The sequence below is a fragment of the Pseudophryne corroboree genome, chromosome 4 (genome assembly GCF_028390025.1).
Source record: "Pseudophryne corroboree isolate aPseCor3 chromosome 4, aPseCor3.hap2, whole genome shotgun sequence".
In the NCBI taxonomy this organism is placed as follows: Eukaryota; Metazoa; Chordata; class Amphibia; order Anura; family Myobatrachidae; genus Pseudophryne; species Pseudophryne corroboree.
The window spans coordinates 22,679,474-22,751,239 of record NC_086447.1 but is presented as its reverse complement, the minus strand read 5'-3'; the positions used below and the strand labels follow the sequence as shown (position 1 = coordinate 22,751,239).

At 49.9% G+C, this 71,766-nt stretch overlaps 1 protein-coding gene and 1 pseudogene across 2 annotated transcripts; both read left to right on the top strand.

Annotated features, from left to right (window-relative positions):
• The first annotated feature begins 29,314 nt into the window (after positions 1 to 29,314).
• On the top strand, positions 29,315 to 65,586 carry LOC134911074 (low-density lipoprotein receptor-related protein 2-like). 2 transcript variants are annotated; one of them, XM_063919458.1, is made up of 11 exons: positions 29,315 to 29,421; positions 38,831 to 38,980; positions 39,132 to 39,272; positions 39,425 to 39,565; positions 51,416 to 51,565; positions 51,682 to 51,822; positions 51,975 to 52,115; positions 60,848 to 60,997; positions 61,098 to 61,238; positions 61,391 to 61,531; positions 65,354 to 65,586. In XM_063919458.1, exons 1-11 carry the CDS (start codon positions 29,355 to 29,357, stop codon positions 65,359 to 65,361), a joined length of 1,371 nt encoding a protein of 456 aa, XP_063775528.1. In that variant the 5' UTR covers positions 29,315 to 29,354; the 3' UTR covers positions 65,362 to 65,586. The 2 variants fall into 2 exon arrangements, with proteins under 2 accessions (XP_063775528.1, XP_063775527.1); XM_063919457.1 differs by having other exon boundaries at positions 61,385 to 61,531.
• LOC134913750 (5S ribosomal RNA) lies at positions 35,344 to 35,463 on the top strand (annotated as a pseudogene).
• Positions 65,587 to 71,766: the final 6,180 nt, after the last annotated feature.

Below are 71,766 nucleotides of genomic sequence, written 5' to 3'. Positions count from 1 at the left end.
CCTATGGATTCAAAGAAGAGGATTTACCTGGTAAGTACCAAAATCCTATTTTTGAGGCTTCTGGTGGGGACGGCCCTGTAACGCCTGAAGGAAGCAAGTTAAACATGCTGTGGCCGGGGTGTAGCTGGTGTTTTACTATCTTCGTTGCCCGATTTTTAGCTCTGGACAGGTGCAGGTCCTGGACTGAGGGAAGGTCGGACCCGATGATCTTCTCTGCGGTTCTGACCACCTTTTAGAGCCTGCATCTGTCCCATGCAGTAATATTCATTGTTGCTGTAAAGAGGCTGGGCATGCTGGGCAATGGTAGTGATATTATTGACCATCGATATCACTGATGGTCGATATTTTTGCCAACGAGTTATAGCCTACACACTGGATGATATTGATGGCCAATTTTGGACGATATGAGAGTGCAGACATCGATATCGTCCAAATTGACTGGCATGTTTTAACGATGAACGATTGCGCATCGTTCATCGTTGTAGCATACACACTGAAAGATATGATTGATATCGTTCATATCTTTCAAAGTATCGCCTAGTGCAGAGGTTCTCAAACGCGGTCCTCAAGGCACCCCAACGGTCCTGGCTTTAAATGTATCCATGCTTGGCCACAGGTGACTTAATTAGCACCTTAGTCAATTTGATTTAACCATCTGTGCTGAGCCATGGATATACCTAAGACCTGGAATGTTGGGGTGCCCTGAGGAGCACGTTTGGGAATCTCTGGCCTAGTATGTAGGACCCTTTACATCTTCCTTGAGATTTGATGTGGCCAGTGTTGCTCAGTCAGCGCTGAGCTTATGCCGGCGCAGGCTCTACGCTATGGGGTGACGGCCCGAGTTACAGACCCCATCCGGTGTCCCAGAACATTCCTTGTCTCATTTGCTAACTGATAAGACTCAGTCGGAAGTTCCAGTGATTGTGTCGTATAGCTTAAAGATAAAACGGAACCAGGAGTTTCAGCTGCAGCTTCACTCTTTATATAACCCCTTGTAATTTAAATGGACACTATTAAAAAAAAAAATGCGTGGACTGTACTTTGCTGCCATTCCAATCCCTATGTCCATTTAAATGCACAAAAATACTGTGAAAATGTTCCGGCATGTGGGGCACGGTCTGGTAACGGTCGCTGCGAGTCTGACAGATGGCTTCGCCCAGAGAGATTGCCATGAGGGGAGTATCGCACTTTACAAGTAATACTGTATCAGTCATGTAACAGCAACACTATGTTTCGTTATTCCCCCAGTTCCCGTCTGATTTATTCTCGACATACACCAAAGAAAGAGCCGCTGTCTGGTTAGCCTTAACTGTGCATATTTGGTATCCAAATGAATAAACAACCTAATACATGAAGGGTGTACGTCAGGAAGGGTGCATGAACTACATAAAAATAATCATGGGACTGGGTGTGTCTGCCTTTTTTCCCCACCATGTAAAAATTATTAAAAATAAAAATTTCTTACCTCAAAAATGCTTTTTTAGTAAATAAGCGGAGTAAAACACACATGGCTACCCACCAGAGTATCGAGATAATCTGCAACTTCCGGACCCAGCTGAGGTTACATGGAACTCTATTACTGATCTGTCATCCGGAGGTAGGACCTGTCCCTGAGGGTACAGTGGAAGTGGTCATGTTAAAACAAAAGTTATGTTGTGCTTATGTTTAAGAAAAACTGAGCAAAGCTAGTTAGATGTATGCAAACCTATTCCATAAAAAATGAAAGTACTCAAAATCTATGGGATGTGAAATGAAGAAAAGACCCTAAAGCTAGATTTAGAGAGGACTTCTACCACCTATTCAAGGGTGTTTCAGGTGGCCCCACCATTGGGACCACCTTGACAGCATCCTTCCTCTCCTTATCCAGAACCATCATCCTTTCCACCTCGTGCAGAATTAAATCCACCACCACTTCACAGGGAAGGACTTTATTTCTTATGGACACCTGACACCGTGCCATCCAAGTGTGATATCTAACTGCTAAACTGACAAAAAATGATGGTCAAATTAAATCTACCATATCTTTTGGATGCTTCATAAACCCACTCAGGGTAACTAAGCCCCGGAAGGCACAGGATACGTAAAGCTCTTGAAACTCCCTTATAAATTTCTACGTTAAAGGGGCACCTGTCTCCACCTCCCCTAGACATTCCTCCCGTGGACAACCACGATCACTGGCATTTCTCCACATCATGTCCCCTTTACGTAAAGCTTCCCGTGGAAAGAAAGCCAAGCAATTACTCTGAACGTCAGCAGTATTCACTCCGAATTAATCAGAGCCAACCCTACTGAAGCGACATCGCTCGGGCAATCCCTTAGTGACAGCGGGACATGAAAGTGGGTTCGCAAAATCCTCTCCCCCAACACCTTCCTGGAAAGACTTTTGACTTCCCCCACTTCCAGTCCCCAACGCCTTATCACTTTCAAGCACTGGATAATGTAGATCGGAAGATACCCATGCCGAATTTGGGGACTCTTCACTTGGCCTCCTTCTAACCAAAACCTGAGAAAGGGAGACACCCAGATCTCAAAGCCACTTACCCATCAAAGGGGAGTCTCTAACAGTAGGCTCCCAAAATTAAGTTTTACAAAGGTTGTTACAAAAAAGATCACAGGGTTGACCATACTCAAACCACCGTCTTTCCCAGACTAATAAGTGATGCCCCTCTTGACTATATTTATTCTGTTCCCCCAAAGTAACATACAGAACAGAGAGTGCAATTTGGTCCATAAGGATTGAGGCAAGAAGCACACATAGCTGACATATAGAAAGATCGGGATCAGGTAGGTTTTGCACAAGTCAACCTTTTCCCTGTAAGAGTATTTCCATCTCTTCCAGCTCTCTACTTCCCGGGCAGCATTTTCCAGGGTTCTCTCCCAATTTAGAGTGGCATAGTCACCATGGTCGAAACAGATGCCTAAAATCTTTATCTGTGAACTGGCCGGGGGAGGCTATCCGGAAGGCAAAATTCCTCGCCTTCCACCCCCATCCAGAAAACGTCACACTTCTGATGGTTTATTCTGGAGCATGAAGCTTCAGAGTATTTCACAGATGAGATTTTCTACTTCACGTGCCTCTGCCACTGATGACAGAACCACTGTGACATCATCTGCGTAAGCCACTACCTTCAGAGGGAACTCCGGTCCCAGCTACACTCCTCCCACTGCACCGTTCTCTACCCTTCTGAAGAAGGGATCGATCGCGAATACATATAGAAGTGGGCTCGGGGCATCCCTGATGAACACCAGAGCTCACCCCAAAGGTAGGACCCACCCAACCATTAACAAGTGGGAAGCTCTCGGCCTGACTGTATATTGTTCTTAGCCAATTCACCACCCTGACTGGAAAACCATACCTTTCAAGCAAGGCCCACAGGTACTCATGATTTACTTGGTAAAAAGCCTTAGACTGATCTAATGCCAGCAAGTACTTTCCCCATTTCTCAGCTCGGCACTGCTCTATGGCCTCCCAGACACCAAGGACTGAACTAATAGTGCTGTGGCCCTTCACTGTACAGTGCTGAGAAGGTGAAAGCAGTTGTTCAGAAAATTCCAACAACCTATTGAAAAGAACTTTTGCCAAAATCATTCTATCTGTATTGAGAAGGGCGATGGGGTGCCAGTTCTCAATGCGAGAAGGATCCTTAGCTTTGGACAACAATATGAGAGCAGATAACCTCATAGAAGGAGGGAGAATTCCCTCGTCCAGGCACTCATTATATACTTCTACAAGGCGGGGAACCAAGAGGTCTGCAAAAGCTATATAAAACTCAGATGTTAACCCATCTGGGCCTGGAGACTTCTTTAGATTTAACCCATCAATTGCTTTCCTGATTTCCTCTGCTGTCACATTATTTCCCAAAGTTTCAATAGAGGCATCTGGGTTACAAAGACCAGGGCCAGTATTTACTAAAAATCCGAGTTTGGCCGATTTGTGTTTTTTTTTCTAAGTCCCAATCCGGGAATTCACTAAGCACTAATCTCGGCAGTGTTTGGACTATTCGTAATGGTTTGAATGACAACGTTCCGAAATACGAATGAATAGACCATCGGTCAAACGCGGCTGTTTTCTCTGACGTCCTAGTGGATGCTGGGACTCCGTAAGGACCATGGGGAATAGCGGCTCCGCAGGAGACAGGGCACAAAATAAAAGCTTAAGGATCAGGTGGTGTGCACTGGCTCCTCCCCCTATGACCCTCCTCCAAGCCTCAGTTAGATTTTTGTGCCCGGCCGAGAAGGGTGCAATCTAGGTGGCTCTCCTGAGCTGCTTAGAATAAAAGTTTAGTTTAGGATTTTTTATTTTCAGTGAGTCCTGCTGGCAACAGGCTCACTGCATCGTGGGACTAAGGGGAGAAGAAACGGACTCACCTGAGTGCAGAGTGGATCGGGTTTCTTAGGCTACTGGACATTAGCTCCAGAGGGACGATCACAGGTTCAGCCTGGATGGGTCACCGGAGCCGCGCCGCCGTCCCCCTTACAGAGCCAGAAGAGACGAAGAGGTCCGGTGAAATCGGCGGCAGAAGACGATCCTGTCTTCAGACTAAGGTAGCGCACAGCACCGCAGCTGTGCGCCATTGCTCTCAGCACACTTCACACTCCGGTCACTGAGGGTGCAGGGCGCTGGGGGGGGAGCGCCCTGAGACGCAATATTACAGTATATACCTTAGGTGGCTAAAAAGAATACATCACATATAGCTCCTGGGCTATATGGATGTATTTTACCCCTGCCATTTTACACAGAAAAAGCGGGAGATAAGGACGTCGTGAAGGGGCGGAGCCTATCTCCTCAGCACACAAGCGCCATTTTCCCTCACAGCTCCGCTGGAAGGACGGCTCCCTGACTCTCCCCTGCAGTCCTGCTTCAGAATCAGGGTAAAAAAGAGAAGGGGGGGCACGTTTGGCAGCAAATAAATATATTAACAGCAGCTATAAGGGAGTAACACTTATATAAGGTTATCCCTGTATATATATATATATATATAGCGCTGGGTGTGTGCTGGCAGACTCTCCCTCTGTCTCTCCAAAGGGCTAAGTGGGGTCCTGTCCTCTATCAGAGCATTCCCGGTGTGTGTGCTGTGTGTCGGTACGCGTGTGTCGACATGTATGAGGAGGAAAATGAGGTGGAAGCGGAGCAGTTGCCTGTGTTAGTGATGTCACCCCCTAGGGAGTCGACACCTGACTGGATGATTGTATTTAAACAATTAAGTGATAATGTCAGCAATTTGCAAAAAACTGTTGACGACATGAGACAGCCGGCAAATCAATTAGTGCCTGTCCAGGCGTCTCAGACACCGTCAGGGGCCCTAAAACGCCCGTTACCTCAGTGGGTCGACACAGACACAGATACTGAGTCTAGTGTCGACGGTGACGAGACAAACGTGATGTCCAGCAGGGCCACACGTTACATGATCACAGCAATGAAAGAGGCATTGAACCTTTCTGACACTACAAGTACCACAAAGAAGGGTATTATGTGGGGGGTGAAAAAACTACCAATAGTTTTTCCTGAGTCAGATGAAATAAATGAGGTGTGTGATAAAGCGTGGGGTTTCCCCGATAAAAAACAGCTAATTTCTAATAAATTATTAGCGCTATATCCTTTCCCGCCAGAGGTTAGGATGCGCTGGGAAACACCCCCTAGGGTAGATAAGGCGCTCACACGTTTATCTAAACAAGTAGCGTTACCGTCCCCTGATACGGCCACCCTCAAAGAACCGGCTGATAGAAGACTGGAAAATATCCTAAAGAGTATATACACACATACTGGTGTTATACTGCGACCAGCAATCGCCTCAGCCTGGATGTGTAGTGCTGGAGTCGCATGGTCGGATTCCCTGACTGAGAATATTGATACCCTGGATAGGGACAGTATTTTGTTAACTATAGAGCATTTAAAGGATGCATTGCTATATATGCGTGATGCACAGAGGGATATTTGCACCCTGGCATCAAGAGTCAGTGCTATGTCCATCTCTGCCAGAAGAGCGTTATGGACGCGACAGTGGTCAGGGGATGCAGATTCCAAACGGCACATGGAAGTATTGCCGTATAAAGGGTAGGAGTTATTTGGGGCTGGTCTATCGGACCTGGTGGCCACGGCAACGGCTGGAAAATCCACCTTTTTACCCCAGGTCACTTCACATCAACAGAAAAAGACACCGTCTTTTCAAACTCAGTCCTTTCGTTCCCATAAATACAAGCGAGCAAAAGGCCACTCTTTTCTGCCCCGGGGCAGAGGAAGGGGAAAAAGACTGCACCATGCAGCCGCTTCCCAGGAGCAGAAGCCCTCCTCTGCTTCTGCCAAGTCTTCAGCATGACGCTGGGGCTTTACAAGCAGACTCAGATATGGTGGGGGCCCGTCTCAAGAATTTCAACGCGCAGTGGGCTCACTCGCAAGTGGATCCCTGGATTCTACAGGTAGTATCACAGGGGTACAAACTGGAATTCGAGGCGTTTCCCCCTCATCGGTTCCTGAAGTCTGCTTTACCAAAGTCTCCCTCCGACAGGGAGGCAGTTTTGGAAGCCATTCACAAGCTGTATTCCCAGCAGGTGATAATCAAGGTACCCATCTTACAACAGGGAAAGGGGTATTATTCCACGCTGTTTGTGGTACCGAAGCCGGACGGCTCGGTGAGACCAATCTTAAATCTGAAATCTTTGAACACTTACATAAAAAGGTTCAAATTCAAGATGGAGTCACTCAGAGCAGTGATAGCGAACCTGGAAGAAGGGGACTATATGGTGTCTCTGGACATCAAAGATGCTTATCTCCACGTCCCAATATACCCTTCTCACCAAGGGTACCTCAGGTTTGTAGTACAAAACTGTCATTATCAGTTTCAGACGCTGCCGTTTGGATTGTCCACGGCACCTCGGGTCTTTACCAAGGTAATGGCCGAAATGATGATTCTTCTATGAAGAAAAGGCATCTTAATTATCCCTTACTTGGACGATCTCCTGATAAGGGCAAGAACCAGGGAACAGTTAGAAGTCGGAGTGGCACTATCTCAGGTAGTGTTACGTCAGCACGGGTGGATTCTAAATATTCCAAAATCGCAGCTGATTCCAACGACACGTCTCCTGTTCCTAGGAATGATTCTGGACACAGTCCAGAAGAAGGTGTTTCTCCCGGAGGAGAAGGCCAGGGAGTTATCCGAGCTAGTCAGGAACCTCCTAAAACCAGGACAGGTCTCAGTACATCAGTGCACGAGGGTCCTGGGAAAAATGGTGGCTTCTTACGAAGCGATTCCATTCGGAAGATTCCATGCAAGAACGTTTCAGTGGGATCTACTGGACAAATGGTCCGGATCGCATCTTCAGATGCATCAGCGGATAACCCTGTCGACAAGGACAAGGGTGTCTCTCCTGTGGTGGCTGCAGAGGGCTCATCTTCTAGAGGGCCGCAGATTTGGCATTCAGGATTGGATCCTGGTAACCACGGATGCCAGCCTGAGAGGCTGGGGAGCAGTCACACAGGGAAGGAATTTCCAGGGCTTGTGGTCAAGCATGGAAACATCTCTTCATATAAACATTCTGGAACTAAGGGCCATTTACAATGCCTTAAGTCAAGCAAAACCTCTGCTTCAGGGTCAGGCGGTGTTGATCCAATCGGACAACATCACGTCAGTCGCCCACGTAAACAGACAGGGCGGCACGAGAAGCAGGAGGGCAATGACAGATGCTGCAAGGATTCTTCGCTGGGCGGAAAATCATGTGATAGCACTGTCAGCAGTGTTCATTCCGGGAGTGGACAACTGGGAAGCAGACTTCCTCAGCAGACACGACCTTCACCCGGGAGAGTGGGGACTTCACCCGGAAGTCTTCCACCTGATTGTAAACCGTTGGGAAAAACCAAAGGTGGACATGATGGCGTCACGTCTAAACAAAAAACTGGACAGATATTGCGCCAGGTCAAGGGACCCTCAGGCAATAGCAGTGGACGCTCTGGTAACGCCGTGGGTGTACCAGTCAGTGTATGTGTTCCCTCCTCTGCCTCTCATACCAAAAGTATTGAGAATCATAAGAAGGAGAGGAGTAAGAACTATACTCGTGGTTCCGGATTGGCCAAGAAGGACTTGGTACCCGGAACTTCAAGAGATGCTCACGGACGAACCGTGGCCTCTACCTCTAAGAAAGGACCTGCTACTGCAGGGGCCTTGTCTGTTCCAAGACTTACCGCGGCTGCGTTTGACGGCATGGCGGTTGAACGCCGGATCCTAAAGGAAAAGGGCATTCCAGAAGAAGTCATCCCTACTCTGGTCAAAGCCAGGAAGGAAGTAACCGCAAAACATTATCACCGCATTTGGCGTAAATATGTTGCGTGGTGTGAGGCCAAGAAGGCCCCTACAGAGGAATTTCAACTGGGTCGTTTCCTGCATTTCCTGCAAACAGGACTGTCTATGGGCCTAAAATTAGGGTCCATTAAGGTTCAAATTTCGGCCTTGTCGATTTTCTTCCAGAAAGAACTGGCTTCAGTACCTGAAGTTCAGACATTTGTGAAAGGGGTGCTGCACATACAGCCTCCTTTTGTGCCTCCAGTGGCACCTTGGGATCTCAATGTTGTATTGAGTTTTCTAAAATCACATTGGTTTGAACCACTTTCCACTGTGGACTTAAAATATCTCACGTGGAAGGTGTCGATGCTGTTAGCCTTGGCTTCAGCCAGGCGTGTGTCAGAATTGGCGGCTTTATCATATAAAAGCCCTTACTTAATTTTTCATTCTGACAGGGCGGAATTGAGGACTCGTCCTCAATTTCTACCTAAGGTGGTTTCTGCATTTCACATGAACCAACCTATTGTGGTGCCTGCGGCTACTAGGGACTTGGAGGACTCCAAGTTGCTAGACGTTGTCAGGGCCCTGAAAATATATGTTTCCAGGACGGCTGGAGTCAGGAAAACTGACTCGCTGTTTATCCTGTATGCACCCAACAAGCTGGGTGCTCCTGCTTCAAAGCAGACGATTGCTCGTTGGATTTGTAGTACAATTCAACTTGCACATTCCGTGGCAGGATTGCCACAGCCAAAATCAGTAAAAGCCCATTCCACAAGGAAGGTGGGCTCATCTTGGGCGGCTGCCCGAGGGGTCTCGGCTTTACAACTTTGCCGAGCAGCTACTTGGTCAGGGGCAAACACGTTTGCTAAATTCTACAAATTTGATACCCTGGCTGAGGAGGACCTGGAGTTCTCTCATTCGGTGCTGCAGAGTCATCCGCACTCTCCCGCCCGTTTGGGAGCTTTGGTATAATCCCCATGGTCCTTACGGAGTCCCAGCATCCACTAGGACGTCAGAGAAAATAAGATTTTACTTACCGATAAATCTATTTCTCGTAGTCCGTAGTGGATGCTGGGCGCCCATCCCTAGTGCGGATTGTCTGCAATACTTGTATATAGTTATTGTTACAAAAATTCGGGTTATTATTGTTTGAGCCATCTTTTCAGAGGCTCCTTTGCATTTATCATACTGTTAACTGGGTTCAGATCACGAGTTGTACGGTGTGATTGGTGTGGCTGGTATGAGTCTTACCCGGGATTCAAGATCCTTCCTTATTATGTACGCTCGTCCGGGCACAGTATCCTAACTGAGGCTTGGAGGAGGGTCATAGGGGGAGGAGCCAGTGCACACCACCTGATCCTTAAGCTTTTATTTTGTGCCCTGTCTCCTGCGGAGCCGCTATTCCCCATGGTCCTTACGGAGTCCCAGCATCCACTACGGACTACGAGAAATAGATTTATCGGTAAGTAAAATCTTATTATTTCATACAATACGGGAATTCACTATTCATTCGTATTTGGGTATTAGTCTCGGAGTGCTCAAATGCGGTCGTATTTTTTTGCAATTTGTTAAAAAAAGCGGCAAAAAAATAGACCTGCTTTTTTCAGGCGTGTTTACATGTGTTGCAAATAAAAAATCTCTCACACCTGAATTAGAATGCCTATAAAAGGATGTTAGGCACATTTCAATACACCTACACTCAGAAATGGCAGCAGGGCTGTGGGCCAGTGATCTTTTGTGTGCTGTGGGATTCCTCAGACTCAGACATCAGCCTGTAAGTACCCAGGGCCAAGAAACTGAACATGGTCAGCAGGTTGTACAGGTTCCGCGGAGGCTGCGCAGGCCTCGTTTTTTTAGGGGGCGTTTAAACTTGAACGCATTGTCCGATGATAAGGTCATACAGATGTTCCGTCCTAATCGTAACAACATTTTCCGTCTGTACGACCTTGTCAGACTGGGCCTAGACCCCGAGACAGCACGCTCTCGCTCTGTCTCAGGCCTGCACAAACGCCTGGCTGTGTTGCACTTTCTGGCTACTGGCAGCTTTCAGGCTGTGTCTGGGGATGTCATAGGAATCTCACAGCCCTCATTTTCGAGAATCTTAACACAGGTGATGTATACCTAACTACCCACTCTGTTTTTGCTTGGTTTTAATTACTCGGTGGCCAGTTCTGTGCTAAAATCTCATGTATAATTTTCTATCAATTATACACAAAGGCCCACACACGCGGAATGTGATAGAAAGATGTTTTGGTGTGCTGAAATCTAGGTTTCGGTGTCTGGATAAGTCTGGTGGCCTTTTGTTGTATAGTCCCTCGAAGGTGACTCAAATTGTGTTCTGCTGCTGCTTTCTTCATAACATGTGTTTGCAACAACATCTGCCACATGTTGAGGAGGAGGAGGATGAAGAAAGCAGAGGAATTAGAGACATCTGGTGATACTTGGAGTACAGATGTAGGGAGGCAGGTTAGGCAAGAGCTCATCACTCGCTATTTCTAAGGTAAGTTTGGTTTGCTTATTTCATTTGTTGTGTAATCATAAATAGATGTTTGGCCATTTTTATTGCCAAAACCATTACTCAGAATGTGTCTGTCTCCTTGACACATACAAACATACCCTCGCTTTATGCAAAACAAATGTCGCATGTGTATTGTGTGTATTTTAAAACTCAAAACAACAGATTATGAGTGGCATGCATTAAGTCTGGATAAGTGATCGTAAACTTGCAGTGCTCATTTATTACAAGCACACATAATCCATTTAGTATTTTACTTTATCATTGTGTGTAACGTCCTAATGCACTGGTTCTCAAACTCGGCCCTCAGGACCCCACACAGTGCATGCTTTTCACGTAACCCAGTAGAAGCACAGGTGTATGAATTACTCACAGACATATGTTAAAAGGTTCACAGGTGGAGCTAATTATGTCACTTGTGATCTGTGAGTAGACCTGCAAAACATGCACTGTGTGGGGTCCTGAGGGCCGAGTTTGAGAGCCTGTGTTCCAAAAAAACACTCCTCAACATATAATATGTTAGCCTTGAGGAATACATGTGTCCCTATGTGTGATGCTCCATCATATTCAAGGGACACAAACTTACTGTCATCAAAAAAAATTTATTTCATAATGTTTGCTGCAGTAAACTTGCTGATTTGTAAGTAAATACAGTTTGCCACATATATACATTATTATACACATTCTTTGTTTTTTTTTATAAAAAGTTCTTATTTGTTGGTTTCTGCATCATGTGTAATAACATTCTTACTAATTTTTAACACACACAAACATGTCCCAACAATAATGACATTCATTTTGTCAATGTTTTTTTTTAAATTCAATGCTAACATATTGAAAGCTTTTTACACAACTCAATTGTGTTATTCTTGTAATGTTGTATAGAGAAGAAAGGTAAAATAGTTAACAATAACATTGTAATTTGGATTGTCTGCAGGATATGCGAATGATTGGAATCTAGAAAGAGTAATGATTAGAAAAAAATCAAGTGGTCTGGTTACTTCCTGCTAACATGTATGTGGCTGCCTGGCAATGATTGTGTGTGCAGGAGAGGAGAATGATTGGAATCTAGAAAGAGTAATGATTAGAAAAAACTCAAGTGGTCTGGTTACTTCCTGCTAACATGTATGTGCGGCTCCATCAACATTTCCCTCCTCCAATACAAAAAAAGATGGTAAAGAATAAATGTGCGTACAAATTTTATGTTGTTGTTTGTACCACTTATAATTAATGATGTTGTATAAATTGTCAAGGAGCTAAGTGTTATATATATTTTGCCAAACATATATTTGCTAACTATTTAGAGTTACTTATCAGAAATGTCTAATTTGTATTTTTTTCAAGTTTTTTTGGGTGGCTGCTTGTCCTGCCCTTTGCCTTTAGCACTGTTATGTTGTCGTGCTCTGGTGGAGCGTCTTGGTGGTGATGAGACTGGCGTGATATTTAGAGTAGTCGTACCAGAACGGCTGCTTGTTTGCTGTTGGTGCATGGATCTGAGTGTTTCATTCATGTTAGTGAGGGTGGCATTGAGTTCACGTGTAGCAGCATTTTGATTGTCTACAATTCGGAATAAACTTTCATTAATCTTTTGATTGTTTTGAAAAATGTTCATATAACTTTGCTGTTGTCTGTGCTGTTCTTCCATTAGTCTGTGCTGTTCTTCCATTATGCGCTGTAAGTTGCCCATGACCTGTGTAATGTCTATACGCATGAGTTCCATGGTATTGCCAATTCTGGTTGTTTGTTCATTTTGTCTACTCATATTTCTAGAGATTCTTCTGAGGTGAGATGGTAGGCTTGCAAACATTTGTGTCTGCCTACACAGGCAATCTTCATTAGTGGCCTGCTGTCTAGCCCAAATGGTCCAAAACACCTGATCAGGCCCTTGTGTTACAGGTGTTGTTGGGCTGTGTTGTTGTGGTGGTGGTGTGCTTTGCTGTGGTGGTGTACTCACAGGTGCTGGGGGGCTCATTCCTTGGCTTAATGTTTGCATTTCTAAGATGATTGTCTCCTCCATGTCACTGTGTTGCTGTTGTTGCGGAGGGATGCTGTTACCAGGACTAGAAGCTGAAATGTTAAACAAATCTCCGTTAGCTATCCATATGTTTAAGAAATGTAAACAAATCACTACACATGGAACACATGTCATTCACTGTTGCTTTGAAATATTCTGCCTAGCAACATCATCACTCAACTTAAATACATACATATGCCTGTTTGTGGCAAATGTGTCTGGTTACTTAATTGTGAAAGCAAACACTTTAGTTTTATTGTAGCTCAGACATACTCCTCCATAAAAACACATTGGAATCCATAATGTGTTACCTTATAGCTTTAATTTTTTTGTTGCAGCATCTTACACACAATGTGATACTGTATGGCTCAAGTTGACATGCATATCTTTACTGGATGTGGACAAGGCCATTTTGCTTGGATTCCATTTCAGGTTTTACTTACTGCGGTAAGTATCTAAGTTTTTGATGTGTTTTGACTTAATGCGGTTAAGAAATATTTTGATTACGTTCTGAAATTGTTTACATTTATTTCAGTTTGATACTCACAATCAAGATGAGGGGAGTGTGGATGACGTCTTGGAGGTGTGTCCAAAATTTGGAGTGGGGGGACAGAACATACTGTCGATAATCTTCGTGGCGGGGTAGCCTGCTGTGGTTGGCCCTGGACATCAGACCTTGCTTTCTTTTCGGACACATGTTTTTTGTGGTGATGTCTTACAGAAGTCCCACTTCTGCTGCTCCATACTTCTTTTGATGGACCTATTAATGAAAGTGCAATTTTGTTATGGCCATTCCTTTACAAACATACCCTATACTACAATGGACACTTTACATGCTTCCGCAGCGTCATCATCATCAGATGTGATAGGAGTTACTGGATGACGAGTAGTACTGCTTTTTTCAAACACTGTATAAAAAAAAAATGTATTCATGCTATTGTTGATACATCCACCCATTATGCTTATAAACATTTATTCTTTAAGATATGCTTGCTTTATTTTTAATAAAAACATAAGGACCGGAAACAAAAAATACAATACATAAAACAATAAACATTGTCCAATAGACACATGCACTATGGAAAAATCAACACAGGAAAACATGTACAGGACACTGACATAGGACACAAGTAAAAATACATACATTAACAACCAAAAACACACACGTCTTCATTTTGTATTGAAAGGAAAAATATTACAGATGCAATATATAAATTGCTCTGTGATGTGGCACTCCAAACACACATTACCACTATATGAGCCAAACCAAAATGTAAAAATATTTTAAAAATTACACTGCAGTGTGGTGTCACGGTACAAATATAAGATAAAAATTATCAATGAAATAGTGGTATTTTGTTTAAATATTTTACATTATCTAATAATGACATTACACATGTAAGTGGTTTCCAAACCACTTTCCACTACTCCAGCCTCTAACATGACAACCACTGTTTTTGAAACATTGCACATGGAGCACATAAATATAAAACATAGTCACAATTATAAAAAAAAGGTCCAAAAGGAAAACATTATTGCAGGACAATTCAGTGACATACCAAGTCCAAACTACACATGCAAAATATCTTAGATAAAAACACATGACATACAATAAAGTAAGATGTTACATTGGCTTTTGTATTAAACATTAACCAAAACAATGTATTTGCTGACACACACTTGAAGATGGGAGTAATATGCAACGTGACATGACACACATTTTTATAAAAAAAATAAGGTCATAGAATGTTGATACAAATACACATGCTCACCATTCTTCCTGGGCCTATGTGAATCCCGGACATGGGTTTCAGAGACTACTTCAGGAGGTATGACACTCCGCATGGGCTCCTCATACTCCATATATCTTGCAATATAGGGCTGCCCACCACCGGTTTTTCGAGCCGACTTCGCCTCCTTGGCCATTTTGGACTTGACACTTCGCTTTATGTCATAGTACCGTTTGCGGCACGTGTCCTCCGTCCGCTTGACCACCCCCTCACTATTGACAGCAGCAACAACTTTCGACCACAACACCGTCTTCCTCCGTTTTGGCACCTTGGCGGACTCAGGCCCAAATAGCTGCCTCTGATACTTCATCAGCTCACGCACCAATGCCACATTTTCAGCAAAACTAAACTTTACATTCCACCCAGTCTTAGTAGTGGTGCGTGGCTGCGGAGCACTCTGACTGTCACTATCACTTGAGGCTGCTGCAGCAACCTCACCCACCTCCTCCACCTCACTAACACTCACCTCCTCCACCTGACCGACCTCCCCCTCACTCACACCCTCCACCTCACCCACCTCTGAGTCACACATAATTGTGTGTCTAAACAGTTAACACAGAAAAAAAATAGACAAACAACACTCCTCCACCACCACTACACAACTCACACACACACACACCGACAAGGGACTATAAAGAAAAATAACTTGGACTAAAAATGAGACAAAACCACAAAATACAAGACTACAAGAATGACAAGACGACTTTCAAACACAATACCACACTCAGAAATCGCTACCAACACTCCTCACCAAACCACAAATTCACCTACCTCCACAGCACAAGCTCCCTCCTCCTCACCACTAACTAAACCCACGAGGTGCGGACGGTTTGGGGCGTATTTATATGGTTGCGCTCAGACACTCCTACCATCTGAAACACAACCAATCACGAACGGGGATGAAAAACGAAACTAAAAGTGAAAATGCGGCCGCTGGAAAAAAAAACCCCTGCCGCGTTTAACTTAGAAAAAAAACCCAGAAAAATAAACAAAATCACGAACGCAAACGACAATGACGGCCGTAAATGTGCCAAAAAAACCGACTGACATCGGAAAACACGAAAACCATAAAGTCGACTGCTTCGTAACTTTGCGTATATGGATTAAAAAAGTTGCATGAAAATGCACCCGATACAAAACGAGTTTAAATACTACACAAACCGACTCAAACACGAATATTAGTAAATTTTGCCCCAGGAGTCTTCCTTACGAATGTTTCCATCCTTTTGTCTAATAAGTGGCTGCTCAGACAAACGATCGGAGTAATACGATCCAAAAACATTCAGGATGCCTTCCTTGTCCCCCTGAAGCACCCTGTCCATCATACAGACCCCTCACCTCCTTCACCTCGACTGATTTTCCACAGCTCTGGTAGGGATAAGGTGAGTGGTACTTTCCAAAATCCCTCTCCAGAACCAAGGAATCCATTCAGTTATACTAATATGCCTTCATCTGAGTTTTCACACGGAAGATTTCCCCACTATCGCCACATTCTGAGATTAGGAAATCCAATTTCTCTTACGTCCTAGAGGATGCTGGGGACTCCGTAAGGACCATGGGGTATAGACGGTCTCCGCAGGAGACATGGGCACTATAAAGAACTTTTAGTATGTGTGTGCACTGGCTCCTCCCTCTATGCCCCTCCTCCAGACCTCCGTTAGATTCTGTGCCCAGAGGAGAATGGGTGCACTACAAGGGGAGCTCTACTGAGTTTCTCTGCTAAAAGAATTTTGATAGGTTTTTTATTTTCAGGGAGCACTGCTGGCAACAGGCTCCCTGCGTCGTGGGACTGAGGAGAGAGAAGCAGACCTACTTATGTGATAGGCTCTGGACACCATTAGCTCCAGAGTGAGTCGGAACGCTGGTTTCACCCTGCCGTTCGTCCCGGAGCCGCGCCGCCGTCCTCCTCGCAGAGCCAGAAGATAGAAGCCGGGTGAGTAAAGAAGACTTCAAGGCGGCAGAAGACTTCAGATCTTCGTTGAGGTAAGCGTGCAGCGGTAACGCTGCGCGCCATTGCTCCCACACACTACACACACAGTACAGGCACTGATGGGCGCAGGGGGGGCACCCTGGGCAGCAATAAACCTCGGGTATGGCGTATCAGGAGGCATCAGGCTGCGGAGGAAGTAAATGGAGAAATCCCCCGCCATTTTTTATATGTTGAAGCGAGACCGAAGCCTGCCGCTGGAGGGGGCGGAGCTTGATCCCTCAGCACTAACAGCGCCATTTTTCTCCACAGAACGCTGCAGAGAAGCTGGCTCCCCAGACTCTCCCCTGCTGAACTCGGTGACAGAGTGCTGGAAAAGAGAGGGGGGGGGGCATTTTCAAGGCGCAGTGAGTGTATTACACATTGATTGGTAATAAAAGCGCTATCTGGGTTATTTTCCAGTATCTGTAGGCGCTGGGTGTGTGCTGACATACACTCTCTCTCTGTCTCTCCAAAGGGCCTTGTTGGGGAATTGTCCCCTTATAGATATATCCCTGTGTGTGTGGGGGGGGGTGTCGGTACGTGCGTGTCGGCATGTCTGAGGCGGAAGGCTCGTCCAAGGAGGAGGTGGAGCGAATGAGTGGTGTGTCTCCGTCGGCAACGCCAACTCATGAATGGATTGACATGTGGCATATGTTAAATGCAAGTGTGGCCTCATTACATAAAAAGAGACTGGACCTGGCAGAGTCCAGGGAAAAGGCTGGGGGTCAATCCATGGATTGAGCTGGGTCACAGGGCCCGTCGGGGTCTCAAAAACGTCCCCTATCCCAAATAATTGACACTGATACCGACACGGATTCTGATTCCAGTGTCGATTACGATGATGCTAGATTGCACCCAAGGGTGGCAAAGGGTATTCAGTGTATGATTATTGCAGTGAAAGGTTTTGCATATCACAGATGACCCCTCTGTCCCTGACACCAGGGTGCGCATGTATAAGGAAAAGAAACCTGAGGTAACCTTTCCCCCTTCTCATGAGCTGAACGAGTTGTTTGAAAAAGCTTGGGAAACTCCAGACAAGAAACTGCAGATTCCCAAAAGGATTCTTATGGCGTATCCTTTCCCTGCTCAGGACAGGGTGCGTTGGGAATCCTCTCCCAGGGTGGACAAGGCTTTGACGCGCCTGTCCAAGAATGTGGCGCTACCGTCTCCGGACACGGCAGCCCTCAAGAATCCTGCTGATCGCAGACAGGAGACTACATTAAAGTCTATTTATGCGCATACAGGTGTTTTGCTCAGACCGGCAATAGCATCGGCATGGGTATGTAGCGCAGTTGCAGCATGGACAGATACCTTGTCAGAGGTACTGGATACCCTGGACAGGGATACCATTTTATTAACATTAGCCCACATTAAAGACGCAGTCTTATTTATGAGGGACGCTCAAAGAGACGTTGGTCTTCTTGGTGCCAGAGCCAATGCGATGGCTATTTCTGCAAGGCGAGCTCTATGGACCCGCCAATGGACGGGTGACACAGACTCCAAGAAACATATGGAGGTTTTACCTTACAAGGGTGAAGTGTTGTTTGGGGAGGGGCTCGCAGACCTGGTTGCCACATCTACCGCAGGTAAATCTACATTTTTACCTTTTGTTCCCCAACAGCAAAAGAGAACTCCACAGCAGAGGTTCTCAAACTAGGTCCTCGGGGGCCCACACAGTGCATGTTTTGCAGGTCTCCTCACAGAATCGCAAGTGAAATAATTAGCTCCACCTGTGGAGCTTTTAAAATGTGTCAGTGAGTAATTAATACACCTGTGCACCTGCTGGGTTACCTGCAAAACAAGCACTGTGTGGGCTCCCGAGGACCGAGTTTGAGAACCTCTGCTCCACAGTATCAGATGCATTCCTTTCGGTCGCATAAGGCCAGAAGAGGTCGGGGCTCCTCTTTCCTTGCCAGAAGTAAGGGTAAAGGGAAAAGAACACCTGCGTTGGCTAGCTCCCAGGAGCAAAAGTCCTCCCCGGCTTCTACAAAATCCACCGCACGACGCTGGAGCTCCTCTAAGGGAGTCCGCACCGGTGGGGGCACGTCTTCGACTTTTCAGCCAAATCTGGGTGCTTTCAGAAGTGGATCCTTGGGCAATCAAAATTGTTTCCCAGGGCTACAAGCTGGAATTCGAAGAGGTGCCCCCCCCCCCCCCGCGCTGATTTTTCAAGTCGGCCTCACCAGCTTCACCACTGGAAAGGGAGGTGGTGTTAGCTGCATTTCAAAAGCTGTGTCAACAGCAAGTGGTGGTCAAGGTTCCCCTGGTTCAACAGAGAAAAGGGTATTATTCAACCCTGTTTGTGGTCCCGAAGCTGGATGGTTCGGTCAGACTCATTTTAAATCTGAAATCCCTAAACCTGTACTTAAAAAAGTTCAAATTCAAGATGGAATCGCTCCGAGCGATCATATCCAGCCTGGAAGGGGGGGATTTTATGGTGTCACTAGACATAAAGGATGCATACCTTCATGTCCCCATATACCCTCCTCATCAGGAATACCTGAGATTCGCTGTACAGGACTGTCATTACCAGTTTCAGACGTTGCCGTTTGGGCTTTTCACGGCCCCAAGGATTTTCACCAAGGTAATGGCAGAGATGATGGTGCTCCTGCGCAGGCAGGGAGTCACAATTGTCCCATACTTGGACGATCTTCTGATAAAGGCGAGATCGAAAGACAAATTGCTGGAGAGTGTATCGCTCTCCTTGAAGGTGCTACAACAGCATGGTTGGATTCTCAATCTGCCAAAGTCACAATTGGTTCCAACGACTCGGCTATCTTTCCTAGGCATGATTCTGGACACTGAACAAAAGCGGGTTTTTCTCCCATTCGAAAAAGCCCAGGATCTCCAGAACATGGTCAGAGACCTGCTAAAACCAAAAAGAGTGTCTGTTCATCAATGCACTCGAGTTCTGGGAAAAATGGTGGCAGCCTACGAGGCCCTCCCCTTCGGCAGGTTTCATGCGAGGACTTTTCAGTGGGACCTTCTGGACAAGTGGTCCGGGTCTCATCTACAAATACATCGGAAAATAACCATGTCCCCCAGGGCCAGGGTGTCTCTCCTGTGGTGGCTGCAGAGTGCTCACCTTCTAGAGGGTCGCAGGTTCGGAATTCAAGACTGGGTTCTGGTGACCACGGACGCGAGCCTCCGAGGATGGGGAGCAGTCACACAAGGAAGACATTTTCAAGGATTATGGTCAAGCCAGGAGGCTTGCCTACACATCAACATACTGGAATTAAGGGCCATATACAACGGCCTGCAACAAGCGGAGACTCTTCTTCGGGGCCTCCCGGTTCTTATCCAATCAGACAACGTCACAGCCGTGGCTCATGTAAACCGCCAAGGCGGGACAAGGAGCAGAGTGGCGATGGCGGAAGCCACCTGGATTCTTCGCTGGGCGGAAAATCACGTAAGCGCTCTGTCAGCTGTCTTCATTCCGGGAGTGGACAACTGGGAAGCAGACTTCCTCAGCAGACACGATCTCCATCCAGGAGAGTGGGGACTTCATTAAGAAGTTTTTGCGGAGATAACGGGTCTTTGGGGAATTCCTCAAATAGACATGATGGCGTCACGCCTCAACAAGAAGCTTCGGAGGTATTGTGCCAGGTCACGGGACCCTCAGACAGAAGCAGTAGACGCCCTAGTGACACCATGGGTATTTCGGTCGGTCTATGTGTTTCCTCCTCTTCCTCTCATCTCAAAGATATTGAGACTCATAAGACTACAGAGAGTGCAGGCAATACTCATTGTCCCAGATTGGCCTCGAAGGGCCTGGTACTCAGAACTTCAGGAAATGCTCTCAGAAGACCCGTGGCCTCTCCCTCTCAGGGATGACCTGTTACAGCAGGGGCCATGTGTGTTCCAAGACTTACCACGGTTACGTTTGACGGCATGGCGGTTGAACACCGGATCCTAGCTGAGAAAGATATTCCGGAAGAAGTCATCCCTACTTTCATCAAGGCTAGGAAGGAGGTGACGGCTAAGCATTTATCACTGTATCTGGAGGAAGTATGTATCTTGGTGTGAAGCCAAGAATACTCCTACGGAAGATTTCCATTTGGGCCGATTTCTCCACTTTCTACAGACAGGAGTGGATATGGGCCTGAAGTTAGGCCGAAATCTGTTCCTTAATGGAGCCTATCTATCTTCTTTCAGAGGGAATTGGCTTCTCTCCCAGAAGTCCAGATGTTTGTGAAGGGAGTGCTGCACATCCAGCCCCCCTTTGTGCTTCCAGTGGCACCGTGGGACCTTAACGTGGTCTTAAAATTCCTGTGTTCTCACTGGTTTGAAACTCTTCAAACAGTTGAATTAAAATTTCTCACGTGGAAGGTGGTCATGTTATTGGCCTTGGCATCTGCAAGGCGGGTGTCCGAATTGGCGGCCTTGTCCCTATTTGATTTTCAATGTGGATAGAGCTGAGTTGAGGACGTGTCCTCAATTTTTGCCGAAGGTGGTTTCTTCTTTTCATATGAACCAACCTATTGTGGTGCCTGTGGCTACGGGGGACTGGGAGGACTCCAAGTCCCTGGATGTAGTCAGGGCCTTAAAGATTTATGTAGCCAGGACGGCTAGGGTTAGGAAAACAGAGGCTATGTTTGTCCTGTATGCAGCCCACAAAGTTGGCGCTCCTGCTTCTAAGCAGACCATTGCTCGCTGGATCTGTAAGACTATTCAGCAGGCTAATTCAACGGCTGGATTGCCGTTACCAAATTCCGTAAAGGCCCATTCCACTAGGAAGGTGGGCTCTTCTTGGGCGGCTGCCCGAGGCGTCTCGGCATTACAGCTTTGCCGAGCAGCAACTTGGTCGGGTTCAAACACCTTTGCAAAATTCTACAAGTTTGATACCCTGGCTGAGGAGGACCTTGCGATTGCTCAGTCGGTGCTGCAGAGTCATCCGCACTCTCCCGCCCGGTTTGGAGCTTTGGTATAAACCCCATGGTCCTTACGGAGTCCCCAGCATCCTCTAGGACGTAAGAAAAAATAAGATTTTAAACCTACCGGTAAATCTTTTTCTCCTAGTCCGTAGAGGATGCTGGGCGCCTGTCCCAGTGCGGACTAAATTTGCGAGACTTGTATATAGTTGTTGCTTTCATAAGGGTTATGTTGCAGTTGGGATCGGTCTGCGACTGATGCTGTTTTTTGTTCATACTATTGACTGGTTGTGTATATTCCAGGTTATATGGTATGATTGGTGTGGGCTGGTATGAATCTTGCCCTTAGGTTTACAAAATCCTTTCCTCGTATTGTCCATCTCCTCTGGGCACAGTTTTCTAACTGAGGTCTGGAGGAGGGGCATAGAGGGAGGAGCCAGTGCACACCCATACTAAAAGTTCTTTATAGTGCCCATGTCTCCTGCGGAGCCCGTCTATACCCCATGGTCCTTACGGAGTCCCCAGCATCCTCTACTGACTAGGAGAAAAAGATTTACCGGTAGGTTTAAAATATTATTTTCCTTCTCAGGTTCTGATAGATATTCCGTCTTTCTTTTTTGCTACCAGCCTACGGAAGAGTCTCCAAATTCTCTCTTTAGTTTCTTCCCACCACTCAGGTCTACTCCAACCTGCTTCAAAAAGTGTTTCCTGAGATTGAAAGAAGTCTCTAAAGGATTGTCTAACCCTTTCTTCCTTAAGGAGCTCAGAGCTCAAGCGCTATAGGCCCCGTCCTTTCTGAGTACCTTTTGAAGCAAAGTAATAGAGAGAAAAGCGTGATCAGGGACCTCTACTAGCTTTACCTCTGGAGGCAAAGTTTTAGAATGTTCCCTTAACAAAAAACCCATCTATCCTAGATCTATAACTACCACTAAAATAGGTGTAACCTGTGAGGTCTGGGAAATGGCGAACATGCACATCCACCAGACCCACCTGTTTAACCATGCTAAATAAAAAAATTGTAATCAGGACCCAGGGTTGTCCTTGAACCTCCCCCTGTCTTTTGGCCTGATAATGGTGTTGAAATCACATCCAAAGACAATTTGCTGGGCCGTAAAAAGGAGCGGTTTTATAACCCTGAAGAGACATTTCCTGTCCCATGATGACTGTGGCCCATAGATATTAATGAGTCTCAGGTCATGTCCCCTCAGGTTGACATCTAAAATCATACACCTACCTGCCTTTAATTCTATAACCTTGTGCACGGTTACCATACCAGTAAAAAGTACTGCCACCCCACCATACGGCTCGGCCACATGAGACCAGTAAAAAGGCCCACGCCTCCACTCACACTTCACCTTGTGGAGGGTGTTCAATTTTCTAATTCTAGTCTCTTGCAAAAATAAAAAGTAAATCTCAATCGTATTGAAAAAATCAGACCTTGAAAATAAGCATGTTCCAAAATTACGGAAGTCACATTAATGGTGGCACATCGTATGGTTGGGGATCCATGTTTCTTTTGGTTATAGAAGCAAAACCTTGCTCACTTTTCTTTTACATCTTTCCCTGACCCCATATTTGAAGACCTGGATCCTCATGTCTCTTTCCCTTTGGGAGGGGTTTCCCTCTCCCCAATGACATACAACATGTCATCCCCCTTTTCTAACCCTTGGGACAGGTCATCCTTACTCTGTGAGGGTCCAGGATCTGGTGGGTTTGTGCTCAGACCTAAGTGCTAAACCTGGAACCCCCAGTGAATCACATGCAGGTGCCCCACTTGGTTCAATTATTGAACCAGAAGAGTCCATGTTAATCTCTTCCTCCTCTACCCCTTGAGTCTCCTCTATTACCATTTCATCAACAGGTCTATGCCCGTTTCCAAACTCTGAATCCCTGGCCACCTCTTTTTCACCTACTCTGTGCCTATGGGGTCCCATTCTAGACCCTCCTGTACCTCCTCCCCTCTGCTTTCTTCACTACCATCTTCTACCAGTACTTGTTCTTTCTTTTTCCTTCTTTTACCTTTACCCTTTTCAAGAGTTACCCCTTCAGATTTTTTTTTATTCTGTTTTGCTTTTCTTTTGCTGACTCTGGGTACAAAAATTGGTTCCCCACTATTCCTTACCACCTCACCCTCCTCTTCCTCATCAGTGGAAAGCACATTAAATCTGTTGGTAAGGATTACCTGCTCATCATCACCTTTCCTCTTTTTTTTATTACCGTTTTATTCCATTTGAAAGGCATCTTCCTTGTCTACAGAACTTTGTCCTTACTCCCACAAAAACTGGTCCCTGTTCTTTTCCCTGACCTTTCTCTTTCCTAGTCCCTCTGCTCTCTCTCTTTCCATATTGTGACCTGCCCAGGGGCACCTGCTGTAAGGATGGCCATCCTTACCACACAGATTACATTTGACATTATTGCAATCCCTGGAGACATGTCCGATTTTCCCACATAATGTACATTTGGTAACATTACAATCACTGCTCATGTGTCGAAAATCCCCGCATCTGAAGCAGGTGCGGGGTTGCCCTGAATAAAAACATTGAACACGATCTCTGCCTATATACGCAGCAGAAGGCTCATGTATAAAACCTCTGTCCGTACTTTTTAATTGAACCATGGCTGACCACGCTCCCCCCCCCCAAACTCCCATTGTAAAACCAACCTTGATCAATTTGTACTGGACAATACAGAATCTGGATAACCAGAACAATATATCCTGTGCAGAAATTGACTCGTTCCTGACCAAGATTGTCAGTTTAATTTTATCTTGTTGAGTAACCAATTTGTTCTATAGCTGCTGTATGGTGCCACGGATCTGCATGCCTGCCATTTCGTCCAAAACGTCTGCAGTCCCTGATAGGACAGGAAGCTCACATCAAAATCTGGTGTCTTAACTGGAGGGATGCACGCATACAAATCTGAGGCATGGAACCCAAGGCTGAAAATCATTCCTAGGAACACTTCTTTAGTGGGAACTTCACCTGTTCCTGCCCATTTAAACTGTAAAAGATTTCTTCTTTTACTGACCTGACCAGGCCCGGCCATTACTGGTGGCACATTATTAACAACAATTTTGGCCTTGCAGCCATGTTATCATAAGACTTTGTACCGGAAACAGGCTGTTCATTCACATTTCCAATAGCATTTGCATTTTTATTAACCAATTTTGCCACATTTTTATTGCTTAACCCCTCGTGCCTCCTTTGTTCCTGGCTAATCACTTCAGCAGCAGCCTTGACCCTGGCTGTGGCAGCCATCTGTCCATATACAGACTGAACAATGTCTTTACCACTGTCTGACAGAGTACTTCTGTTTAGTCCCGGCATACCCTGTGCTGTACTGCAGGATTGCACAGTGTCCTCACCAGCATTATCCCCCAGAACCTCCCCAGTCACTGGCACATTACTGACATATGCCAATTTACTGTGTACACCGGCCTTTAACTTTATTTTCTCTGCATTTGTGGCCAACATTAGTTCTGCTTTAATTACCTCCATGCGCAACTGGACGTCTGTGCACTTTAACTCATCCTCAAGTTCATCCAATGCAGCCATCACTACAGAAGGCGGCAACACTGCTGGGGGAGTGGGACCAAGCTGAGCTGCTGCTGATGTGATAGGCACCTCTGACACCGCATGGGCCGGCACACCTGCATCCTCCTGCACACCACTGTCAGTCTCCAGATCGGTCAGTAGGCCTGGGTTTGCACAGCTTTTTGTAATCACTGGAGCCTCCGTGATCATGCTCTGGAATCTACTCCCTTCTGCTTCCTGAGAGCTCATCTGCATGGACACTTGCAACACCTGAGCTGCTGCTTGACCAGGTAACTCTTGCACTGCTGCTTGGTCAGGTAACCCTTGCACTGCTGCTTGTGCTGCCGTTTCTTTGTCTTTTCTCTCTTACCGCTTTTCATGCAACTTGCTTTTTACCTTTTCCAGGTATTAAGAAAGTGACTGCATGGTGTCTCTCAGCACAGGTCTTTCCCACTTAAAGCAGGAGTTACCTTTCTTTTTCTTGTCAGCAATTCTGCACTTATTCTTTTGAGTCTTTCTGTAGCTCCTCCACACTGAGGCTGTCAAAAGTCTCTTCCTCCTCATCATCCTCAGTACTTCCAGGAGACTCAGGCACATTCTCCTTGGCATCAAAGGGCTTCATCCCCTCCCCCCACTGCTTCACTGTCCATAGGGCAGACAGTGGCTGCTGTCACTCCACCCCTATTTGCCGCACATGGGGGAGCATGCTCGGGCAGTTTGGTGGGATTTGACAGCTCTAGTTCCTTCACTGGAGCTGCACCGATAGTGCAGGTAGTGGCAGCCACCGCTCGGTCCTGTGTTTCCTCACACAGAGCAGCACCCTCCGATATATTATGGTGAACTGTCTGTGGCTCCAGTTGCCTCACTGAAGCCACTCCATTAACTCTGCCACTGCTGCCTCTTCTTGATGTCCCTGACAGGCCAGCTGCACAATCTGTCAGGGCACCGAAAGTCTTTAGTCTGGCTGTTGGTTTAAGGCCCAAGCCATGGCCTGCACTCTGGGAGCTCTCTCCCCCAGGAGGATCCATCTTCCTGGGGAAGCCAGCAGGGAAACTCCCCTGCAGCACGATATCACAGCTACCACTGATGGAACTCTCCTGCACACACCTGCTCACAGCACACAGAAGCAAAACAGGGCGGTGACAGGATGTGAGGAGGGGAATGGGGGCAGCAGAAATACACAGATTAAAAGATATATAGTGGAAGGAGCAGAGTTCCCAGCAGCACAGAGTATATCGGGATGAGTGTCAGTGAGGACAGGGCTGCATGTGACAGGGGCAGTGACATGATGTGAGGAGGGGGATGGAGGCAGCAGGAAGCCACAGACTGAGAGTTATATAGTGGGAGGAGCAGGGTCCCCAGCAGCACAGATTATATCAGGAGCTGAGTGATATGTCAGTGAGGACAGGGCTGTATGTGACAGGGCTGCATGTGACATGATGTGAGGAGGGGAATGGAGGCAGCAGGAAGCCACAGACTGAGAGTTATATAGTGGGATTAGCAGGGACCCCAGCAGCACAGAGTATATCAGGAGAGGAGTGGTGTGTCAGTGAGGACAGGGCTGCATGTGACAGTAGCAGTGACATGATGTGAGGAGGGGAATGGAGGCAGCAGGAAGCCACAGACTGAGAGTTATATAGTGGGAGGAGCAGGGTCCCCAGCAGCACAGAGTATATCAGGAGATGGGTGATGTGTCAGCGAGGACAGGGCTGCATGTGACCGTGGCAGTGACATGATGTGAGGAGGGGGATGGAGGCAGCAGGAAGCCACAGACAGAGTTATATAGTGGGAGGAGCAGGGTCCCCAGCAGCACAGAGTATATCAGGAGATGAGTGATGTGTCAGTGAGGACAGGGCTGCATGTGACATGATGTGAGGAGGGGAATGGAGGCAGCAGGAAGCCACAGACTGAGAGTTATATAGTGGGAGTAGCAGGATCCCCAGCAGCACAGAGTATATCAGGAGATGAGTGATGTGTCCGTGAGAGACAGGGCTGCATGTGACAGGGGCAGTGATATGATGTGATGAGGGGAATGGAGGCAACAGGAACCCACAGAGTGAGAGTTATATAGTGGAGGGAGCAGGGTCCCCAGCAGCACAGAGTATATCAGGAGATGAGCAGTGTGAGTCTCCTGCCAAGTGGTAGAGACACCCAACTGGTTTTATTTAATTTCCTGTGACAGTGACTCTTGGATGACATTTAGACATAAGGAAACGTGTTTGCTGTGAGTTGGGTAATCCTGACTCTTCCAGGCAGTGATGAGTGTACAACCCGTCCCTGAGTAACAAAGGTAAATAATAAATGACATATTTGTCAGAGAACATTCTGTCCCAATGATGGATAATTTGTTTCCTTGTTACTTTGTGCTTTCCCAATCTTCAAAAGGTTTGTTCTCAGAAGTCTCTTATGCTCTCCACCAGTAATAGCAATGACCATCAACCATGGGTGGTTTGACATCATCACTGGTCTGTGGCTGATGGTAAGTGCTGTTGGCCTTCAATGGCATGGCTCTGATGTGGCACCATCGATGATGGGTGCCCAATGTTTAGTAAATATCGTGCTGCATTGTGCTGGCGTGTCATTATCCCTCTGTCTTGCAGGGGAGGTGTGGTATGGAACGTCGACCACACTTAGGCTGACAGTGTCTAGGTCGACAGTTACTAGGTAGACAGGGATTCTAGGTTGACAGGGTTTCTAGGTCGACATATTGTAGGTCGACAAGTCAAAAGGTCGACATGAGTTGTTTGTTTTGTTTTTTAATTGTGCCGTTTTCTCCATACAGTGACCAGGAACCCTCAATTAGTGCACCGTGTCCCCTCGCATGGTTCGCTTCACTCGTCATGCTTCGGGCAAGGTTACTATTCCCAATTGTAGTCTGCGTGGATCGTTAAGTATGAAAAAGTTCCAAAAAATTTTTGTGAAAAACTCATGTCAACCTTTTGACCTGTCGACCTAGAAATCTTGTCAACCCAGGGGTGGAACTCTCGGAGACAACGGAGTCTGTTGCCGCCGGGCTCCTGCTCTGAATGGGGCACGGCACCTGCTCCCTTGACCCCCCCATTCTGTCGACATGTGATTCTGCAGTGCAGCAGGAGAAGTTAGAGGAGTCAGCGAGCGCAGCGCCTATCAGCATCAGCGGCGCTCGCTCCTCTTCCCTGTGCTCTCTGCCGCTGTGCTCTGGTCGCGGATGTCACGTGACATCCGACCGCACGCGACCCAGAGCAGCCGCCTGCCAGGACACAGAGCAGCCGCAAGGACAGAGTGCACAGTCAGTGGAAGCAGGCCTGTCACTGTCAGGAGCGTGGACTCCTGAAAACTGGACACGATGTAAGTGCAAGCCGTTCTGGGAGAGGGGGCATGTGAGGGGGAAAACGCTGTCGCAGTGCTACCAAATAAATGATTTTTTTTCTATCTAAACCAGTTGCGCCTTCAGTGTTCAGTTTTAAAAAGCAATTGCGTGATGCCCATACTGCCGCACTCGATTACTGCGATCTGTAGATGAAGGTCTACTAGCAGCAGGCTTGGACTGGCCCACAGGGGTACAGGGGAAACCACCGGTGGGCCCCAATGCCTGGGGGCCCACCTTCTGCTCTAAGGATCAGGTTCCAGACTGTGCACTTGAATTATACATTATACATATGTTACCTTATACTGGACTATGGTGTATTCTCTATAGTACATTGCTGTTATTAATCTGGTACATTATCATGCATGCAGCAGCTGCATTTACTGTATATATTTATGAAGGGGCCCAGACGTTGCACTCTCTAATGGTTAGTCAAACCAATGTGGTGGCAGACCACACCCCCTCGGCAGACTGGCCACACCCCTAAACATGGGCCCCTACCACTGCATCCCCCCGGTGGGCCCTACATACCCCAGTCCGACACTGACTAGCAGTACCTAGAATCTCCTGTAATTCATCTGGGGTGGAGCTTTTATTCATGTGACTCCGACTCTATGGAACTCTCTTCTCCGCACAGTGCGAGAGGCCCCAACTATAGAATCCTTCAAAAGTAGACTCAAGACTTTCCGTGATGTCCCTTTAGTATCTCCTGCTCTCTGTAGTTTCTGAAAAGCTTTTCTGTACTTCATTGTTTCTGTGCTATTTTATTTTCAGTCTGTTTAAGCGCCATGAGACCTACTGGAGAAAAAACGCTATATAAATACAATTATTATTATTATTACATCATTATACAGATTTCAGCATCACACTATTTCCTCAGCTATAGCCTGAAGCTCTCATGCAGGTCCTAGTCTGTGACACAGGCTCTTCCCAGCATGGTGTGGCAATGATGTGGGTGTACGTGTCCATTGTCTGCCCCACCCTCATTTATGGGTATAGTTGTCAGTGTGCAGAGCACCTGAGACTCATCCTCAGAACCAGATATGGCTGCAGCTGTAGGCACCATCGTCCTCCTCTCCCTGTGCTCCGTGTGCACGGTGCTGTCTGCAGGTTAGTGACAGCAGGTAATGTGTGCTTATACACAGGTCACACACTGTCCCCTCTCCCTGTGATCAGTGTGCACGGTGCTGGCTGCAGGTTAGTGACAGCAGGTAATGTGTGCTTATACACAGGTCACACAGATACTGTCCCCTCTCCCTGTGCTCCGTGTGCACGGTGCTGGCTGCAGGTTAGTGACAGCAGGTAATGTGTGCTTATACACAGGTCACACAGATACTGTCCCCTCTCCCTGTGATCAGTGTGCACGGTGCTGGCTGCAGGTTAGTGACAGCAGGTAATGTGTGCTTATACACAGGTCACACACTGTCCCCTCTCCCTGTGATCAGTGTGCACGGTGCTGGCTGCAGGTTAGTGACAGCAGGTAATGTGTGCTTATACACAGGTCACACACTGTCCCCTCTCCCTGTGATCAGTGTGCACCGTGCTGGCTGCAGGTTAGTGACAGCAGGTAATGTGTGCTTATACACAGGTCACACAGATACTGTCCCCTCTCAGTGTGCACGGTGCTGGCTGCAGGTTAGTGACAGCAGGTAATGTGTGCTTATACACAGGTCACACAGATACTGTCCTCTCTCCCTGTGATCAGTGTGCACGGTGCTGGCTGCAGGTTAGTGACAGCAGGTAATGTGTGCTTCTACACAGGTCACACAGATACTGTCCTCTCCCTGTGATCAGTGTGCACGGTGCTGGCTGCAGGTTAGTGACAGCAGGTACTGTGTGCTTATACACAGGTCACACACTGTCCCCTCTCCCTGTGATCAGTGTGCACGGCGCTGGCTGCAGGTTAGTGACAGCAGTTAATGTGTGCTTATACACAGGTCACACAGATACTGTCCCCTCTCCCTGTGATCAGTGTGCACGGTGCTGGCTGCAGGTTAGTGACAGCAGGTACTGTGTGCTTATACACAGGTCACACAGATACTGTCCCCTCTCCCTGTGATCAGTGTGCACGGTGCTGGCTGCAGGTTAGTGACAGCAGGTAATGTGTGCTTATACACAGGTCACACAGATACTGTCCCCTCTCCCTGTGATCAGTGTGCACGGTGCTGGCTGCAGGTTAGTGACAGCAGGTAATGTGTGCTTATACACAGGTCACACAGATACTGTCCCCTCTCCCTGTGATCAGTGTGCACGGTGCTGGCTGCAGGTTAGTGACAGCAGGTAATGTGTGCTTATACACAGGTCACACAGATACTGTCCCCTCTCCCTGTGATCAGTGTGCACGGTGCTGGCTGCAGGTTAGTGACAGCAGGTACTATGTGCTTATACACAGGTCACACAGATACTGTCCTCTCCCTGTGATCAGTGTGCACGGTGCTGGCTGCAGGTTAGTGACAGCAGGTAATGTGTACTTATACACAGGTCACACAGATACTGTCCCCTCTCCCTGTGATCAGTGTGCACGGTGCTGGCTGCAGGTTAGTGACAGCAGGTAATGTGTGCTTATACACAGGTCACACAGATACTGTCCCCTCTCCCTGTGATCAGTGTGCACGGTGCTGGCTGCAGGTTAGTGATAGCAGGTACTGTGTGCTTATACACAGGTCACACAGATACTGTCCTCTCTCCCTGTGATCAGTGTGCACGGTGCTGGCTGCAGGTTAGTGACAGCAGGTACTGTGTGCTTATACACAGGTCACACAGATACTGTCCCCTCTCCCTGTGATCAGTGTGCACGGTGCTGGCTGCAGGTTAGTGACAGCAGGTAATGTGTGCTTATACACAGGTCACACAGATACTGTCCCCTCTCCCTGTGATCAGTGTGCACGGTGCTGGCTGCAGGTTAGTGATAGCAGGTACTGTGTGCTTATACACAGGTCACACAGATACTGTCCTCTCCCTGTGATCAGTGTGCACGGTGCTGGCTGCAGGTTAGTGACAGCAGGTAATGTGTGCTTATACACAGGTCACACAGATACTGTCCTCTCTCCCTGTGATCAGTGTGCACGGTGCTGGCTGCAGGTTAGTGACAGCAGGTAATGTGTGCTTATACACAGGTCACACAGATACTGTCCTCTCCCTGTGATCAGTGTGCACGGTGCTGGCTGCAGGTTAGTGACAGCAGGTAATGTGTGCTTATACACAGGTCACACAGATACTGTCCTCTCTCCCTGTGATCAGTGTGCACGGTGCTGGCTGCAGGTTAGTGACAGCAGGTAATGTGTGCTTATACACAGGTCACACAGATACTGTCCCCTCTCCCTGTGATCAGTGTGCACGGTGCTGGCTGCAGGTTAGTGACAGCAGGTTATGTGTGCTTATACACAGGTCACACAGATACTGTCCTCTCTCCCTGTGATCAGTGTGCACGGTGCTGGCTGCAGGTTAGTGACAGCAGGTACTGTGTGCTTATACACAGGTCACACAGATACTGTCCCCTCTCCCTGTGATCAGTGTGCACGGTGCTGGCTGCAGGTTAGTGACAGCAGGTAATGTGTGCTTATACACAGGTCACACAGATACTGTCCTCTCCCTGTGATCAGTGTGCACGGTGCTGGCTGCAGGTTAGTGACAGCAGGTAATGTGTGCTTATACACAGGTCACACAGATACTGTCCCCTCTCCCTGTGATCAGTGTGCACGGTGCTGGCTGCAGGTTAGTGACAGCAGGTAATGTGTGCTTATACACAGGTCACACAGATACTGTCCCCTCTCCCTGTGATCAGTGTGCACGGTGCTGGCTGCAGGTTAGTGACAGCAGGTTATGTGTGCTTATACACAGGTCACACAGATACTGTCCCCTCTCCCTGTGATCAGTGTGCACGGTGCTGGCTGCAGGTTAGTGATAGCAGGTACTGTGTGCTTATACACAGGTCACACAGATACTGTCCCCTCTCCCTGTGATCAGTGTGCACGGTGCTGGCTGCAGGTTAGTGACAGCAGGTAATGTGTGCTTATACACAGGTCACACAGATACTGTCCCCTCTCCCTGTGATCAGTGTGCACGGCGCTGGCTGCAGGTTAGTGACAGCAGGTTATGTGTGCTTATACACAGGTCACACAGATACTGTCCCCTCTCCCTGTGATCAGTGTGCACGGTGCTGGCTGCAGGTTAGTGACAGCAGGTTATGTGTGCTTATACACAGGTCACACAGATACTGTCCCCTCTCCCTGTGATCAGTGTGCACGGTGCTGGCTGCAGGTTAGTGACAGCAGGTAATGTGTGCTTATACACAGGTCACACAGATACTGTCCCCTCTCCCTGTGATCAGTGTGCACGGTGCTGGCTGCAGGTTAGCGACAGCAGGTACTGTGTGCTTATATACAGGTCACACAGATACTGTCCTCTCTCTGTGATCAGTGTGCACGGTGCTGGCTGCAGGTTAGTGACAGCAGGTAATGTGTGCTTATACACAGGTCACACAGATACTGTCCCCTCTCCCTGTGATCAGTGTGCACGGTGCTGGCTGCAGGTTAGTGACAGCAGGTAATGTGTACTTATACACAGGTCACACAGATACTGTCCTCTCTCCCTGTGATCAGTGTGCACGGTGCTGTCTGCAGGTTAGTGACAGCAGGTAATGTGTGCTTATACACAGGTCACACAGATACTGTCCCCTCTCCCTGTGATCAGTGTGCACGGTGCTGGCTGCAGGTTAGTGACAGCAGGTAATGTGTGCTTATACACAGGTCACACAGATACTGTCCCCTCTCCCTGTGATCAGTGTGCACGGTGCTGGCTGCAGGTTAGTGACAGCAGGTACTGTGTGCTTATACACAGGTCACACAGATACTGTCCCCTCTCCCTGTGATCAGTGTGCACGGTGCTGGCTGCAGGTTAGTGACAGCAGGTACTGTGTGCTTATACACAGGTCACACAGATACTGTCCCCTCTCCCTGTGATCAGTGTGCACGGTGCTGGCTGCAGGTTAGTGACAGCAGGTACTGTGTGCTTATACACAGGTCACACAGATACTGTCCCCTCTCCCTGTGCTCAGTGTGCATGGCGCTGGCTGCAGGTTAGATAGATCCATGGATAGGCATAGCCGAATGCCCATCACTACCTAATGTCCAATGAGCATTTAGCACTGCCCTTAAATAAGGAACTCATACGGATCACAGTACGTTCTGTGATCAAGCTTTACTGCGAAACGTACGTCACACACTCCGTGATCACGTGGTGCGCACACGTGATCGCAACAACCGGAAACCAGGGACAGTTACCCAGGCAACGGCGCTTAGCCGTCGAGACAAGGAGGACACACCGCGACTACACGCATCTGGAGAGCAGCGGCTCCACGCGGACTACAGCTGATAATCTCCCCGCACCCTCCACATAGAAGTCAGCACACGGCTTCACTTCCAGCGCACCTCCAGAGCCAGTTACTAGCGGCGATCGGCCGCAGACAGCCTCCACAGCAGGATCGACAGTGGTATTGTATGAACATATACCCTGTACCTCATACATACGTAATATTGCCTTATTAGGATAATAATTCACTTTAAAGGCGATGCACTGATAGGCTGTCTATATTCTGGCTGCTCCAAGAGGTGCTGGAGCTGTGAGGCATCCAACAGGTGTTTGGGAGCAACTTGGCACGTGTTGGGAATTACTTGGTATTATTATTAGAGGTATTAAAAGCCAAAGAGCAGATTACTGTGCAAAGAACTTCTAGGCTGTGGTTTAACACCAACCTTGCAGCACACTGCTACTTAATCAGTACTGCCTGCTATGGCTAATGAATAATACCTTCAGCCGTCTATCTGCTCTTTCTTCCTCTCTTTCTCATTATAGCCTCTTAGACACATTATAACAAAACTCTTTTGCTCAAGCATAAGAGGCTTATATATAGTGCTAATTATTGGCTGGTGATACAATTTTAGGGGCCACACATAATATTGGTGTTATTGCCCCATTATATATCACCACTCTATTCTGTCTAAGTAATTTTGCAACATATTGCTAATTAATTATTATGCACGTTACTGCCCGGCATAACCGTTGAACAAAACTTTCAGCTGTTTATCTGCTCCTTCTCTTCTCATTATAGCCTCTTTTGACACATTGTAAGAAAAAAAATTCTAAAATGTTAGAGGCCTATATATAGTGAGATTCATTGGCTGGCGATATAAAGTAAGGGGCTACATACACTATATTACTGATGGTATTGCCTCATTGAATATCACCATCCTATCCTGGCTATACAGGTGGACAAGATATCCCCTTGTATATGATAACTGTCCTTATTATTAATTGTATAGTGGACATCTCTGCATATAGGCCCTCATTCCGAGTCGTTCGCTCGGTAATTTTCATCACATCGCAGTGAAATTCCGCTTAGTACGCATGCGCAATATTCGCACTGCGACTGCGCCAAGTAATTTTACAATGAAGATAGTATTTTTACTCACGGCTTTTTCTTCGCTCCGGCGATCGTAGTGTGATTGACAGGAAATGGGTGTTACTGGGCGGAAACACGGCGTTTTAGGGGCGTGTGGATAAAAACGCTACCGTTTCCGGAAAAAACGCAGGAGTGGCTGGAGAAACGGGGGAGTGTCTGGGCGAACGCTGGGTGTGTTTATGACGTCAAACCAGGAACGACAAGCACTGAACTGATCGCAGATGCCGAGTAAGTCTGAAGCTACTCTGAAACTGCTAAGTAGTTTGTAATCGCAATATTGCGAATACATCGGTCGCAATTTTAAGAAGCTAAGATACACTCCCAGTAGGCGTAGGCTTAGCGTGAGCAATTCTGCTAAATTCGCCTTGCGAGCGATCAACTCGGAATGAGGGCCATAATTCTTGCACATGATAATTGTTCCACTATCACTTATTGGATTTTGCTGTAATCTCATTCCCTAGTTTTGGGCATAAGTTCAACACAGAGATTTGAATACACGATTGACTCAGATCAATTGAATTATTTGTTCGGGCAATACGGGTATTGGGATCTACTGAACGGGCAGATAAAACTATTGCGGACATACCCCACTGGAGATGCCCGATCTCGTCTGATCTTGGAAGCCAAGCAGTGGAGGGCCGGGTCAGTACTCGGATGGGAGACCACCTTGGAAAACCCTGGTACTGCAAAAAATTCTTCTTCCCGATCTAGAGGGATCCCTATTAATACCAACTGGCACTCGGTTCTGTATGACTTGTGATTTAATTCTCTACGCTAAAATAATCCTGAATAGGATTGCTGTAGAATAAATGATGGTCATATATTACGCAAAAGCGTCATTGTGATTACAGCAAATCCACTAGCCCTAAGATTTGGATTCCGGCTTTTTCATTGTGGTATCTGAAACCATATGAATTATTCTCCATATAGTGCTATATTTTTGCGTAGCTTTAATATTCACGTAAATTTTTCTCCTTAACTACCCTTTTTTGAACAAATAAAGTTATTTTTTACCAAAATTGATTAAAATATACCTATTCCTCTGAATTGAGTGCTCCCACACAAGAGTCTACTTTCCAACCTTCTTGTGTTGGTTTTCTCTAGTCGATACCCTTTTGACTCTTGGGAGCACCACTGATAGCAACTTATACCTGTACAAGAAAATTTTTATTTTTTTCACATGCACAGGGTTGCTGTATCCATAAGCAAATTAGCTTCATAAATCAGTTTTTTTCAGAGGACACTAATAATAATTGATTACAGACTAGTGCGGTCCCAAAAAAAGTTCTTCTCAATCCATTTTCCTGTCTCCAGGGTTTACTGGCCATAGCCCCCGTTGTCTCTTATCATATACTGGCGTGCAGCAAGTAGGGTTCCCTGTGACCCTTCCCTGGCGTTGTCATCTGCTCTACTCCTTCCTGATTCCAGCGGCCCAGTATATATCTCAGATCGCTGTTGTGCGATTTTGCGAGGCGGTCTATTATCGCATGACTGCGCATGCCTAAGGATCGTAATGCGCAGACGCAAGGCCAAACTGCAAAAAAACTTGCGTCTTTTTTTGATCGCTAGGCGTGCGCAGGCTGATTGACAGGAAGAGGACGTTTGTGGGTGGTAACTGACCAATTTCTGGGAGTGTCAGGAAAAACTCAGGCGTGTCCGAGCGTTTTCCAGGGCGGCTGTGTGACGTCAGCTCCGGCCCCGATCAGCCACATTTATGCATTGTGAATCAGTCGGACTAAACCACTTGTTCCATTTATGTGATGGGGTTCCGCCGCCTCTCACCCCTTGCCTCTGAATGCCCCGCCCTCTCCTGCACAGCCCCGGCTTCACCAGTTACCTGAATCCTCAAGCTAATATTGTCTAGGAATATAAACAATTCAGAGAGCGCATACATTTATGAAGTAGAATAACAATTTAATATAAAATAAAACTTATGCTTCCCACAGCCTGTGGTTAGGCTGCAACCTCCCACCGCTAGCCGACAATGTGGTAAATTTACTAAGATGGGAGTTCTATTTAAGATGGGATGTTGCCCATAGCAACCAATCAGATTCTACTTCTCATTTATCTAGCACCTTCTAGATGATAACACCTGGAATCTGATTGGTTGCTATGGGCAACATCCCATCTTAAATAGAACTCCCATCTTAGTAAATTTACCCCAATGATGGTAGCTCACCGCTGTATGATGTAATGACTTGCCGCTTCCAGAGGTCCTGGGCAATGCGGCGGTGGAAGGTGCGGAGGCTGTGGGAAGCATAAGTTCCAATCTGCATGATTATTCTAAGGAACTTTACAATATTTACTCAAGAGGATTAAGTGGACCTGTTACCGTTCTACAGTTCTACAAAAGCTTTTATCACCTATTTGGTGGGACATGGGGGGTGATTCCGAGTTGTTCGCTCGCTAGCTGCTTTTAGCAGTATTGCACACGCTAAGCCGCCGCCTACTGGGAGTGAATCTTAGCTTAGCAGAATTGCGAATAGAAATTTCTTAGCAGTTTCTGAGTAGCTCGAGACTTACTCCTAGACTGCGATCAGTTCAGTCAGTTTCGTTCCTGGTTTGACGTCACAAACACACCCAGCGTTCACCCAGCCACTCCCCCGTTTCTCCAGACACTCCCGCGTTTTTCCCTGGCACGCCTGCGTTTTTCCGCACACTCCCAGAAAACGGCCAGTTTCCGCCCAGAAACACCCACTTCCTGTCAGTCACACTACGATCACCAGAACGATGAAAAAACCTTGTTAGGCCGTGAGAAAAATACCAAACTTTTGTGCTAATTCACTTGGCGCAGGCGCACTGTGTACATTGCGCATGCACAGTTTGCGACTAATCGCTCCGTAGCGAAAAAAATAACAAGCGAACAACTTGGAATCACTCCCATTGTGTCCTTACTTCAATTGAGAACTGGTTCTCTCCCTAGATTTATTTGGGATCACAGGTACTTTCAATTGTTGATTTCAGAGGTCTCCACTGAGGGGTCATTCCAAGTTGATCGCTTGTTGCCGATTTTCGCTATACTGCGATTAGTCGCTTACTGCACATGCGCTTAGTTATTTTACACAACAGTTAGGTATTTTACTCACGGCATAACGAGGTTTTTTCATCGCTGTGCTGATCGTAGTGTGATTGACAGGAAGTGGGTGTTTCTGGGCAGAAACTGGCCGTTTTATGGGAGTGTGCGGAAAAACGCAGGCGTTCGAGTTCCAAAACGCAGGAGTGGCTGGAGAAACGGGGGAGTGGCTGGGCAAACGCTGGGTGTGTTTGTGACGTCAAACCAGGGACGAAAAGGACTGAGCTGGTCGCAATGGCTGAGTAAGTCTGGAGCTACTCAGAAACTGCGGGGGAATCGTTATGAGAAAATTAGCGAAGCTTTCGTTAGCAATTCTGCTATGCTAAGATACACTCCCAGTAGGCGGCGGCCTAGCGTGTGCAATGCTGCTAAAAGCAGCTAGCGAGCGCACATAACTCGGAATCACCCCCCATGTGCACTGCAGGTGGGGCAGATGTAACATGTGCAGAGAGAGTTAGATTTGGGTGGGGTGTGTTCAATCTGCAATCTAATTTGCAGTGTAAAACTAAAGCAGCCAGTATTTACCCTGCACAGAAACAAAATAACCCACCCAAATCTAACTCTCTCTGCACATGTTACATCTGCCCCCCCTGCAGTGCACATGGTTTTGCCCAACTGCTAACAAAATTCCTGCTGCGATCAGCTTGGAATTACCCTCTAAGTGCGGTTTCATTCATTCGTTTATGTATAGCAATGTTGCATTTTAACAGTCTTATTTTATATTAAATTGTTATTCTTCTTCATAAATGTATGCGCTCTCTGAATTGTTTATATTCCTAGACAATATTAGCTTGATTTATTTGGTGGTCAGAACACCTTTTGAGAGCAGTTGCTGTTAAACTATACAGTAGCTGTATTTAAATATTTGTGTTTAATTTATCTTTAGGACGCCTGATATATTCTTCTTGATTGAGGATTCTTGGTTACCTGAATACTCATTGGATTTCTGACAGCCCACGTCTTTACTTTTCTTTGTTGTTTTCTAGACGTGAGCCGGGTGTGTCCTCCGTATGACGCCTCCATATGTATATATGTCAGGCCTGGAGCTCCTCAGTGCCACAATGACAGCCAGTGTCCCAGCTCCAAGATATGTTGCTGCTTTAACTGTGGATGGCAATGTGTGGACCCTGTGAAAGGTAATAACAGGGGCACCCGGTGTGTTCTGGTGCAGAGCGCTGTGTGTGGCCTGCAGAGCGGTCAGTGTTCATTATCTCTCTCTCTCTCTCTCTCTCTCTCTCTCTCTCTCTCTCTCTCTCTCTCTCTCTCTCTCTCTCTCTCTCTCTCCAGTCAAACCTGGCAGCTGTCCCAATATAAAAATCAAGTGTGATGCAAACAAGATTGAATACAAGTGTGACCGTGACAGTGACTGCCTCGGTGCAGAAAAATGCTGTCCATTCTGTGGAAGAAAGTGCTGGAAACCTGACCCAGGTATCTGAGATACTTCCCATCAGTGTCCCTCAGACGTATCAGCCCAAGGGGCACAGTATGGCTTCTGTATGTCCTGGGCAAGACCCAGCCCAGACCTTAGTGACCTATACCCTGTCAGGTTTACGTGACTCTGCTCTTATCTTTTGGCACAGAACCGTCCGGCGTTTGCACCGCTAGTGATGGGAAAGAGCTGCTGTGTCCGTCCAACAAGTGCCGCCGGGGCTCAGACTGTGGTGAGGCTGGGAAATGCTGCATTTCTGCAGATGGGCAGCAGTGTGTGACCACAGCCCCAGGTAATATAAGGGGTTGGGGGAGTCATGTCAGTGGTTCATTCTTCCAGATCCCTGGAGGCCTGCTGTTTTGCAGAATAACATATTTGGTTAATGCACGGCTACACAACCAATTGGGTGTCACAATATGGACCATCGCCAGGAGTGACCCAATACATTTTCAATGTACTTCTCCATGCGTACTGCTGATGTCGCAACTGTGACTCTGTACAAGCACAATCTGGAAGCATGCAGGGTGCAACTTAGATGCACTCACAGGAACAAGAAATTGCTCAACTCTGTGAACATTGGCATTGCGGCAGAATAGAGTGTAGCCCAGGGGCAGCTATGGATGCAGTAGGTGGGCAGCTGATGATGGATGAGTAGAGCGTGTAGCCCGGGGGCAGCTATGGATGCAGTAGGTGGGCAGCTGATAATGGGTGAGCAGAGCGTGTAGCCCAGGGGCAGCTATGGATGCAGTAGGTGGGCAGCTGATGACAGGTGAGCAGAGTGTGTAGCCCGGGGGCAGATATGGAAGCAGTAGGTGGGCAGCTGATGGTGGGTGAGCAGAGCGTGTAGCCCGGGGGCAGCTATGGATGCAGTAGGTGGGCAGCTGAAAATGGGTGAGCAGAGCATGTAGACCGGGGGCAGATATGGATGCAGTAGGTGGGCAGCTGATGATGGGTGAGCAGAGTGTGTAGCCCAGGGGCAGCTATGGATGCAGTAGGTGGGCAGCTGATGGGTGAGCAGAGTGTGTAGCCCAGGGGCAGCTATGGATGCAGTAGGTGGGCAGCTGATGATGGGTGAGCAGAGCGTGTAGCCCAGGGGCAGCTATGGATGCAGTAGGTGGGCAGCTGATGGGTGAGCAGAGCGTGTAGCCCAGGGGCAGCTATGGATGCAGTAGGTGGGCAGCTGATGATGGGTGAGCAGAGCGTGTAGCCCAGGGGCAGCTATGGATGCAGTAGGTGGGCAGCTGATGGGTGAGCAGAGCGTGTAGCCCAGGGGCAGCTATGGATGCAGTATGTGGGCAGCTGATGGGTGAGCAGAGTGTGTAGCCCAGGGGCAGCTATGGATGCAGTAGGTGGGCAGCTGATGATGGGTGAGCAGAGCATGTAGCACGGGGGCAGCTATGGATGCAGTAGGTGGGTAGCTGATGATGGGTGAGCAGAGCATGTAGCCCAGGGGCAGCTATGGATGCAGTAGGTGGGCAGCTGATGATGGGTGAGCAGAGTGTGTAGCCCAGGGGCAGCTATGGATGCAGTAGGTGGGCAGCTGATGGATGAGAAGAGCATGTAGCCCAGGGGCAGCTATGGATGCAGTAGGTGGGCAGCTGATAATGGGTGAGCAGAGCGTGTAGCCCAGGGGCAGCTATGGATGCAGTAGGTGGGCAGCTGATGGGTGAGCAGAGTGTGTAGCCCAGGGGCAGCTATGGATGCAGTAGGTGGGCAGCTGATGATGGGTGAGCAGAGCGTGTAGCCCGGGGGCAGCTATGGACGCAGTAGGTGGGTAGCTGATGATGGGTGAGCAGAGCTTGTAGCCCAGGGGCAGCTATGGATGCAGTAGGTGGGCAGCTGATGGATGAGCAGAGTGTGTAGCCCGGGGCAGCTATGGATGCAGTAGGTGGGCAGCTGATGATGGATGAGCAGAGTGTGTAGCCAAGGGGCAGCTATGGATGTAGTAGGTGGGTAGCTGATGATGGGTGAGCAGAGCGTGTAGCCCAGGGGCAGCTATAGATGCAGTAGGTGAGCAGCTGATGATGGGTGAGCAGAGCGTGTAGCCCGGAGGCAGCGATGGATGCAGTAGATGGGCAGCTGATGATAGGTGAGTAGAGCGTGTAGCCCAGGGGCAGCTATGGATGCAGTAGGTGGGCAGCTGATGAAGGATGAGCAGAGTGTGTAGCCCAGGGGCAGCTATGGATGAGCAGAGTGTGTAGCCCAGGGGCAGCTATGGATGCAGTAGGTGGGCAGCTGATGATGGGTGAGCAGAGCATATAGCCCGGGGGCAGCTATGGATGCAGTAGGTGGGCAGCTGATGATGGGTGAGCAGAGCGTGTAGCCCGGGGGCAGATATGGATGCAGTAGGTGGGCAGATGATGATGGGTGAGCAGAGCGTGTAGCCAGGGGACAGATATGGATGCAGTAGGTGGGAAGCTAATGATGGGTGAGCAGAGTGTGTAGCCCAGGGGCAGCGATGGATGCAGTAGGTGGGCAGCTGATGATGGGTGAGCAGAGCGTGTAGCCCAGGGGCAGCTATGGATGCAGTAGGTGGGCAGCTGATGGGTGAGCAGAGCGTGTAGCCCAGGGGCAGCTATGGATGCAGTAGGTGGGCAGCTGATGGGTGAGCAGAGTGTGTAGCCCTGGGGCAGCTATGGATGCAGTAGGTGGGCAGCTGATGATGGGTGAGCAGAGCATGTAGCCCGGGGGCAGCTTTGGATGCAGTAGGTGGGTAGCTGATGATGGGTGAGCAAAGCATGTAGCCCAGGGGCAGCTATGGATGCAGTAGGTGGGCAGCTGATGATGGGTGAGCAGAGTGTGTAGCCCAGGGGCAGCTATGGATGCAGTAGGTGGGCAGCTGATGGATGAGCAGAGCATGTAGCCCAGGGGCAGCTATGGATGCAGTAGGTGGGCAGCTGATAATGGGTGAGCAGAGCGTGTAGCCCAGGGGCAGCTATGGATGCAGTAGGTGGGCAGCTGATAATGGGTGAGCAGAGTGTGTAGCCCAGGGGCAGCTATGGATGCAGTAGGTGGGCAGCTGAAGATGGATGAGCAGAGTGTGTAGCCAAGGGGCAGCTATGGATGTAGTAGGTGGGCAGCTGATGATGGGTGAGCAGAGCGTGTAGCCCGGGGGCAGCTATAGATGCAGTAGGTGAGCAGCTGATGATGGGTGAGCAGAGCGTGTAGCCCGGAGGCAGCTATGGATGCAGTAGATGGGCAGCTGATGATAGGTGAGTAGAGCGTGTAGCCCAGGGGCAGCTATGGATGCAGTAGGTGGGCAGCTGATGAAGGATGAGCAGAGTGTGTAGCCCAGGGGCAGCTATGGATGCAGTAGGTGGGCAGCTGATGATGGGTGAGCAGAGTGTGTAGCCCAGGGGCAGCTATGGATGCAGTAGGTGGGCAGCTGATGATGGGTGAGCAGAGCATATAGCCCGGGGGCAGCTATGGATGCAGTAGGTGGGCAGCTGATGATGGGTGAGCAGAGCGTGTAGCCCGGGGGCAGATATGGATGCAGTAGGTGGGCAGATGATGATGGGTGATCAGAGCGTGTAGCCAGGGGACAGATATGGATGCAGTAGGTGGGAAGCTAATGATGGGTGAGCAGAGTGTGTAGCCCAGGGGCAGCTATGGATGCAGTAGGTGGGCAGCTGATGATGGGTGAGCAGAGCGTGTAGCCCAGGGGCAGCTATGGATGCAGTAGGTGGGCAGCTGATGGGTGAGCAGAGCGTGTAGCCCAGGGGCAGCTATGGATGCAGTAGGTGGGCAGCTGATGGGTGAGCAGAGTGTGTAGCCCAGGGGCAGCTATGGATGCAGTAGGTGGGCAGCTGATGATGGGTGAGCAGAGCATGTAGCCCGGGGGCAGCTTTGGATGCAGTAGGTGGGCAGCTGATGATGGGTGAGCAGAGCATGTAGCCCAGGGGCAGCTATGGATGCAGTAGGTGGGCAGCTGATGATGGGTGAGCAGAGTGTGTAGCCCAGGGGCAGCTATGGATGCAGTAGGTGGGCAGCTGATGGATGAGAAGAGCATGTAGCTCAGGGGCAGCTATGGATGCAGTAGGTGGGCAGCTGATAATGGGTGAGCAGAGCGTGTAGCCCAGGGGCAGCTATGGATGCAGTAGGTGGGCAGCTGATGGGTGAGCAGAGTGTGTAGCCCAGGGGCAGCTATGGATGCAGTAGGTGGGCAGCTGATGATGGGTGAGCAGAGCGTGTAGCCCGGGGGCAGCTATGGACGCAGTAGGTGGGTAGCTGATGATGGGTGAGCAGAGCTTGTAGCCCAGGGGCAGCTATGGATGCAGTAGGTGGGCAGCTGATGGATGAGCAGAGTGTGTAGCCCGGGGGCAGCTATGGATGCAGTAGGTGGGCAGCTGATGATGGATGAGCAGAGTGTGTAGCCAAGGGGCAGCTATGGATGTAGTAGGTGAGCAGCTGATGATGGGTGAGCAGAGCGTGTAGCCCGGAGGCAGCTATGGATGCAGTAGATGGGCAGCTGATGATGGGTGAGTAGAACGTGTAGCCCAGTTGCAGCTATGGAGGCAGTAGGTGGGCAGCTGATGAAGGATGAGCAGAGTGTGTAGCCCAGGGGCAGCTATGGATGCAGTAGGTGGGCAGCTGATGAAGGATGAGCAGAGTGTGTAGCCCAGGGGCAGCTATGGATGCAGTAGGTGGGCAGCTGATGGGTGAGCAGAGTGTGTAGCCCAGGGGCAGCTATGGATGCAGTAGGTGGGCAGCTGATGATGGGTGAGCAGAGCGTGTAGCCCGGGGGCAGCTATGGACGCAGTAGGTGGGCAGCTGATGGATGAGCAGAGTGTGTAGCCCGGGGGCAGCTATGGATGCAGTAGGTGGGTAGCTGATGATGGGTGAGCAGAGCTTGTAGCCCTGGGGCAGCTATGGATGCAGTAGGTGGGCAGCTGATGGATGAGCAGAGTGTGTAGCCCGGGGCAGCTATGGATGCAGTAGGTGGGCAGCTGATGATGGATGAGCAGAGTGTGTAGCCAAGGGGCAGCTATGGATGTAGTAGGTGAGCAGCTGATGATGGGTGAGCAGAGCGTGTAGCCCGGAGGCAGCTATGAATGCAGTAGATGGGCAGCTGATGATAGGTGAGTAGAGCGTGTAGCCCAGGGGCAGCTATGGATGCAGTAGGTGGGCAGCTGATGAAGGATGAGCAGAGTGTGTAGCCCAGGGGCAGCTATGGATGCAGTAGGTGGGCAGCTGATGATAGGTGAGCAGAGTGTGTAGCCTGGGGGCAGCAATGGATGCATTAGGTGGGCAACTGATGATAGGTGAGTAGAGCGTGTAGCCCAGGGGCAGCTATGGATGCAGTAGGTGGGCAGCTGATGATGGATGAGCAGAGTGTGTAGTCCAGGGGCAGCTATGGATGCAGTAGGTGAGCAGCTGATGATGGGTGAGCAGAGTGTGTAGCCCAGGGGCAGCTATGGATGCAGTAGGTGGGCAGCTGATGATGGGTGAGCAGAGCATGTAGCCCGGGGGCAGCTATGGATGCAGTAGGTGGGCAGCTGATGATGGGTGAGCAGAGCGTGTAGCCCGGGGGCAGCTATGGATGCAGTAGGTGAGCAGCTGATGATGGGTGAGCAGAGTGTGTAGCCCAGGGGCAGCTATGGATGCAGTAGGTGGGCAGCTGATGATGGGTGAGCAGAGCATGTAGCCCGGGGGCAGCTATGGATGCAGTAGGTGGGCAGCTGATGATGGGTGAGCAGAGCGTGTAGCCCGGGGGCAGCTATGGATGCAGTAGGTGGGCAGCTGATGGGTGAGCAGAGCATGTAGCCCAGGGGCAGCTATGGATGTAGTAGGTGGGCAGCTGATGGGTGAGCAGAGTGTGTAGCTGGGGGGCAGCTATGGATGCAGTAGGTGGGCAGCTGATGATGGGTGAGCAGAGCGTGTAGCCCGGGGGCAGATATGGATGCAGTAGGTGGGTAGCTGATGATGGATGAGCAGAGCGTGTAGCCCGGGGGAAGCTATGGATGCAGTAGGTGGGCAGCTGATGGATGAGAAGAGCATGTATCTCAGGGGCAGCGATGGATGCAGTAGGTGGGCAGCTGATGATGGGTGAGCAGAGCGTGTAGCCCAGGGGCAGCTATGGATGCAGTAGGTGGGCAGCTGATGGGTGAGCAGAGCGTGTAGCCCAGGGGCAGCTATGGATGCAGTAGGTGGGCAGCTGATGGGTGAGCAGAGTGTGTAGCCCAGGGGCAGCTATGGATGCAGTAGGTGGGCAGCTGATGATGGGTGAGCAGAGCGTGTAGCCAAGGGGCAGCTATGGATGTAGTAGGTGGGTAGCTGATGATGGGTGAGCAGAGCGTGTAGCCCGGGGGCAGCTATAGATGCAGTAGGTGAGCAGCTGATGATGGGTGAGCAGAGCGTGTAGCCCGGAGGCAGCTATGGATGCAGTAGATGGGCAGCTGATGAAGGATGAGCAGAGTGTGTAGCCCAGGGGCAGCTATGGATGCAGTAGGTGGGCAGCTGATGAAGGATGAGCAGAGTGTGTAGCCCAGGGGCAGCTATGGATGCAGTAGGTGGGCAGCTGATGATGGGTGAGCAGAGTGTGTAGCCCAGGGGCAGCTATGGATGCAGTAGGTGGGCAGCTGATGATGGGTGAGCAGAGCATATAGCCCGGGGGCAGCTATGGATGCAGTAGGTGGGCAGCTGATGATGGGTGAGCAGAGCGTGTAGCCCGGGGGCAGATATGGATGCAGTAGGTGGGCAGCTGATGATGGGTGAGCAGAGCGTGTAGCCCGGGGGCAGATATGGATGCAGTAGGTGGGCATCTGATGATAGGTGAGCAGAGTGTGTAGCCCGGGGGGCAGATATGGATGCAGTAGGTGGCAGCTGATGATGGATGAGCAGAGCGTGTAGCCCGGGGGAAGCTATGGATGCAGTAGGTGGGCAGCTGATGGATGAGAAGAGCATGTAACTCAGGGGCAGCTATGGATGCAGTAGGTGGGCAGCTGATGATGGGTGAGCAGAGCGTGTAGCCCGGGGGCAGATATGGATGCAGTAGGTGGGCAGATGATGATGGGTGAGCAGAGCATGTAGCCAGGGGACAGATATGGATGCAGTAGGTGGGTAGCTAATGATGGGTGAGCAGAGTGTGTAGCCCAGGGGCAGCTATGGATGCAGTAGGTGGGTAGCTGATGATGAGTGAGCAGAGCGTGTAGCCTGGGATAGCTGTGGATGCAGTAGGTGGGCAGCTGATGGGTGAGCAGAGTGTGTAGCTGGGGGGCAGCTATGGATGCAGTAGGTGGGTAGCTGATGATGGATGAGCAGAGCGTGTAGCCTGGGGTAGCTGTGGATGCAGTAGGTGGGCAGCTGATGATGGCTGAGCAGAGTGTGTAGCCCAGGGGCAGCTATGGATGCAGTAGGTGGGTAGCTGATGATGGGTGAGCAGAGCGTGTAGCCCGGGGGCAGCTATGGATGCAGTAGGTGGACAGCTGATGGGTGAGCAGAGCGTGTAGCCCGGGGGCAGATATGGATGCAGTAGGTGGGCAGCTGATGATGGGTGAGCAGAGCGTGTAGCCCGGGGGCAGCTATGGATGCAGTAGGTGGGCAGCTGATGATGGGTGAGCAGAGCGTGTAGCCCGGGGGCAGATATGGATGCAGTAGGTGGGCAGCTGATGATGGGTGAGCAGAGCGTGTAGCCCGGGGGCAGCTATGGATGCAGTAGGTGGGCAGCTGATGATGGGTGAGCAGAACGTGTAGCCCGGGGGCAGATATGGATGCAGTGGGTGGGCAGCTGATGATGGATGAGCAGAGCGTGTAGCCTGGGGTAGCTGTGGATGCAGTAGGTGGGCAGCTGATGGGTGAGCAGAGTGTGTAGCTGGGGGGCAGCTATGGATGTAGTAGGTGGGTAGCTGATGATGGGTGAGCGTTTTCCAGGGCGGCTGTGTGACGTCAGCTCCGGCCCCGATCAGCCACATTTATGTATTGTAAATCAGTCGGACTAAACCACTTGTACCATTTATGTGATGCGGTTCTGCCGCCTCTCACCCCTTTCCTCCGAATGCCCCGCCCTCTCCTGCACAGCCCCGGCTTCACCAGTTACCTGAATCCTCAAGCTAATATTGTCTAGGAATATAAACAATTCAGAGAGCGCATACATTTATGAAGTAGAATAACAATTTAATATAAAATAAAACTTATGCTTCCCACAGCCTGTGGTTAGGCTGCAACCTCCCACCGCTAGCCGACAATGATGGTAGCTCACCACTGTATGATGTAATGACTTGCCGCTTCCAGAGGTCCTGGGCAATGCGGCGGTGGAAGGTGCGGAGGCTGTGGGGAGCATAAGTTCCAATCTGCATGATCATTCTAAGGAACTTTACAATATTTACTCAAGAGGATTAAGTGGACCTGTTACCGTTCTACAGTTCTACAAAAGCTTTTATCACCTATTTGGTGGGACATGGGGGGTGATTCCGAGTTGTTCGCTCGCTAGCTGCTTTTAGCAGCATTGCACACGCTAAGCCGCCGCCTACTGGGAGTGTATCTTAGCTTAGCAGAATTGCGAATAGAAATTTCTTAGCAGTTTCTGAGTAGCTCGAGACTTACTCCTAGACTGCGATCAGTTCAGTCAGTTTCGTTCCTGGATTGACGTCACACACACGCCCAGTGTTCGGCCAGACACTCCACCGTTTCTCCAGACACTCCCGCGTTTTTCCCTGAAACGCCTGCGTTTTTCCGCACACTCCCATAAAACGTCCAGTTTCCACCCAGAAACACCCACTTCCTGTCAGTCACACTACGATCACCAGAACGATGAAAAAACTTTGTTACGCCGTGAGTAAATTACCAAACTTTTGTGCAGATTTACTTGGTGCAGGCGCACTGCGTACATTGCGCATGCGCAGTTTGCGACTAATCGCTCCGTAGCGGAAAAAAATAACGAGCGAACAACTCGGAATGACCCCCATTGAACATTGTTTCCTTCAATTGAGAACTGGTTCTCTCCCTAGATTTATTTGGGATCACAGGTACTTTCAATTGTTGATTTCAGAGGTCTCCACTGAGGAGGTCATTCCAAGTTGATCGCTTGTTGCCGATTTTCGCTATACTGCGATTAGTCGCTTACTGCACATGCGCTTAGTTATTTTACACAACAGTTAGGTATTTTACTCACGGCATAACGAAGCTTTTTCATCGCTGTGCTGATCGTAGTGTGATTGACAGGAAGTGGGTGTTTCTGGGCGGAAACTGGCCGTATTATGGGAGTGTGCGGAAAAACGCAGGCGTTCGAGTTGCAAAACGCAGGAGTGGCTGGAGAAACGGGGGAGTGGTTAGGCAAACGCTGGGTGTGTTTGTGACGTCAAACCAGGAACGAAAAGGACTGAGCTGGTCGCAATGGCTGAGTTAGGCTGGAGCTACTCAGAAACTGCGGGGTAATCGTTACGAGAAAATTAGAGAATCTTTCGTTAGCAATTCTGCTATGCTAAGATACACTCCCAGTAGGCGGCGGCCTAGCGTGTGCAATGCTGCTAAAAGCAGCTAGCGAGCGAACAACTCGGAATCAGCCCCTATATACACACAGCTACATACAGGTGCATACAGGTATATACACACACAGAGCTATGGCCCTCATTCCGAGTTGTTCGCTCGCAAGCTGCTTTTAGCAGATTTACTCACGCTAAGCCGCCGCCTACTGGGAGTGTATCTTAGCATCTTAAAATTGCGAACGACGTATTCGCAATATTGCGATTACACCTCTCTTAGCAGTTTCTGAGTAGCTCCAGACTTACTCGGCATCTGCGATCAGTTCAGTGCTTGTCGTTCCTGGTTTGACGTCACAAACACACCCAGTGTTCGCCCAGACACTCCTCCGTTTCTCCAGCCACTCCCGCGTTTTTCCCAGAAACGGTAGCGTTTTTTCCCACACACCCATAAAACGGCCAGTTTCCGCCCAGTAACACCCACTTCCTGTCAATCACACTACGATCACCAGAACGATGAAAAAGCCGTGAGTAAAATTCCTAACTGCATAGCAAATTTACTTGGCGCAGTCGCACTGCGAACATTGCGCATGCGCACTAAGCGGAAAATCGCTGCGATGCGAAAAAAATTACCGAGCGAACAACTCTGAATGACCACCTATATACACACAGCTACATACAGGTGCATACAGGTATATACACACAGAGCTATATACACACAGCTACATACAGGTATATACACACAGCTACATACAGGTGCATACAGGTATATACACACACAGAGCTATATACACACAGCTACATACAGGTGCATACAGGTATATACACACAGAGCTATATACACACAGCTACATACAGGTATATACACACAGCTACATACAGGTGCATACAGGTATATACACACACAGAGCTGTATACACACAGCTACATACAGGTGCATACACACAGAGCTATATACACACAGCTACATACAGGTATATACACACAGAGCTATATACATACAGGTGCATACAGGTGTATATATACACACACAGAGCTATATACACACAGCTACATACAGGTGCATACAGGTATATACACACAGAGCTATATAAACACAGCTACATACAGGTGCATACAGGTGTGTGTGTGTATATATATATATACACACAGCTACATACAGGTGCATACAGGTATATACACACACAGAGCTATATACACACAGCTACATACAGGTGCATACAGGTATATACACACAGAGCTATATACACACAGCTACATACAGGTGCATACAGGTATATACACGCAGAACTATATACACACAGCTACATACAGGTATATACACACAGAGCTATATACACACAGCTACATACAGGTATATACACACAGAGCTATATACACACAGCTACATACAGGTATATACACACAGAGCTATATACACACAGTTGCATACAGGTATATACACACAGAGCTATATACACACAGCTACATACAGGTATATACACACAGAGCTACATACACACAGCGACATACAGGTATATACACACACAGCTATATACACACAGCTACATACAGGTATATACACACAGAGCTATATACACACAGCTACATACAGGTATATACACACAGAGCTATGGGGGTCATTCCGAGTTGTTCGCTCGTTGCCGATTTTCGCTATACTGCGATTAGTCGCTTACTGCACATGCGCAAGGTTCGCAGAGCGCATGCGCTTAGTTATTTTACACAACAGTTAGGTATTTTACTCACGGCATAACAAAGCTTTTTCATCGCTGTGCTGATCGTAGTGTGATTGACAGGAAGTGGGTGTTTCTGGGCGGAAACTGGCCGTATTATGGGAGTGTGCGGAAAAACGCAGGCGTTCGAGTTGCAAAACGCAGGAGTGGCTGGAGAAACGGGGGAGTGGTTGGGCAAACGCTGGGTGTGTTTGTGACGTCAAACCAGGAACGAAAAGGACTGAGCTTGTCGCAATGGCAGAGTAAGTCTGGAGCTACTCAGAAACTGCGGGGTAATCGCTACGAGAAAATTAGCGAAGCATTCGTTAGCAATTCTGCTATGCTAAGATACACTCCCAGTAGGCGGCAGCTTAGCGTGTGCAATGCTGCTACAAGCAGCTAGCGAGCAAACAACTCGGAATCACCCCCCATGTGCACTGCAAGGGAGGCAGATGTAACATGTGCAGAGAGCGTTAGATTTGGGTGTGGTTTGTTCAATCTGTAATCTAATTTGCAGTGTAAAAATAAAGCAGCCAGTATTTACCCTGCACAGAAACAAAATAACCCACCCAAATCTAACTCTCTCTGCAAATGTTATATCTGCCCCCCCCCCCCCCTGCAGTGCACATGGTTTTGCCCAACTGCTAAAAAATTTCCTGCTGCGATCAACTTGGAATTACCCTCTAAGTGCGGTTTCATTCATTCGTTCGTTTATGTATAGCAATGTTGCATTTTTTTTAACAGTCTTATTTTATATTAAATTGTTATTCTTCTTCATAAATGTATGCGCTCTCTGAACTGTTTATATTCCTAGACAATATTAGCTTGATTTATTTGGTGGTCAGACCACCTTTTGAGAGCAGCTGCTGTAAACTATTGGTGTATTTGAATATTTGTGTTTCATTTATCTTTAGGACGCCTGATATATTTTTCTTGATTGAGGATTCTTGGTTACCTGAATACTCATTGGATTTCTGACAGCCCACGTCTTTACTTTTCTTTGTTGTTTTCTAGACGTGAGCCGGGTGTGTCCTCCGTATGACGCCTCCATATGTATATATGCCAAGCCTGGAGCTCCTCAGTGCCACAATGACAGCCAGTGTCCCAGCTCCAAGATATGTTGCTGCTTTAACTGTGGATGGCAATGTGTGGACCCTGTGAAAGGTAATAACAGGGGCCCCCGGTGTGTTCTGGTGCAGAGCGCTGTGTGTGGCCTGCAGAGCGGTCAGTGTTCATTATCCCCTCTCTCTCTCTCTCTCTCTCTCTCTCTCTCTCTCCAGTCAAACCTGGCAGCTGTCCCGATATAAAAATCAAGTGTGATGCAAACAAGATTGAATACAAGTGTGACCGTGACAGTGACTGCCTCGGTGCGGAAAAATGCTGTCCATTCTGTGGAAGAAAGTGCTGGAAACCTGACCCAGGTATCTGAGATACTTCCCATCAGTGTCCCTCAGACGTATCAGCCCAAGGGGCACAGTATGGCTTCTGTATGTCCTGGGCAAGACCCAGCCCAGACCTTAGTGACCTATACCCTGTCAGGTTTACGTGACTCTGCTCTTATCTTTTGGCACAGAACCGTCCGGCGTTTGCACCGCTAGTGATGGGAAAGAGCTGCTGTGTCCGTCCAACAAGTGCCGCCGGGGCTCAGACTGTGGTGAGGCTGGGAAATGCTGCATTTCTGCAGATGGGCAGCAGTGTGTGACCACAGCCCCAGGTAATATAAGGGGTTGGGGGAGTCATGTCAGTGGTTCATTCTTCCAGATCCCTGGAGGCCTGCTGTTTTGCAGAATAACATATTTGGTTAATGCACGGCTACACAACCAATTGGGTGTCACAATATGGACCATCGCCAGGAGTGACCCAATACATTTTCAATGTACTTCTCCATGCGTACTGCTGATGTCGCAACTGTGACTCTGTACAAGCACAATCTGGAAGCATGCAGGATGCAACTTAGATGCACTCACAGGAACAAGAAATTGCTCAACTCCGTGAACATTGGCATTGCGGCAGAATAGAGTGTGTAGCCCAGGGGCAGCTATGGATGCAGTAGGTGGGCAGCTGATGATAGGTGAGCAGAGTGTGTAGCCCGGGGGCAGATATGGATGCTGTAGGTGGGCAGCTGATGGTGGGTGAGCAGAGCGAGCGTGTAGCCCGGGGGTAGCTATGGATGCAGTAGGTGGGCAGCTGAAAATGGGTGAGCAGAGCATGTAGACCGGGGGCAGATATGGATGCAGTAGGTGGGTAGCTGATGATGGGTGAGCAGAGTGTGTAGCCCAGGGGCAGCTATGGATGCAGTAGGTGGGCAGCTGATGGGTGAGCAGAGTGTGTAGCCCAGGGGCAGCTATGGATGCAGTAGGTGGGCAGCTGATGATGGGTGAGCAAAGCGTGTAGCCCAGGGGCAGCTATGGATGCAGTAGGTGGGCAGCTGATGGGTGAGCAGAGCGTGTAGCCCAGGGGCAGCTATGGATGCAGTAGGTGGGCAGCTGATGGGTGAGCAGAGTGTGTAGCCCAGGGGCAGCTATGGATGCAGTAGGTGGGCAGCTGATGATGGGTGAGCAGAGCATGTAGCCCGGGGGCAGCTATGGATGCAGTAGGTGGGTAGCTGATGATGGGTGAGCAGAGCATGTAGCCCAGGGGCAGCTATGGATGCAGTAGGTGGGCAGCTGATGATGGGTGAGCAGAGTGTGTAGCCCAGGGGCAGCTATGGATGCAGTAGGTGGGCAGCTGATGGATGAGAAGAGCATGTAGCCCAGGGGCAGCTATGGATGCAGTAGGTGGGCAGCTGATAATGGGTGAGCAGAGCGTGTAGCCCAGGGGCAGCTATGGATGCAGTAGTTGGGCAGCTGATGGGTGAGCAGAGTGTGTAGCCCAGGGGCAGCTATGGATGCAGTAGGTGGGCAGCTGATGATGGGTGAGCAGAGCGTGTAGCCCGGGGGCAGCTATGGACGCAGTAGGTGGGTAGCTGATGATGGGTGAGCAGAGCTTGTAGCCCAGGGGCAGCTATGGATGCAGTAGGTGGGCAGCTGATGGATGAGCAGAGTGTGTAGCCCGGGGGCAGCTATGGATGCAGTAGGTGGGCAGCTGATGATGGATGAGCAGAGTGTGTAGCCAAGGGGCAGCTATGGATGCAGTAGGTGGGCAGCTGATGATAGGTGAGCAGAGTGTGTAGCCCGGGGGCAGCTATAGATGCAGTAGGTGAGCAGCTGATGATGGGTGAGCAGAGCGTGTAGCCCGGAGGCAGCTATGGATGCAGTAGATGGGCAGCTGATGATAGGTGAGTAGAGCGTGTAGCCCAGGGGCAGCTATGGATGCAGTAGGTGGGCAGCTGATGATGGGTGAGCAGAGCATATAGCCCTGGGGCAGCTATGGATGCAGCAGGTGGGCAGCTGATGATGGGTGAGCAGAGCGTGTAGCCCGGGGGCAGATATGGATGCAGTAGGTGGGCAGCTGATGATGGGTGAGCAGAGCATGTAGCCCGGGGGCAGCTATGGATGCAGTAGGTGGGCAGCTGATGATGGGTGAGCAGAGCGTGTAGCCCAGGGGAAGCTATGGATGCAGTAGGTGGGTAGCTGATGATGGGTGAGCAGAGTGTGTAGCCCAGGGGCAGCTATGGATGCAGTAGGTGGGCAGCTGATGGGTGAGCAGAGTGTGTAGCCCAGGGGCAGCTATGGATGCAGTAGGTGGGCAGCTGATGATGGGTGAGCAAAGCGTGTAGCCCAGGGGCAGCTATGGATGCAGTAGGTGGGCAGCTGATGGGTGAGCAGAGCGTGTAGCCCAGGGGCAGCTATGGATGCAGTAGGTGGGCAGCTGATGGGTGAGCAGAGTGTGTAGCCCAGGGGCAGCTATGGATGCAGTAGGTGGGCAGCTGATGATGGGTGAGCAGAGCATGTAGCCCGGGGGCAGCTATGGATGCAGTAGGTGGGTAGCTGATGATGGGTGAGCAGAGCATGTAGCCCAGGGTCAGCTATGGATGCAGTAGGTGGGCAGCTGATGATGGGTGAGCAGAGTGTGTAGCCCAGGGGCAGCTATGGATGCAGTAGGTGGGCAGCTGATGGATGAGAAGAGCATGTAGCCCAGGGGCAGCTATGGATGCAGTAGGTGGGCAGCTGATAATGGGTGAGCAGAGCGTGTAGCCCAGGGGCAGCTATGGATGCAGTAGTTGGGCAGCTGATGGGTGAGCAGAGTGTGTAGCCCAGGGGCAGCTATGGATGCAGTAGGTGGGCAGCTGATGATGGGTGAGCAGAGCGTGTAGCCCGGGGGCAGCTATGGACGCAGTAGGTGGGTAGCTGATGATGGGTGAGCAGAGCGTGTAGCCCGGGGGCAGCTATGGACGCAGTAGGTGGGTAGCTGATGATGGGTGAGCAGAGCTTGTAGCCCGGGGGCAGCTATAGATGCAGTAGGTGAGCAGCTGATGATGGGTGAGCAGAGCGTGTAGCCCGGAGGCAGCTATGGATGCAGTAGATGGGCAGCTGATGATAGGTGAGTAGAGCGTGTAGCCCAGGGGCAGCTATGGATGCAGTAGGTGGGCAGCTGATGATGGGTGAGCAGAGCATATAGCCCGGGGGCAGCTATGGATGCAGCAGGTGGGCAGCTGATGATGGGTGAGCAGAGCGTGTAGCCCGGGGGCAGATATGGATGCAGTAGGTGGGCAGATGATGATGGGTGAGCAGAGCGTGTAGCCAGGGGGCAGATATGGATGCAGTAGGTGGGCAGCTAATGATGGGTGAGCAGAGTGTGTAGCCCAGGGGCAGCTATGGATGCAGTAGGTGGGCAGCTGTTAATGGGTGAGCAGAGCGTGTAGCCCAGGGGCAGCTATGGATGCAGTAGGTGGGCAGCTGATGGGTGAGCAGAGTGTGTAGCCTGAGGGCAGCTATGGATGCAGTAGGTGGGCAGCTGATGATGGATGAGCAGAGTGTGTAGCCCAGGAGCAGCTATGGATGTAGAAGGTGGGCAGCTGATAATGGGTGAGCAGAGCGTGTAGCCTGGGGGCAGCTATGGATGCATTAGGTGGGCAACTGATGATAGGTGAGTAGAGCGTGTAGCCCAGGGGCAGCTATGGATGCAGTAGGTGGGCAGCTGATGATGGATGAGCAGAGTGTGTAGTCCAGGGGCAGCTATGGATGCAGTAGGTGAGCAGCTGATGATGGGTGAGCAGAGTGTGTAGCCCAGGGGCAGCTATGGATGCAGTAGGTGGGCAGCTGATGATGGGTGAGCAGAGCATGTAGCCCGGGGGCAGCTATGGATGCAGTAGGTGGGCAGCTGATGATGGGTGAGCAGAGCGTGTAGCCCGGGGGCAGCTATTGATGCAGTAGGTGGGCAGCTGATGATGGGTGAGCAGAGCATGTAGCCCGGGGGCAGCTATGGATGCAGTAGGTGAGCAGCTGATGATGGGTGAGCAGAGCGTGTAGCCCAGGGGCAGCTATGGATGCAGTAGGTGGGCAGCTGATGATGGGTGAGCAGAGCATGTAGCCCGGGGGCAGCTATGGATGCAGTAGGTGGGCAGCTGATGATGGGTGAGCAGAGCGTGTAGCCCGGGGGCAGCTATGGATGCAGTAGGTGGGCAGCTGATGGGTGAGCAGAGCATGTAGCCCAGGGGCAGCTATGGATGTAGTAGGTGGGCAGCTGATAATGGGTGAGCAGATCGTGTAGCCCGGGGGAAGCTACGGATGCAGTAGTTGGGAAGCTGATGATGGATGAGCAGAGCGTGTAGCCCGGGGCAGCTATGGATGCAGTAGGTGAGCAGCTGATGATGGGTGAGCAGAGCGTGTAGCCCGGGGGAAGCTATGGATGCAGTAGGTGGGTAGCTGATGATGGATGAGCAGAGCGTGTAGCCCGGGGGAAGCTATGGATGCAGTAGGTGGGTAGCTGATGATGGGTGAGCAGAGCGTGTAGCCCGGGGGCAGCTATGGATGCAGTAGGTGGGTAGCTGATGATGGGTGAGCAGAGCGTGTAGCCCGAGGGCAGCTATGGATGCAGTAGGTGGACAGCTGATGGGTGAGCAGAGCATGTAGCCCGGGGGCAGCTGTGCATGTAGTAGGTGGGCAGCTGATGATGGGTGAGCAGAGCGTGTAGCCTGGGGGCAGCTATGGATGCAGTGGGTGGGCAGCTGATGATGGGTGAGCAGAGCGTGTAGCCCGGGGACAGATATGGATGAAGTAGGTGGGTAGCTGATGATTGATGAGCAGAGCGTGTAGCCTGGGGTAGCTGTGGATGCAGTAGGTTGGCAGCTGATGGGTGAGCAGAGTGTGTAGCTGGGGGGCAGCTATGGATGCAGTAGGTGGGCAGCTGATGATGGGTGAGCAGAGCGTGTAGCCCGGGGGCAGATATGGATGAAGTAGGTGGGTAGCTGATGATGGATGAGCAGAGCGTGTAGCCTGGGGTAGCTATGGATGCAGTAGGTGGGCAGCTGATGGATGAGCAGTGTAGCCCAGGGACAGCTATGGATGCAGTAGGTGGGCAGCTGATAATGGGTGAGCAGAGCATGTAGACCGGGGGCAGATATGGATGCATTAGGTGGCAGCTGATGGTGGGTGAGCAGAGCGTTTAGCCCGGGGGCAGCTATGGATGCAGTAGGTCGGCAGCTGATAATGGGTGAGCAGAGCATGTAGCCCAGGGGCAGCTATGGATGCAGTAGGTGGGCAGCTGATGATGGATGAGCAGAGTGTGTAGCCTGCGGGCAGCTATGGATGCAGTAGGTGGGTAGCTGATGATGGGTGAGCAGAGCATGTAGCCCAGGGGCAGCTATGGATGCAGTAGGTGGGCAGCTGATGATGGGTGAGCAGAGTGTGTAGCCCAGGGGCAGCTATGAATGCAGTAGGTGGGCAGCTGATGATGGGTGAGCAGAGCATGTAGCCCGGGGGCAGCTATGGATGCAGTAGGTGGGCAGCTGATGATGGGTGAGCAGAGCGTGTAGCCCGGGGGCAGATATGGATGCAGTAGGTGGGTAGCTGATGATGGATGAGCAGAGCGTGTAGCCCAGGGGAAGCTATGGATGCAGTAGGTGGGTAGCTGATGATGGATGAGCAGAGCGTGTAGCCCGGGGGAAGCTATGGATGCAGTAGGTGGGTAGCTGATGATGGGTGAGCAGAGCGTGTAGCCCAGGGGCAGCTATGGATGCAGTAGGTGGGTAGCTGATGATGGGTGAGCAGAGCGTGTAGCCTGGGGTAGCTGTGGATGCAGTAGGTGGGTAGCTGATGATGGGTGAGCAGAGCGTGTAGCCTGGGGTAGCTGTGGATGCAGTAGGTGGGCAGCTGATGGGTGAGCAGAGTGTGTAGCTGGGGGGCAGCTATGGATGCAGTAGGTGGGTAGCTGATGGATGAGCAGAGCGTGTAGCCTGGGGTAGCTGTGGATGCAGTAGGTGGGCAGCTGATGGGTGAGCAGAGTGTGTAGCTGGGGGGCAGCTATGGATGCAGTAGGTGGGTAGCTGATGATGGATGAGCAGAGCGTGTAGCCCGGGGGAAGCTATGGATGCAGTAGGTGGGTAGCTGATGATGGGTGAGCAGAGCGTGTAGCCCGGGGGCAGATATGGATGAAGTAGGTGGGCAGCTGATGATGGGTGAGCAGAGCGTGTAGCCTGGGGGCAGCTATGGATGCAGTGGGTGGGCAGCTGATGATGGGTGAGCAGAGCGTGTAGCCCGGGGGCAGATATGGATGCAGTGGGTGGGCAGCTGATGATGGATGAGCAGAGCGTGTAGCCCAGGGGCAGCTATGGATGCAGTAGGTGGGCAGCTGATGGGTGAGCAGAGTGTGTAGCTGGGGGGCAGCTATGGATGCAGTAGGTGGGTAGCTGATGATGGATGAGCAGAGCGTGTAGCCCGGGGGAAGCTATGGATGCAGTAGGTGGGTAGATGATGATGGGTGAGCAGAGTGTGTAGCCCAGGGGCAGCTATGGATGCAGTAGGTGGGTAGCTGATGATGGGTGAGCAGAGCGTGTAGCCCGGGGGCAGATATGGATGCAGTAGGTGGGCAGCTGATGATGGGTGAGCAGAGCATGTAGCCCGGGGGCAGCTGTGAATGCAGTAGGTGGGCAGCTGATGATGGGTGAGCAGAGCATGTAGCCCGGGGGCAGCTGTGAATGCAGTAGGTGGGCAGCTGATGATGGGTGAGCAGAGCGTGTAGCCTGGGGGCAGCTATGGATGCAGTGGGTGGGCAGCTGATGATGGGTGAGCAGAGTGTGTAGCTGGGGGGCAGCTATGGATGTAGTAGGTGGGTAGCTGATGATGGGTGAGCGTTTTCCAGGGCGGCTGTGTGACGTCAGCTCCGGCCCCGATCAGCCACATTTATGCATTGTGAATCAGTCGGACTAAACCACTTGTTCCATTTATGTGATGGGGTTCCGCCGCCTCTCACCCCTTGCCTCTGAATGCCCCGCCCTCTCCTGCACAGCCCCGGCTTCACCAGTTACCTGAATCCTCAAGCTAATATTGTCTAGGAATATAAACAATTCAGAGAGCGCATACATTTATGAAGTAGAATAACAATTTAATATAAAATAAAACTTATGCTTCCCACAGCCTGTGGTTAGGCTGCAACCTCCCACCGCTAGCCGACAATGATGGTAGCTCACCGCTGTATGATGTAATGACTTGCCGCTTCCAGAGGTCCTGGGCAATGTGGCGGTGGAAGGTGCGGAGGCTGTGGGGAGCATAAGTTCCAATCTGCATGATCATTCTAAGGAACTTTACAATATTTACTCAAGAGGATTAAGTGGACCTGTTACCGTTCTACAGTTCTACAAAAGCTTTTATCACCTATTTGGTGGGACATAGGTGGTGATTCGCTCGCTAGCTGCTTTTAGCAGCATTGCACACGCTAAGCCGCCGCCCTCTGGGAGTGAATCTTAGCTTAGCAGAATTGCGAATAGAAATTTCTTAGCAGTTTCTGAGTAGCTCCAGACTTACTCCTCCAGTGCGACCAGTTCAGTCAGTTTCGTTCCTGGATTGACGTCACACACACGCCCAGCGTTCGGCCAGTCACTCCACCGTTTCTCCAGACACTCCCGCGTTTTTCCCTGAAACGCCTGCGTTTTTCCGCACACTCCCAGAAAACGTCCAGTTTCCATCCAGAAACACCCACTTCCTGTCAGTCACACTACGATCAGCAGAACGATGAAAAAACTTTGTTACGCCGTGAGTAAATTACTAAACTTTTGTGCAGATTTACTTGGTGCAGGCGCACTGTGTACATTGCGCATGCGCAGTTTGCGACTAATCGCTCCGTTGCGGAAAAAAATAACAAGCGAACAACTCGGAATCACTCCCATTGTTTCCTTACTTCAATTGAGAACTGGTTCTCTCCCTAGATTTATTTGGGATCACAGGTACTTTCAATTGTTGATTTCAGAGGTCTCCACTGAGGAGGTCATTCCAAGTTGATCGCTTGTTGCCGATTTTCGCTATACTGCGATTAGTCGCTTACTGCGCTTGCGCTTAGTTATTTTACACAACAGTTAGGTATTTTACTCACGGCATAACGAAGCTTTTTCATCGCTGTGCTGATCGTAGTGTGATTGACAGGAAGTGGGTGTTTCTGGGCAGAAACTGGCCGTTTTATGGGAGTGTGCGGAAAAACGCAGGCATTCGAGTTGCAAAACGCAGTAGTGGCTGGAGAAACGGGGGAGTGGCTGGGCAAACGCTGGGTGTGTTTGTGACGTCAAACCAGGGACGAAAAGGACTGAGCTGGTCGCAATGGCAGAGTAAGTCTGGAGCTACTCAGAAACTGCGGGGTAATTGTTACGAGAAAATTAGTGAAGCTTTCGTTAGCAATTCTGCTAAGCTAAGATACACTCCCAGTAGGCGGCGGCTTAGCGTGTGCAATGCTGCTAAAAGCAGGTAGCGAGCAAACAACTCGGAATCACCCCCCATGTGCACTGCAGGGGGGGCAGATGTAACATGTGCAGAGAGAGTTAGATTTTGGTGGGGTGTGTTCAATCTGTAATCTAATTTGCAGTGTAAAACTAAAGCAGCCAATATTTACCCTGCACAGAAATAAAATAACCCACCCAAATCTAACTCTCTCTGCACATGTTACATCTGCCCCCCCCCCCTGCAGTGCACATGGTTTTGCCCAACTGCTAACAAAATTCCTGCTGCGATCAACTTGGAATTACCCTCTAAGTGCGGTTTCATTCATTCATTCGTTTATGTATAGCAATGTTGCATTTTAATAGTCTTATTTTATATTAAATTGTTATTCTTCTTCATAAATGTATGCGCTCTCTGAATTGTTTATATTCCTAGACAATATTAGCTTGATTTATTTGGTGGTCAGAACACCTTTTGGAGCAGCTGCTGTTAAACTATACAGTAGCTGTATTTAAATATTTGTGTTTAATTTATCTTTAGGACGCCTGATATATTCTTCTTGATTGAGGATTCTTGGTTACCTGAATACTCATTGGATTTCTGACAGCCCACGTCTTTACTTTTCTTTGTTGTTTTCTAGACGTGAGCCGGGTGTGTCCTTCGTATGACGCCTCCATATGTGTGCATGTCAGGCCTGGAGCTCCTCAGTGCCACAATGACAGCCAGTGTCCCAGCTCCAAGATATGTTGCTGCTTTAACTGTGGATGGCAATGTGTGGACCCTGTGAAAGGTAATAACAGGGGCCCCCGGTGTGTTCTGGTGCAGAGCGCTGTGTGTGGCCTGCAGAGCGGTCAGTGTTCATTATCCCCTCTCTCTCTCTCTCTCTCCAGTCAAACCTGGCAGCTGTCCCAATATAAAAATCAAGTGTGATGCAAACAAGATTGAATACAAGTGTGACCGTGACAGTGACTGCCTCGGTGCGGACAAATGCTGTCCATTCTGTGGAAGAAAGTGCTGGAAACCTGACCCAGGTATCTGAGATACTTCCCATCAGTGTCCCTCAGACGTATCAGCCCAAGGGGCACAGTATGGCTTCTGTATGTCCTGGGCAAGACCCAGCCCAGACCTTAGTGACCTATACCCTGTCAGGTTTACGTGACGCTGCTCTTATCTTTAGGTACAGAACCGGCCGGCGTTTGCGCCACCAGTGATGGGAAAGAGCTGCTGTGTCCGTCCAACAAGTGCCGCCGGGGCTCAGACTGTGGTGAGGCTGGGAAATGCTGCATTTCTGCAGATGGGCAGCAGTGTGTGACCACAGCCCCAGGTAATATAAGGGGTTGGGGGAGTCATGTCAGTGGTTCATTCTTCCAGATCCCTGGAGGCCTGCTGTTTTGCAGAATAACATATTTGGTTAATGCACGGCTACACAACCAGTTGGGTGTCACAATATGGACCATCGCCAGGAGTGACCCAATACATTTTCAATGTACTTCTCCATGCGTACTGCTGATGTCGCAACTGTGACTCTGTACAAGCACAATCTGGAAGCATGTAGGGTGCAACTTAGATGCATTCACAGGAACAAGAAATTGCTCAACTCCGTGAACATTGGCATTGCGGCAGAATAGAGTGTAGCCCAGGGGCAGCTATGGATGCAGTAGGTGGGCAGCTGATGATGGATGAGTAGAGCGTGTAGCCCGGGGGCAGCTATGGATGCAGTAGGTGGGCAGCTGATGATGGGTGAGAAGAGCGTGTAGCCCGGGGGCAGCTATGGATGCAGTAGGTGGGCAGCTGATGATGGGTGAGCAGAGCGTGTATCCCGGGGGCAGCTATGGATGCAGTAGGTGGGCAGCTGATGATGGATGAGCAGAGTGTGTAGCCTGGGGGCAGCTATGGATGCAGTAGGTGGGTAGCTGATGATGGGTGAGCAGAGCATGTAGCCCAGGGGCAGCTATGGATGCAGGTGGGCAGCTGATGATGGATGAGCAGAGTGTGTAGCCCAGGGGCAGCTATGGATGCAGTAGGTGGGCAGCTGATGATGGGTGAGCAGAGTGTGTACCCCAGGGGCAGCTATGGATGCAGTAGGTGGGTAGCTGATGATGGGTGAGCAGAGCTTGTAGCCCAGGGGCAGCTATGGATGCAGTAGGTGGGCAGCTGATGGATGAGCAGAGTGTGTAGCCCGGGGGCAGCTATGGATGCAGTAGGTGGGCAGCTGATGATGGGTAAGCAGAGTGTGTAGCCCTGGGGCAGCTATGGATGCAGTAGGTGGGCAGCTGATAATGGGTGAGCAGAGCGTGTAGCCCGGGGGCAGCTATGGATGCATTAGGTGGGCAGCTGATGATAGGTGAGTAGAGCATGTAGCCCAGGGGCAGCTATGGATGCAGTAGGTGGGCAGCTGATGATGGATGAGCAGAGTGTGTAGCCCAGGGGCAGCTATGGATGCAGTAGGTGGGCAGCTGATGATGGGTGAGCAGAATGTGTAGCCCAGGGGCAGCTATGGATGCAGTAGGTGGGCAGCTGATGATGGGTGAGCAGAGCATGTAGCCCGGGGGCAGCTATGGATGCAGTAGGTGGGCAGCTGATGATGGGTGAGCAGAGCGTGTAGCCCGGGGGCAGATATGGATGCAGTAGGTGGGCAGCAGATGATGATGGGTGAGCAGAGCGTGTAGCCCGGGGACAGCTATGGATGCAGTAGGTGAGCAGCTGATGATGGGTGAGCAGAGTGTGTAGCCCGGGGGAAGCTATGGATGCAGTAGGTGGGTAGCTGATGATGGATGAGCAGAGCGTGTAGCCCGGGGGAAGCTATGGATGTAGTAGGTGGGCAGCTGATGATGGGTGAGCAGAGCGTGTAGCCCGGGGGCAGCTATGGATGCAGTAGGTGGGTAGCTGATGATGGGTGAGCAGAGCTTGTAGCCCAGGGGCAGCTATGGATGCAGTAGGTGGGCAGCTGATGGATGAGCAGAGTGTGTAGACCGGGGGCAGCTAAGGATGCAGTAGGTGGGCAGCTGATGATGGATGAGCAGAGTGTGTAGCCCAGGGGCAGCTATGGATGTAGTAGGTGGGCAGCTGATAATGGGTGAGCAGAGCGTGTAGCCCGGGGGCAGCTATGGATGCAGTAGGTGGGCAGCTGATGATAGGTGAGTAGAGCGTGTAGCCCAGGGGCAGCTATGGATGCAGTAGGTGGGCAGATGATGATGGATGAGCAGAGTGTGTAGCCCAGGGGCAGCTATGGATGCAGTAGGTGGGCAGCTGATGATGAGTTAGCTGAGTGTGTAGCCCAGGGGCAGCTATAGATGCAGTAGGTGGGCAGCTGATGATGGGTGAGCAGAGCATGTAGCCCGGGGGCAGCTATGGATGCAGCAGGTGGGCAGCTGATGATGGGTGAGCAGAGCATGTAGCCTGGGGGCAGCTATGGATGCAGTAGGTGTGCAGATGATGATGGGTGAGCAGAGCGTGTAGCCCGGGGGCAGCTATGGATGCATTAGGTGAGCAGCTGATGTTGGGTGAGCAGAGCGTGTAGCCCGGGGGACGCTATGGATGCCGTAGGTGGGTAGCTGATGATGGATGAGCAGAGCGTGTAGCCCGGGGGCAGCTATGGATGCAGTAGGTGAGCAGCTGATGATGGATGAGCAGAGCGTGTAGCCCGGGGGAAGCTATGGATGCGGTAGGTGGGTAGCTGATGATGGATGAGCAGAGCGCGTAGCCCGTGGGAAGCTATGGATGCAGTAGGTGGGTAGCTGATGATGGGTGAGCAGAGCGTGTAGCCCAGGGGCAGCTATGGATGTAGTAGGTAGGTAGCTATGATGGGTGAGCAGAGCGTGTAGCCCGGGGGCAGCTATGGATGCAGTAGGTGGACAGCTGATGGGTGAGCAGAGCATGTAGCCCGGGGGCAGCTGTGGATGCAGTAGGTGGGCAGCTGATGATGGGTGAGCAGAGCGTGCAGCCTGGGGGCAGCTATGGATGCAGTGGGTGGGCAGCTGATGATGGGTGAGCAGAGCGTGTAGCCCGGGGGCAGATATGGATGAAGTAGGTGGGTAGCTGATGATGGATGAGCAGAGCGTGTAGCCTGGGGTAGCTGTGGATGCAGTAGGTGGGCAGCTGATGGGTGAGCAGAGTGTGTAGCCTGGGGGCAGCAATGGATGCAGTAGGTGGGCAGCTGATGATGGGTGAGCAGAACATGTAGCCCAGGGGCAGCTGTGGATGCAGTAGGTAGGCAGCTGATGATGGGTGAGCAGAGCATGTAGCCCGGGGGCAGCTATGGATGCAGTAGGTGGGCAGCTGATAGGTGAGCAGTGTGTGTAGCCCGGGGGCAGCTATGGATGCAGTTGGTGGGCAGCTGATGATGGGTGAGCAGAGCGTGTAGCCTGGGGCAGCTATGGATGCAGTAGGTGGGCAGCTGATGGGTGAGCAGAGTGTGTAGCCCGGGGGCAGCTATGGATGCAGTAGGTGAGCAGCTGATGATAGATGAGAAGAGCATGTAGCCCAGGGGCAGCTATGGATGCAGTAGGTGGGTAGCTGATGATAGATGAGAAGAGCCGGTAGCCCGGGGGCAGATATGGATGCAGTAGGTGGGCAGCTGATGATAGATGGGAAGAGCCGGTAGCCCGGGGGCAGATATGGATGCAGTAGGTGGGCAGCTGATGATAGATGAGAAGAGCCGGTAGCCCGGGGGCAGATATGGATGCAGTAGGTGGGCAGCTGATGATAGATGAGAAGAGCATGTAGCCCAGGGGCAGCTATGGATGCAGTAGGTGGGTAGCTGATGATGGGTGAGAAGAGCATGTAGCCCAGGGGCAGCTATGGATGCAGTAGGTGGGTAGCTGATGATAGATGAGAAGAGCATGTAGCCCAGGGGCAGATATGGATGCAGTAGGTGGGCAGCTGATGATAGATGGAAAGAGCATGTAGCCCAGGGGCAGATATGGATGCAGTAGGTGGGCAGCTGATGATAGATGGGAAGAGCCTGTAGCCCAGTGGCAGCTATGGATGCAGTAGGTGGGCAGCTGATGATGGGTGAGCAGAGCGTGTAGCCCCGGGGGCAGATATGGGTGTGCTCAGTGCTCAGCAGTGAGATGTAAGGTATAGTGCAGGCCAGTCTCAGCAGTGCCTTTTTAGGAACTAATTTCCACCCTTTCTGTCCCTGCAGATCTTTGAAGATGTTATAAAAGAAAATGTTGTTCTCTGGGACACCGATCCTGTAATATCGGGAATACAGAGAGATGACGCTGATCACTGGTGTATTGTCTCCATAGTCTTATTCCCTATCTCACTTTACAGATCTTCTCTGTTTCACTATAAGGTGAATCCCTTCCAGCAGCTTCGGTAACTTGATAAGCAACCGAAAAATGTTCCATAAATAAACATTCATTTCCATAAATAGTCAGTGCATGGATGACATCTTTCTTTTCCGCATGGTCATTTGTATCCACATGAAATGTAAATCAGAATGTGTAACGTCACCCCAACATTCCCGATATGAAAATTGTGGTATTTATTAATCTGCACCCAATTCCACCCAAACCATAAGTGATCCATATAAACCATTAGTAATCCACCCAAGCTATTAGTGATTCACCGAAACCATTAGTAATCCACACCAACCATTTGTAATCCACCTACACTATTAGTGATTCACCCTAACCCTTAGTAATTAGTAATGTAATCTAAACAAACTATTAGTGATTCGTCAAAACCATTAGTAATCCACCCAAACCATTACTAACCTATCTAAACCATTAGTAATCCACCTAAATTATTAGTAATCTACCCAAACTATTAGTGATCCACCCAAACCATTAATAATCCACCCAAGCCATTAGTTATCCACCCAAACCATTAGTGATTCACCCAAACCATTAGTAGTGATCCACCTAAACCATTAATAATCCACCCAAACCATTAATAATCCACCCAAACTGTATCATTGTATAAAGCCCAATTCCCTGCACTCTGAGGATTCTTCTTCTATATCTCCCCCTTGCTGGTGTATAATGGGCCTGATTCAGAAAGATCATCTTCTGTACACAATGATGGACAAGCAGCAGGAGATGTCCTGAGTGACTAGAGGCCTCCGGCAGGTTTGTGTGATCAGCTGCTAAGATGCAGCATCAGATAACTTGCATGTAGATCATACATCTAAAAGACCCTCCGGTTACGCAGGATGACCAAGCTGTCCACGCTGCCGGGGCCAGGAACTCTGCAGACCCCGATTCCACCACTCTCCCAGCCCCCTACTCCCAGACACTGGCAGCCTGCCAACCAGGCTGTGGTTTGGGGGTACTGCATGTGACCACGCAGGCGCTCCACCATCGGGTGTAATCAGGATCAATGTCAGGTGTGACGCTACATAAACAGAATTATCCCCATGTTTCCCATGTACAGATATGAATAAAGATCTTAGGGCATATGCATCAACGCTTGCAGAGAGATCAAGAGGAGAGAGATGAAGTATCAGCCAATCAGCTCCTAGCTGCCATGCTACAGGATGCGTTTGATAAATGACAGGAGCTGATTGGCTGGTACTTTATCTCTCCATGTGTGGATGCACATCCCCCAGTTGTCTGTTCTCTGGAACTGGTGTTTCTGATCACATGGAAGGGGAACCCCTCTGTGTCTGATGGATAAATACAGATGTTTTATACGTTCCTGGGCTGAGTGTCGCTCCTTCCTTCAGATTGTAAGCTCACCTGGCCAAGGCTGTGTCTCTAGCGTGCTTTCTCTTTGGCACTGTCACCGCTGCAGCATTGCACACACAGAGTGACAGATAATAGTGATGTCTGCTGCACACCCCGCATCACTGAGCCCTGCGCAATTCCACTTATCATTGGTAAATACGCCGATTAACCAGAAGGGATTATTCTAATGTGTCTTTAGTAGATGTAGTCACTGACATTGCTGTAGGGGTCAGTGGCCTCATTCAATGGTTTGCGTACATCTCAGGTTGTCAGAGATTGGCGCCAGGTAGAGTACTTGCTGCAGGTGATTCCGAGTAAGCTGAGCAGGGCAGCCATCAGGTTGGGACTGTGGGAACTGGAATCCCAGGCCCTTATAGAGAGGGGTCCCACCACTGGCTCATACAGGGAGGACTTATAACAAGCCTTCCCTGCGCATCAGCTCTGTGAATCCTGCAGGTCCTCAATGCTCCAGCTATATGTAACGTCATGATGTGTGACATCACATAGGGGTGGAGCGGTGCGGTATAATCCTTTTTTTGGAGGGGGTTGGGGGTTAACTCTGTCTATTTTGTCAGTCCTGGGCCCCACAATTTCTGAAGGCAGCCCTGAAGCTGAGGCTTATGCAGATGGCTGAGAGCTGCGACCATCACGACCGATGCTGCATAATCGAATGCCTCCTGCGTCCATCTCCCAAACAGGCCCAGTGTCTCCTAGACCCATATCAGCTCCAGCTTCCATACCCAGCCACGGAGAGTCACAGGTAATGGTGACGGACCTGTTGGAGGCTGAGACGTAAATAATATATGTCATGAAGGTTTCAGTGTGAGGCGCGGCACAGCGTGACATGCAGAGAAGTCAGCCGGAAGCCATCGTACCAGTACACACGATGGTCCATCCAGGCAACCCACCAAACATCATGGCAGAGTGATATTAGCAGCTAGTAGGGCATACTGATTATCACGTCCCAGACCCGATAATTATCATTTCTGGTCTCCACTCATCACGACAACAAGAGATTAAGGATTGTCCAAATTGTATTAAAAAAATCGCTCCCCGCAGGGACAGGGGGCGGGATGTACTAAATGGAAAATGCGCTAAACCCCTATTTGCCGCATTTTCTGAATATTCTAAGCCCCAGCCGCCAGGACAGCGCCGCAGAGAAGAGCGTCGGCTTTAGCTGTCAATACCCCATAGAAGCCTATGGACTTCTCTCCGCAGCGCTTATGTTAGGGATTCTTCCCAGCATGCTCTGCGGCCGCCCCTGTCAGCTCTTATCGGAAGAGTCACATATATAAGTACATATGCAATTAGTATCGTGGTGATCGGCAGCAATGGGTGGTGATGTCACTTAGTACATCCCGCTCCGGGCTTCCGATAGTAGCTCATCCCTATGGTGTGTCAGAAGAGAAGGGATTATGCTTCAGGAGATGGAGCACTATGGTGTATGTGCGTTGTTCTGCTGGCCGTGCAAGCCGGGGAGGGATCTTACGAATCCATTTCCTGGTGCCTTTAGTGGTAAGTAGCCCATAGGCTACAACAACTACTGCCATGCATTAGATACCGGGGCCAAGCTCTGGAATGCTTACATTCTGGTGCTTGGTAAATGTGGCAATAAAACGGGAAGCAGTTACATTACCGCCAGTCGGAATCCCGACGAGCGGTAAAATGCAGATGCCGGAATACCGGTGGAACAGGCTATTCTCTCTCTTTGGCTGTCCACGACACCCATAGAGGGAGAATCTGTGCGCTGGTAGTCCACTACCTGCTACATCCTGGGTCGCAGTGGCTGCATGTGATGTCACTCAACCTCCGTGGCCCGCCCCGTTCTAACGTTGTTGGCACGCCCCCTCCCGCCCTGCAACTGCCTGTGCCTGTCAACCAGGCAGATGCGATCGCAGCCCAGAAATGATGTTAGCATCTCACTGGGCTCCCGGGGAACGCGTGCGCACTCCACATAGGGATTCAGACTGGATTGCTGCGGTGGCAGCGATCGCAGTCTGAATTAGGCCCAATATTGTTCACCAATATTGGTCAAAGGCTGGCTGGTTACTCAGCGACAGAGCAGCGGCACAAACACACGGCAGTTACTTCAAAAGAATATAGCACATCTATAAAACATGACGGCGCAGCAGTGGCAGACAGGGTGGCAGTTTAATAACCTATATGACCCCACAGAAATAGTACACGGACAATGATGAGGCCTGCAGACACTGACAGCCAGGCAGTAACCACTAAGTAAGTGTAGTGTGTGTGTATAGGGGTCCTCCTACTCCTAATAGCACCCTAATGGTGTCCTGACGGTGTGCTAATAATTCCTTGTGCGCAGGAGACGGGACGCGAAAGCGGCGAGTGCTTTCGTACGGGATCGTCCTGTCACAGAAATTGGCTTTCGCGTCCCGTCTCCTGCGCACAGAATGGAGGGTCAGGTCACACGAGGCCTGATCACATAGGGGATTCCCGCTTACCGTCAGTAACCGCCTGTTACTGACTCCACCCACTGCGTTGTGGGCGGGTTTATGCTGCCACCACCAAACTCCTAACCTGCCGTGGCGTTTGGAACCACGGTTCTGCTCTGTATGTGCCGACGCACTGCCTTACCACACCTGTGTGGTGTTGACGAATCCCCACTAGCCACTTGCTAGGCCTCTACCGGTAGCTGGCAGAAGGCGGAACTTGGAGACGTTAGGTGCTTCCCTGGACTGCCGGAGGACGGGGCTAGGTTTGGCATAACCCTGTAGGTCACAAGATGAAGCAATCTTCTTGAGGCAGATGTTTATTTGCTCAATAATAGCCTTTAAAAAGACTCATCCCTATTGCTAGGGGAAACAGCATACAGCAAGATGTTCCAGCAGAATAAAGATGGTACAATACAATTTCCATGGGGCAACTGCCCTCCTTTTATCCTACTCCAATACATATTACCACAGGGGGTAAGCCCGCCCTGTGGTGTACAACCAATCAATGTTTACCCATGAGCTGTGCATGCCTTGGTCACATGCACAGCTAACATTGTTCTCTATGGACAGTGGGGAGTGGTCGTTCTCCTTTGACTGTCCCATCGTGGAGGATCGGGATACGCCCTGGTGCCGTTCAGTCTAGGCTGGGGGAAGTTTTCCCTCCTAAACTGACTTCCAGAAACCTGCCTGGGAGCTAGCCCACTGCCTGCAGCCTGGATTTGGGCTCCAGAGCTGGGCAGCCTAGATCCCCGGTCAAGGTTTCCTGGCCACTACAGGTGATCTCCATGGAGCTCCAGAAAACCACTCAGCTTGTTTCAAAGCTGAGCTTCTGTTATGCACACCAGTTCCAGCAGGAATGTACTGGTGTCTGAACGGTGAGGGATGCAAAACAAATGAACTCACAGACAGACTGGGGAATATGACATTACATACACAGAAGGTGATAGGGTAACAAAATAAACACAAAGTGAACAGAGAAGCCCAAAGGCTAAGAAACTGGGTGTCTCCCTAGTATTAGGAATGCTCAGATGGAAAGAAGCGAGATGTAGTGATTTAATACGTAGAGAACCCTAAATGCTGTTGCTAAGGGCAACAGCAAAACCCTAAAGGGTTACCAACGGGTGTGGCAGTAAACTCCTTGGTCAGAGATGGAATAATAGACACAAGGAGAGTCTCCACAATCCTAGTCCTCACTTGCAGTGCACTGGTTCAGCTTACTGCCACTAAACTGACACCTGAACACCTTGCACAGTGAGAAAGGATTTTGGCAGGCAAGTCTGAGAATACAGCCGCAAACTTGCTAGGTTCACAGAGTAGCAAAAGAACCCCAGCAGGTTAAACGACTGACTCCAGTCTTACTGCTAGGTCTGGATTGGCAGAGTGTAATACCAAATCCCAAGGCCTATTTGCAGTAAGCAACAAACAAATACAAAGTTTACACAGTACTAGCTAGCTTTCAGGAACTGACTAACCAACAAAGATTCAGCAGCATCTGTCTAACCTGAGAAGAGGGTTTATATAGCAGGTGCTGTCCACGCCCCACTCAGACCTCACAGACTGTGAGCACAAAAACCAGCACCGGATCCCCTGCCGTGCACAGAGCCTGTAACCACTGCACAGCAAAAGACCCGAACCGGAGTATCAGCTACGCTCAGGTTACTCCGCTAGCACTTATCTCCCGGTTGCCATGACGACGTGGCAGCACAGAGCAGGAGACCCTAACAGTACCCCCCCTCTTACGAGGGGTCAAAGAACCCCTACCACCGGGTTTATCGGGGAACTGCGAGAAGAAAGAGCGTAACAGTCTGGGGGCATGAAGATCACAACTGCGCACCCACGACCGCTCCTCCGGGCCATACCCCTTCCAGTGCACCAAAAATGACAGCCGACCCCGAACCATCTTGGAGTCAAGAATCCTTTCAACAACAAACTCCCTCTGGCCACGTATCAGAAGAGGGGAAGGTCTTCCACTGGAAGAAGGATTACTAATCGCCCGTTTTAAAAGGGAACAATGAAATGTTTTATTGATATCCAAAGAACGGGGTAGATCTAACTGAAATGCCACCGGATTGATAACCCTAGTGATCTTATAAGGACCGATGAACCGGGGACCTAACTTATGAGATGGCTGTCTCAACTTCAAATTCTTGGTAGACAACCAGACGAAGTCTCCTAATTTGAAGCTGCAGGGTCTTTTCCGCTTATCAAAAACCCTTTTGGTCACTAATGACACAGACACAAGGGCTTTCTTCACTTTCCTCCAAATACTTCTAAGGACCGAAACCACAAAGGAACCACCAGGCGTGGAGTCCAGGGGGTCAAAAGAATTGGCCTTGGGATGATGCCCATACACACAAAGGAAGGGAGAGATCCCTGTAGCAGAGTGAGCCGCGTTGTTATAGGCAAACTCCGCCATGGACAGATGAGCA

What these genes read in the sequence shown, in the direction of transcription:
- LOC134911074 (XM_063919457.1), top strand. Translation starts at nt 29,355, where the DNA reads ATGGCTGCAGCTGTAGGCACCATCGTCCTCCTCTCCCTGTGCTCCGTG. An exon ending in GTGCACGGTGCTGTCTGCAG is followed by an intron (nt 29,422 to 38,830) that starts GTTAGTGACAGC and finishes GTTGTTTTCTAG; the next exon opens with ACGTGAGCCGGGTGTGTCCT. An exon ending in GTGCTGGAAACCTGACCCAG is followed by an intron (nt 39,273 to 39,424) that starts GTATCTGAGATA and finishes CTTTTGGCACAG; the next exon opens with AACCGTCCGGCGTTTGCACC.